Below are 64631 nucleotides of genomic sequence, written 5' to 3'. Positions count from 1 at the left end.
GACAATTAATTCGAACGCAGCTCCCTCCGTCTTAGCAATTTCCACGACGATACTTTCCGATATTTTCCAGCCCGATTCCCTGAACCGTACTATTATACACAGACGACCGTATTGTTTCCATCCAACCCCCGGGCGGTTATCGATAACAAAACCGTGCCGCCGTGAGATTAAGATAAATAACTTGTGTGTAAATAGTCCGCGCCTTGATATACACGCTAATCCCGCTGGAATGTATACGTCTTCGAAGGGTTGGTTTATTTATTCCTACGAGGGATTCATCCCCGAGTCGGTCCCCTTTGTCGAGAAAATATTTTCCCCGGGGTAATTATTCCGACGATCGTCGAACCATGCATCTCGGTCAGTTCCGTAACAGATATTGTTCTTACGATTACGGTAGAACTCTCTCCTCGAAGAGGATACTCTGATTCTACGAAACAACGAGAATCCAGCCCCTCTCCTTCGGGGACACACCGTGGATCAACGGAAGAGCTATGGAAAAAAAGAAAGAAAGTGCGAGGTATAGTTCGCGAGGGGATTTTTCATGGATTAGCCCTTACTTCCATCCCTCGGCGTTGGGAGTAGCTACGTTTTTCCTGTGCAGCTATCGTTTCAACAAGCTGGATATACATGCGCGTTCTTGGAGGTGCACCGAGGGTCGGTTGTTCTTCACTTACGGATAATCCCGAGGGCGTTTTACAGGTGTTGCATTATTTTCTGTCACCTGGCTGGAACGGGCGCTTTCTGCCATCCCTCCCCTTCCAACGCTTTCTTAATCCCTTGTATTTTACTTTCAGTGTTCTCTTGCGAATAAATTTTCGGTACCGTATGTTCATCCTTCCATTCCTACTCTTCTTTCTGTTTTATTTAACGTATTACGTTTAAGTTTTTATTTACAAAGATTCGATCGATATTTTTAAATATCTATATTAATAGTTACGTAACCAAGGTTCCATTTTTGTTGCCCGTAACATAACCCCTGGAATCATTTCACCGATTGTTCATTTCTCTGTTGTCCCGTTGACAGATCTCCCTTCGAAAGGGAGAAAGGATCGATCGAATCCAGCATTCCGACAATTAATTTCCCTTACTGCTGCGAAAGCTCGCGTCTACGATAATTAAATGGCGGGGCGTAATCGAGGAGAACGTCGTTTGAGCGTCCGTCGATTAAACGAACACCCATCCGACGCACGTGCAGGCTCGAAGTCTTATCGATGCCTGAATAGCGCCCCGATTGGTCGCCGGTGAACTTGAATCAGCCTCAAAATTCAACTATTCCGATCCTATCGTTCCATTGGTTCACCGTCGATTGGCTAAATCAAACACGATTACCCGGGGCGCGCGTCTCTGTTGTGCCTTCGATCGCGTGAACCTTGAAATCCTATCAAACGCGGTGTTTTCGAGCCGATTTGCTGTTTAAATCGGCATCGTTTGGTTGGATCATTCGCTTGTTGATCGTGACGAGAATTTTTATTGTTACCTTTACGATTCTTTATTCTAGAGAATTGCCTTTTACGGTCGAGAGCTTTTAAAGGGGAAATGAACAGTATTTGCCATTGCCTCGGAGATTTCTGTGGCTATTGTGTGTACGCCAATCTTGCTCGTGGTTCATCTGCGATTCTAGACTCTGCGCGAGAATACAATTATCAACAGGAGTATTTCGTTAAACAGACAGGAAATAATTGTTCCCTCGGTCGTTCAACGGGACGTCGGAGACTTTTACTGTACGATCCTCGAAATTTCACGAGAAACCCGGCGAGACATAGGGGCGCACCATAGAATGCCCCATAATCCACTTTCTCTGTGGATATTAACGTCGGTGGAACGAGTGTAACTTTCGGTATTACGGGCAGATTACATTCTTTATCGCGAACACAGAGCCGGCGGATTTAAATGAAATTTAAATGAAATTTTCGCCCACGGTTAGGAATACACGCGTGGATACCCCTGATAAAATTCCGTATCATCCCCGCGTCACTTTAAAATCGCTCAAGGAACGCCGTCGAGTGGCCCACGGTGCACCAACCTCAAGGATTTATTAAATCGTCAACGAGGAAATTTTTTTTTTCCACGGCAAAAATTACATACAATTTCTATCCGTTAAACGTTAGCTATAGGGAGATATTTAAAGTTGTACCGTGTTTTCACTTTTAATTTCAAAGAAAAATGAAATGAGAATGAATAACGACGGAATATTTTTTACTTACGTGGTGTCAAACGCACGACGAACTAAAATAGTCGGTGACGGAACTACGGAAAGAAAATTCAACGAATCGCGGGTAGAAGACTGTCAACCGCGGTGGAGAAAAGTGGAGCACGTTCGATCTCGATTTTCACGAACAACCGATGCCTCGACGAGCAGAGGAACGACAAGGCGGTGGTTATCGGGGCGCGGAATCTTGTAAAGTAGGTAAAGTATAATACGGGGAGGGATGGGGGCACAGGAAGCTCGAAAGAAAGCACCACCGGCGATGCCCTTCTTTCGAACCTTCCCCCGCCCCTCCCACGAACAGCCTAAGAATTCTGGGTTCCTTGTCAAGATCCTCCATCGATTCCTTGGATTTGAATGTTCGTCAGTCGAAGCACGAACTCCTCGCGTCACACTCCGTCGGCTTTCTTTCCCCCGCATCGTATCTCTTCCCATCCCTCCTTCCGTCGTGAATTGTCTCTCCTGTGTTTTTCCCGACGCGGAGAAATCTCGGTAGTATCTACGATGTATCGAAAGACTGGCAGTGTCCTCTCGGACGACCCCATTGGGCTTTCCGTGATTAATTCGTCCCTTGATATCGATCAGCAAGAGAAAAAGGGAGGCAAAGTGACGCAACTGGGGTGAGTTCCTGCGGTCGAGAACGAATTTCGTTCGTTGTGGTCTCGTTCGATGAATTTTAAAGCGATCCCAATTAGTTACTCTGCGAATACTCGTCTAACGACTCTTTCTGCGCCTTCTCCTCAATTTTGGACTATTAAGTGTATAACGATCACTGTTCTGATTTTGCAGCTTTCCCAGTCTAATCGTCTAACGGCTTGGAGAGGTACCTCGAATCGACAATAGTTCAACGCCACCTCGACGGGAATCCTGTATGCGAACGTTAACTTAGATCAGTGTCGCGTTTCCGCGGAGACAACGCTCTCCTCTGATAAAATTAAACGCGAGAGGAAACCAGAAACCCTTTTGGTCTCCTATAAAATCGTAAGAAACCAGCAATCATTGGAGATTGCAGCATCTTCTTGTGCTCAAAGATAATACCTCGAGGACAAAACGTACAACATTCTACGTCGATAAATAGATAAGTTTTCTCGAATATCTGGTCGCGGGGGTGTGGGTTCCGTAGTTCCAACCCCCGTGTCGAACCAACAGCACGGAACTCTCGAGACTAAGATTCGTGAACTTGGCTCGGGTACACGGCCAATAAAACCAGCCAGAATAAATGGAACAGGGGGTGCAACCCTGATCGACCCCTGTGCATCCCAGCGAGCTCCTCCCAGCTCGTGCTCACCCTAATTTACGCTCCCGAACTTCTCCCCTCTATCCCTATCCTTCGTCTTCCCTCTGAACCAGCTCCCCGACACGAAGCTTTCGCGAGCCTCGTTACTTTCTTCTTTCTCACCTTTCGCTCGTTCAGCTGTTCAATGTCACGAGTTTCGACGACATAAACGAGTCTCCCCCAATATCATCCCGTGGTCCATGCTGCGTCTTCTCCGACTGTTTGTGTAAACACAAGCAAATTGCGTTTAGTGCTTGTCAAACGGATGAATCGTCCTCAACGGAGATTCAACGACGGTGAGCTCGTTTCGACGACGATTCGTAATATTTATTCACACGTACATTAGACTCCTTTTAATATTTCGTACAGAATAAACAGTGAATTCTTCGTGAAAATGTGAAGTTTAATTTTCGACAGGTCAAGATATGGACCACAAGGGGCGATATATAAAGGCTGCGCCTGAATGTAAGATGGCCGGAGTTATGAGGGGGCAAAAACGGGAGATATGAAAGAAGTTGGAAAATTTCTAATAACACGACGCGACGGTTTGAAAGTTCGAGAACCACGGCGGCGTGTCATCCGAGAGGTTAATTATCCAACAACCATCGTCCACTGGTTCTCGTTGCCTTACCGTAGCCATATTTTATGGACGAAGAAACTTCCTGCGATCGGACACCGGCTTTCGCAGGCGAGCTCTCAGAGTGTATTATTCAGCGGTAGACGGCGTTCCGCAATTAAACGCACTTAGTACTTCACTGAGTCGTGGTCGGTGACTCGATTTCTTCCATGGCTTCGAAGCTCACCCGATTCGAGCCAATTTCCCGGAAGGAACTGTTCCAGTGAAAATTATACTTTCAATTACATTTCAAGTAAATAAAGTCTCTACGGCTTGCGACTTATGAAATTCTGCGGTGGACCTCGGGTAGTTTGCCGGCTCAAAGAATTCAAAGTAAAGTCTCAGTAGAAACAGTCGTCCATACACGGACGACACAGGATGGGAGTTAAAGGCTTTACCCGGAGCAGTATCCGTTCGGTTGGTTAAAATAAATTCAACTAAAGGGCAGTAAAGCAACATTAGAAAGCATTGCCAACTCAAACTTATACTTTCGATTAAATTTAGAAGAAATAACATTTATAGCTCTGTGTATCTGTCATCCAGTAAAATAGATAAAAGCAAACGACTGTGGTTTACGTTCAGCCAGTCTTCCGTCGAATATCGTGTTTGAACATTCGACAGGATAACCCGGAAGAAACAGCTAGAGCCGTATACGTAACAGGTAGTATTAAACGGCGAATGAAAGTAGTAGGAAAGGCGTTTCGTTCACGATGGATTTTCCCGGGATTAGTTTGATCTCTTCGTATTATACCACTGTACAGCTATCCGCCGGCTCTGTACCAGCGATAATTGGCTTCGATATTAACCGTTTCATGCCACGTAATTCGTGTCTGCTCGGTCCATTAATGTTTTATCGTCGCGAACCGTCGTTGATACGAAAACAAACAAGACGGGGTACCAAATGAATCGCTGGCTGGATATATTTCTGATCGTCGATGAAGAAGCTTCTCTACGAGTGTAATTTCAACAGAGAACTTGATAATGGCTACGCCAAGGGGAATAATACCACGGACGCAAACATCGCGGAGGAGACGAGGTGGAGGAGAAACGAAGCCTCGCGAGAGGCTGAAGAGGGGTGAGGGAAGAAAAATCTCGTTTACGATTGTTCGTCCACCGACCGTGCCGCGGGCGTAGAGTGCGCGGAAGGTTCCGAAAGTGTTTTCATAACTTAAGGGAGAGACCGGAGTGGAAATCGTTTGAAGCGAACGCCGTCGTAAAGAACGAAAATATCGTCTCTTCCCGATGGAGAACAGTTATCGAGGACCATCGCGAGAAACTATCAGAGTCGCGCGACTGTTTCGGAATATTCTACGAAATAGATTTTTCTTTTAAACGGTCCCCGGAACGTTTCGTAGCATTGGAATTATAATACCTCCACGGGTGTAGAAAAAAGTTACGATACGTTCTCGTGATTAGAATGAAATTAATTTTCCCAAGGTTCGAAATGCGCTAGGTCTATTGTATCGTTACTTCAGTTCAGTATCTCGTCTCTCTAAAGTAGGATGCTGCGTTTCCAAGGGACTTTACTAGCTTCTAAACCTTCGAATCACTCTTCCAACCGATTCACCGCGTCCCGGCCAGATTTCTCCCGAAGATGTATCCACTCGTAAATGCTTACCAAAGCAGCGTAGTTGCGAATGGGCGGCCGCTAAAACACGATCCGCGTTCTCAGCGATTTCGCAGGGGCTAAAATGAAATTTTCTTTCACCGGTCAAAGTCGTATCCGTAGCGTATCTCTCGTTTAATCCGCAAACGGCGAGCTTATAGCGTTTATTCGTGTGCTCGCCTCTCGTACACACAGGACGACACTCGGCCGGCTTGAATTCACGTTTTAGCGTAGCGAACCGTGAGACGGGTCCACGGGGTCAATTTATACGCCGATCACGTGTTTATTTCGCGGCGAGCAAGCGGAAAAGTTTCGAGGATGGGTCAAGATTTTCGATTTAGAAGTATGAAGCGTGGTGGATCGGGGTTGGGGTGGAAAACGGGCACCGTTGAAGAGACTCTCGTTGGCTGGAACTCGTCGGGAAAGCGGCGACGATTCTCTTTTGTCCGGTGTTTCCACTTCGTTTCCAGCCAGGAGCACGACGAACCAAACCGCCGTCGCCGTCGACACAACGACGATAAACTACCTTCGGAAGGAGAAACCAGTTTCGTGGACGCGTTTCCTCCGCGGCGTTGACCGTTGTTGAATCTCGACAAATTTACGAGACAGCGGAAGAACGCTGTCCGATTGAGCGCACGCGACGAAATTAATTTATGCGAACGGCATAAAGCCCGGCCTTCGCGAACCGGAGAAAAATCAGTGATGGACGGTCCTGGGGTAAGACCGGCACGCGGGAACAATGGTGAAGCGAACCTGAAGACAATGGCCGCCGTTGGCAGCACGCCTCGGGTTTCTAGGAATAAAGAATCGTTCGTCAAATCTTTCATCCGGTATCGATAAACTGTTCCTTCGCTGATCAGTTCTACAACGTTTTTACACTCCTCTGTACGGCTGTTTCCACGGATGTTCAGGCAGGATTCGACGGTGATTCAAACTGTTATCGATCGTAACGTGTACCACGAGGACGCGATACTGCCTGGATCGAGGAAAGGCCTCGTAAAGAACCGGCCGTTCCCAGAACGGCTCCTTTATCCTTATGGAGGAACCATGGTAGTTCGGAATGAACCTCGTTCAGATAAATTCCTCCGTTCCCTCTTTCGTTCCTTTCCGTCCGCGACATCCACCTGACAGGGTACTTTAACCTGAATGAATAAGTCATAACGATCATGAATCCACCGAGCGGAATTCCCTTCTCGCGACGCGTGCGTCGTGAATCATAACCTTATCCTCGACAGCTTTTCGTTCATCGACCCTCCGTCTTTTGTGATGCGAAGCTGCGTTTTTTTTTTCAAAATAATTTCTCCCAAGATCCTCGTGCATTTCATTCTGATCTGGATACGTTCGAATGAGGACCACGAAACGAATCCTTGCAATCTCATTAATCGATCAGTGTCTATTCGACATGTTGATATCCACGATAATCACATTAAAAACAGCAGCAACAAGCTCATCTCCCCCCGGTTCATAATCAGCTAATAAACCCAACGGTGAACGAGAAACCGATGATCAGAGGGTGAATTTTTTCGTTGCTCGAGGCCACGGCGAGCGCTTGGCATTGTCGATCGCAATCTCGAAAATGGCGCTCGTCCACCACCAGGGGCAGCCTTTATGCGACATTCATTCGCGCCACGTCCATAAAAACCGTGCGCCCAGGCTTTGAAGGGTCCCGATGACGGCGTTGCTCGCTAATCGGCGTGAAAGGGCCACGGCGTAGACACTGGCTTGTGGATTTATTAGCGCTCGACGAGGCACATGGATTCACCGACGTGGGAATGAAGAGAGAGGGTTGAGGGGATGGCCAGAAGAGCAGCCAGATTTATCATCGTGAGAGTGGTTCGACGCGACTGGCAAGCTTGTGGACGCTGGTTCCGTGCGTCGTTATAAATCGAGGTCTGGTCTAAGGGCGGCGTACGTGTCGCAGGAAACGGTCTACGGGATTCCAACCGGTTTCCCGCTGGTCCCTGCCACCGGGAATTGCTACCGGGGATCGATTTTATGGAGGACTATGATTTTTAGTGGCGTGAAAACAGTGTACGCGACGTTATCCCTACGGGGTCTAATATACAGTATGAAATTTATTACGTGTATATGTGTGTGTGTAAAGGAGATGAAGCTGGAGAGTATTTTACGTGGGTGTTGTTTTTAGAGCGATAATCAAACGTTTCTTATAAATACCCCGCCCGAACGTATATTGAGATTCACTCGTTACTCGAATCGAAACCGAAATCGAGGGTCGAATTCGAATTCCAGAGAACTTTCAAGTGTTCCGAGGACTATGGGAAGCCCTCGAAACACGCGACTCCTATCACGATCTCTAAAACGATATCGCGTTTCGTTCGATCCATTATCGCAGCGCCCTCATAGCCCGAAGGAAGGTCTAGTGATTCAGGGAGGGAGGCAGTTCTTGATTGAATTACGCACTGCTTTCGACAAGGAACAGAACACACACGTGCACACACGCCCACACCGGCTTCCGACTGCCTCGCGATTAGGGGATGCAAGAAGAGTCTGACGTTAGCCTTGGGATACGGAGCTAATAGCATTGGCAAAGTTGACACACGAGAACGCCCGGGACGATGTTAAATGCGTTACACCTCCGTGCCCGGAAGAATTAAGTCAGTAATTCATGAGAGGTCGTCCAACAGGCACCCTCGGCCTCGTTATCTCGACGTTAAGTAAACTTCATCGTACAGGGCCTGGGCCACGCTCGACAGCTTTCGTGATAACACCTTCGAGCTACGGGAGACGATGAAATATCTGAATCACACCCTCGACGAACCTACCGATTATCACGACTACCGAACAGTTTAGTTTGTTATTCGTCTATGTTTGTCTTCTGTGACCCAATGGCTTGTATTGGTAATAGCTGTTGGTCGTCTCTTTTCGTCTGAAAAGAATAACGAACCGATTACGCTACGTGTTGCTGCTGTTCGAGTCCACTTCGATACGCGTCCGTGACAAAAAGGAGGACCTTATGTTTTCAAACGAGAGCTTAAAGAATATCGAAGTTTGTTAACTACGCTGTAAACTGTGAGGGACGAAGCTGAGTATATCCCGGAACTTTGCGACGAAACCGACCACGGTTGGTAGTCATTCTTCCCTGAAATTCTCGTTATAAAGTTTGCCCCCTCCGAGGATATTCCAATGTTCTTCACTGGGTCACTTTTCTCGTTTCCTCTTGATCGTTCAAGTATAAACACGATTTTGTATCGATCGTTAAGAACGGTGGTACTCGTAATTAAAGTTAGGTCTTGGGAAATGCAAGGCTAAGCTTTCGAAATTTCGTCTCGAAGGTCGAAAAGTAGAAATATATTCTTTTATAAATTTAGAAGAAGTTAGAACACGTAATGACCAGAACGGTAGACAATGTATTTACCAAGCATTTAATCTTCGCCATAAGTTCGAACGTAAAGTATTGCTAGGTGGGATGGATAAACTTCGGCACTCGCAGGTCACACCGCATCAACAAACCGAAATGGCTCGCGGCTCGTAGAATGCTACGAGATCGTGTTTACAAAATAATCAGCGCGAGCACACAAGCAATATCAGCCTATGTTTGCAAACAGTTAAATGGATCTAGTTATGCTATTCCAGTTTGTCAAAAGGATCGGGCAACACAAACATGGTTATAACTTCGAAACAAGACGAGATCGTGCCCGTATTTATGCCATCTTCAAGCCCCAGGGGTTGTCTGTCGCGTGTTTTCAAACGAAATATACAAATCTTTCGGACTAATGCCTACCGCTATAAAAATGTCAGCAAACATCGTAGACACAGCACTACTGAGGTTCCAAAATCATAATTATAAAAAATGATAGAAAATATCTACAGTATCTAATAAACTCTTCCAATCTAAGGTGACAGTAGTAACAGACAGTTATGCACAGACAATCAAAAAATCGATAAACAAACGCCACAAGAGGGATTATTTTATTTCAAATAGTAACAAAATCTGTACAGTAAATCATCGATAAGTGTTCAGGAACACTCAGTGCCGATGAGCCTTCGAACACTTATCGATGATTTACCGTAATGTTTACCGAACTCGGGTCATTCTTTTCACGATCGTATCCATCGTCGTGTCATTGACCTCAAGATCAACACGATCTCACAGCCAAGTCCGAAACGTCCGTGACTCCGAAATAACTCCAGCGACTATACGGCTAATTGTCTTAATTGCATCGTGTTTTTGTCCGAATCGGTACGGTCGATGGGAGTGAGAGAACAGGCCTGTGTACGGTCACGGTTCCCAGACTCGAACCAGTTTTCCCACCGCGCTCGCCGTGTCATCGATCCCCCCTGCAATATCGACGCGCCAGACGAGACTTACGCCCATGTCCCGAGCAGTGTGGGCAGCGTTTGCGCGGGGCATGCGCATCTTCGTGTACTCGGTCTCGCTCGACGCCAGTCTGTCCGTGGTCGAAGTGACGGCAAGATCGGCTCTCCTGGTTCACCGTGTTTTCCGCGAAACCGTCCCCCGTTCTCCGTCTCTTCGTTTTTTTTTTTTCGTTCCGCCGATCCTCGGGATCTCCGTTGGGATCTAGATCCGCGTAATGCCGGCTCCACGTGACGGGGCGGGGGATCACCGGACGAGAATCGGTTGTGCAGTGCGTGACCAAGTGTGACCGGGTCCCAGTGTCCGCGTGTGTTCGGCGAGTTCGAAACGGAATCGCGTCCGGAGAGGCTGCATGCTTTCGCCGACTTTGGTCCGCCTGAACATAGCCTGGAATCGAGGGATTCGTCCAATGGAATAGGAAGATCGGTTACGGGAAAGTAGAATTTCTTATCCGAGGATCGGTAGAGCGGACTGCTCGCTAATTGGGAAACCAAGCACGTTCTCTGGACCGAGTGTACTTGGCAGAATCACGGTTCCAATGTGAACGCCACACGGGATAATCTCGTATCCAGGACAATGATCCGACGCGGTGGAATAGTGATCAGGTGTCTTTTGTCCGTGAGACTCGTGTGAAGGAGGTTGGTGTTTTTGGATCGTGATTCCGTTAACAGTTACTCTGGTTCGAGTATCACATACCGGTACAGGTGATTACAGATGGTACTATGTTCCTCGTGAGCAATTCCGCTCGTTCTTCGAGCAGCAAGTATGCGGTACATTTAACGAGCAAACGTTCCGCGTGAGGGACCGGAAAAGGGACGGATTCGCGAAACATTTGTCCGTCCAGAAAGACTCTCGTGAGGAGAAGCAGTAAAACGTCCCGTGGTGGATGCAATTCCACGGTATCCGGTAACCCTCGCTCCACCGGGCAGCTCGAGGAAGCAAGCTCGTAAGAATGAAGCAGCGGACCGTTAAACATCCGAGAGGCGGATTTCTCTTGTGCGTCATTAGGGCAGGCGCGTTTTATCTGTACCGGCACATCAAGCATGCCATTAGAAATGAGATCGTATTCCTGTGAACTCTCTTAATGTGCTCTGAGCGAAATCCAAAGGGCGGCTTCGGTCGCGTGTGTGAACGAAACTAACCATCGGGGCAACTTATAATGTTCGCCTACGATCGCGAAACGGCGAGACGCTGATCTCGAGATTACACCACGAAGACAGAAAGAGAGAACCGAGGAAATAGAAGGGATTCCCTGGTGACTAGATGAAAATCGGTGTCCCGTTTCCAGGATAGGGAGAAGACCGTTCTGGCTGGAGGCGCAGCGGAAACGAAGCTCGAGGATCCTTTGGAGGAGATCCGCTGCTCAAAGTTCGACACTATTTACCTTTCAGAACGCTGACTCGTGGATGCTTCGAGAACCGCGCGTGTTGACTTCCCCGTGGAGGACCCGTCAGCACGTTTCTCGAGGGAACGTGGATAGTCAAACAACGTTTGTGAACGGTGTACGGTTTAAAGAGGGCAACCACGACGATCTGTCAGAACCAGATAAGGAGAGCATATCTTTGATATAAGCTTTTTCAAGCGTGAAGTAACCGTAACGAACACTCCGAGCATGACTTGAACGCGCGGCTGGAATCTACGAACCGGTCGATGGAACGGTGTTTCGTTCGGGTGATCCACGGTGAGGAATCGTGCTGACACCGATCGTGGGGGGAATACTGATGCATCCTGAAAGCGAATCAAGACCTCGTGGCAACGAGGTCAGCACGATCGCGAACCGTAGAGCCTCTGGGGGTGGATAGGGCTCAAGGAATGAAAGGGTTCAGACGGCTCGACTGAAGACGAAGCGTGGGGGACGGGGTTTGAAGGGCGCGAACGAAGATGACGTCGCCGATCCTGGCGCTGTTCGGTCTTGTCCTGGCGACCGCCAGCGCCGAGCTCAGCTCAAGGATCGTCAAGACGAAGTACGGGGAACTGTCGGGCGTTATCGTGACCCTCGAACGGCATTTCGATCGGCAGTTCGATCGTCAGCCCGATCGACAGCTCGATCGTCAGCTCGAAGGCGTCGAGGTGTTCCGTGGTGTTCCGTACGCGTCGCCGCCGATCGGCTCCCTGCGATTCATGCCGCCTGTCAGCGGGGCCCTATGGCACGGCGTCAAAGTCGCGGACAAATTCGGACCTGTGTGCCCGCAAAGGCTACCGGAGTTAAGCGACAAGATGCCGAAAGGCCGGGTCCAGTATCTGAGACGGTTGCTGCCCTATCTGCGGAACCAAAGCGAGGACTGTCTCTACCTGAACATCTACGCGCCAGTTCAAGGTAGGACATCGACATTTTTCTTTGGTATCTGTGCATTTATCGATGATATATTCTTCCGATGATACGTGTCACGTGTTTGTCATTCGTGACAGCAGAGGATATATTATACACACGCTATCGAACACTTTTCGTGTCGAAAAGACTCGGATTTTTCAGAATTTCTATATCATAGCAGATTCCTGGCTGGATTGTCGGGAATTGTATTCGTGGGAACGTATTCCAATCCCGCACAAAACGTTATTTCGAAATAACGAGGGTCCGATGTGGTATGATATTAGGAAATCGAGGATTCGGTGTAGGAAAATCGTGAAAACGCGAAACTCGCACAGATCCTGACGGCGAACGTCCGGTGTACCGTGAATTATGATAAATCACGCACAGGTCGTTATCGCTGGAACGTGAGAAATATCGCGTAGACGAAATTTCGGTTCAAACTAGACCACGTTGAACATTTTCTGCTTATTTCGATTTATCGATACCCCTGGGCATGGTTTGAGTCGTCAGTCACCCATCGTTCACTTTTTTACTTCCTTTGGTACTCTGTTGAAATGACTGTCGCGCCTCTGTATAGACACGTGTATTACAAATTAACAGTCGGAACGCGAAAACTGCGCGAGAAGGGAAAAAATCCGCATAGAGCTGACCTCCGGCAAACTGCCGGATAGCGGGAAAAAAAGGAAGTGGCGGAAACAGGAAGAGGGCAAAAGAGAGCACGCGTTTTCAGCCCACGTAACGATGCCCTCGACCGAACGAATCCATTCTCGATCAATAACAAAACAAAAAAAAAAGAAAATATTTCACGACCGAGGCTCGTTTATTCGGATTACAATAAAGTTGGAAAATGTCTGCTGCCGCTGTTTCTTTGTCAGCTTTTCGGATGGATCCGAGGTCCGTTTGTCGATTCCAGGATAGAAAACTCAGGAATCCCCACCCCCGTGATCCCGTGAGTTCTACACGATGTGCCTCCTCCGGGCAAGGAATCTCTTTATACATCGCAACTGTATTCGCCTTTATTCCCCGCGAAACACGCGCGTAATTCCACAAAGAATTCGTTGCATGATCTTTCTCTGGGCGTAGCGCGTTGGTCCAGCGAACGAATGTCGATCCAAGTGCACGCTTCTGGTAAAAATTCGATGAAATACCGCCAGTGCCTTTACCTCGCTATATTCGATATTCTTTGTGGAAATTCTCTGGATCCAGGAAAAATGTACTTAATCCTTGTATGAACTACGGATTAAAATAGTATATAGTAGAACACAAGTTAAATAAACCCATTTACCAGTTTGTAGCTAACTTGTCGAGCTGTGTACATCTCCGCAGTATTCTCAAACAAGCTAATTTCAATCATACGGGGGTGGGGATTCGAAAGAATAGGCTGAAAGCTCGCAAACGACTCGTCGTTCCTCTCCTCCGCCCCCTCGGTTCATCTTCCCGCGTTTCCTTTCGCCTACTTTTCTCGTTTTCTTTCGAACCGCGCGCGGCTCTTTGTGCCAGATAGGTGCGCCGGGGGTCCTTTCAAACGACAGAAATGTAAGCCAATTCTTCAACAGCTTTTCATCGATGCTCCGCCGCTGTCAAAGAAATCCTCGCCGCGTTTCCACGCGCCTAGATGGTAACATGGATTAATTTCGATATAAAGAAGAAAGAGAACCGGGGAAAGTAACGGGTGGATTTCTTTGGTGTTACGCGCGTATTGGAGATCAGCTACCGAACGAATATGTCAGCGCGGTCGTCGCGACGGATATAAACGCGATCTCTTTGTATACGTGGTATCGTGGATCTGTAGCGTCTAGTATAGATTCCGTAGCCTGTACACACCGTCGTGACTCGAAGACTCTCAGCGATCGGTGAGAAAAAAAAATCACCCACCTGATAAATCCAACATAGAAAATTTCGGTCTATTTCAGGTCGAATACGAATTCGACGCGTTCCACGATGAAATCCGGTATTTGTAATCCGAGCACCATTGTCCCTAGAAAAAAAGCTCTTTACGGGAACTCCCCTCAACGGTGACCGTACGTTCCGTGGATTCTCCACGGACACGCAGCGTCCCGTGCTCCCTAGTATTTCGGAATAATAACCCAGCACCGACCCATTGTCCCCCGGGCGCAAACAAAGAATCCATGAAAACGACCATTAATTTGCCGATTTGAATGGAAAGTGTTATTTTATAGCCGGGCGTTAGCATCCCATAAATCGCCTTACGCCCGTGGAATTCACCTCATCACCCTTTTACCCAGTCTGGTATGATGCATATATGTATATATACATATATGTCCGTGCTTGGGGGATGGGTGTGGGATCGGGATATACGCTCCATCAGCGCATTCGCGTGAAGGGCCTTCGCGTGAACTACCAAGTCGACTTCCGGAGTACAGCGTCCAGTCGTCCCCTTTGGTACGGGCGAGACATTTCTATCAGTAGGTTGTTCATCCAACAACCTTGTAGTGACAAGAAAGTCGTTCCAGATATGTAATATGAAAATAACTTCGACCTTTCCTATCGTTCATGAATCGCCGTTCAAGCATCACCAAGCTGTCCCAAAAGAAAACAAAAAACAATGCAGGCGTGTTCGTGTGGTCGCCGAGGCCACGAGGCATTTATGTGTATGTCTGTGTGCGCAAACTCTGGCAGACGGTTGCCAGGTCCTATCGAGGCTGCGTCTTACCAAGAGAGAGAGAGAGAGTCCCGTCGGTTTCAATTCCGTTCCATCCACTTATTTGTACCGTTTCGCGATACTTACACGTAATCCACGGAGCGCGTTACGTGTTTGCAGATCGCTTCAGCAGCCGGCCGAAAATCCATCCGTACGTACGCCGTGGCGTAACACGTTCCGGGCATTTGTTTCAAAGGATACGCCGTTCGGTTCCTATCTACGGCGGACGTTCCTCCGCGGTTTCGCTTATCGCTTACCGAGTCGAGAGTGAAAAACGACGGGAACCTCAGCACCGTGGAAGAAGCTTCCTGTGCCGGCTGGATCTCGGCGGACGTATCTCTGTAACAGCCTGACGGCTCAACTTTCGTTGGCCTGCGCGGCCAACGGAAATTTCGTGAATCGGTTCATCCTCGCGGATTTTCAGATTGTTTCGTTACGTCGACGTGACAGGCATAAAGTCCTGTGAATTTTCTGACAAAAATTTAATCTTCCAACGAAGTATTTTAATCCCTTGATTTTCGGTTAAACACTCGGAGCTTTTGAATATAGATGTCTGATCATGACAATCCGTTTCTACTGCGCCCGTTAATCGTATCAAGATAATATGTACAAGTAAATTCCGCTTGAATATTCCTAATAGCGTGTGAATACTTCGTGTTCTCGTCTACCCGTGGAATGCGTAAGACGGCGTGTCTGACCTCCGCATTCCGTTTCCACTGACCCGGCACGAACCGGCTGAAAAATGGAACATATGTGCCGAGTTTTGCTCCAGTTGAAAATGCACGAGCAAGGCAAAGAAGCTGCTTGCCCCGCGGTCTATTTCCAAGCGAAGAATCCAGACTCGTCCGCGTTTCAGGCGACGCAACGGTGCCAAATGCGCAGCGCGCGGTTAATGCGCAAACAGAATTAATTAGCAGCAGAGGCTAGGGATGTAACGGAGTTAACCGCAAGGTATCGTGGAGGTTTTTCTTCGGAGCGTCGACTTTAATACGAGCCCCCTTTAATCCATCCACGGTCGAGGCAACACACGGGCGAACCGTGGGCGCTGCTGGGATTGCGTATTCACGTAATTTCTTGATCGCAGAAGAGGGAAGGGGGCGGTTGGGAGTGAAAAAGAAATTGTATTTAAATGGACCATGGAAATCTGCGGGGCTGCCGGTGGGGTTTCAGCGTTACGTGCAGCCAAGGGAATCTTGTTATGCTAATTCCCGGCAACATTTTGCGTTCAACCGCGGCTCGGTGGATACACCTGCGAAGGATTCTCCGTGCCGAGATCGATCGATCCTCCAGTACACGTGCTGCCGTTTCCGTAACGGGAAGCACAAGGGGCAGAGGGTCAGTTTCCCTCGTACGGAAAATTTTAAACGAACCATGCAGCCCTCACCCCGCGATCCACATTAATATTTCATTTAATTTCATAATGCGTATTCTTTCAGTCCACGTTCTCACCCGGTTTAATTTGAAATTCTGTCCGTTTCCCCTTTCGCAAGAAAGCATGAATAGACCCAAACCCCCTCCAATCTCCGAACTCGACGGTTTCACAATCGTTGGACGAAATCACGGAAGGCTGTCTACTATTCATTTGCGGCCCCGATTTACAGGGCACAATCATCAGGGCGCATGACGGCTGATGAGTGACGAGATTAAGGCGCGGCCAATACCCCCCCCCCCCCCTCATACCACGTACGTGTGCTGCTTTGAAGGTGCGCGAAACCGACGCTGCCATTTAGCGGCGCACTAATTCAGCGTTCATTTATCTACCGCGGCGGTGAAAGAGACAGGACTCTCCCTTCCATTTCCGTCGACCCGTCGGAGCTTTACGCCTTTCGACGGTTCTGTGCGCGGGTTACGGCGTTACACGGAATTTTACGAAAAAAAAAAACAAGAAAGGGGAAAGAAGAGAAAATAACCTGCCGCACTCTCGACCCTCGGTGAAATTGAAGGAAATTCGGATCAAGTGGGCGAGCATTTAGCCGTCCACGGTGGGAATTTAGAAAGACTGTACATAGAAATATTCCAACGGCTCGCTGGTGGAAGCTCTACTTCCGAATTCGATTCGCAAACCAGGGATTCTGGCTTCGTGAACAATGTTTCGCAAGGTTCCGATGTTTTCTCGTGAGTTCCGAACAAAAGTAAAACAAACGAAATACAATAATATTGGCAAAAATATAACAATTATTTGAAACTAGTTAATAATTTATGTCGGAGGATGCATCAAAACTATTGGCCATCGTATGTACATATGTAATCGGTTTAATGGTTTAAACTAACCGTAGTTGGTTTCCTGATACAAAGTGCCCAGATTACAAGGAAAATTCTAATTGTGGCCGGACCAGCGTAATACAATATTCCTAATGTTTTAATTTCCGTAAATTGAAACCTCGATAAAAAAGATTCCACCGTGGTTATATGATCTTTCTGTGGAACAACGATTCCACGATACCGTGACACGTCCGTTTGCTCGTGTTTTCACGATACGCCCGGGCTCGGTATTTCCGGGATCACGATCGGATGGAATTCTTGGAATAACATCCGAGGACCGCACCGGCAAAGAAAACACGTGATCGTGCGCGGCCGGTTCGAGAGCCACGCGAGGACTTTTCAATTTCGATGGAGGAACTCGTTCCGAAGGAATAACGTCGCCTTCTTTTCACTCTGCCCGACAAAGTGTTTGGTTACGCGGTGATCCTGTTGCGCTCCCCGCTATATATCGGATCATCCGGGATAATAGATTTGCCGAGGGTAAATTCGCCCCGGGAGCTGACTTTCTTTTTTTCTTTTGCGCTCGCGCGCTACGTGTTTCGCGCCGACGCGATGAGAAAATTTAAAGAAAGCACAGCCGGCCATTGTATTCCGGCGGTTATTCGATGGAAAATTCGCGGATAGAATCCGGCCGAGAACGACTTAATGATGATGGATCTACCGGCGACTAGACCGTGGAAAGGAAGAACGCGGACAGCTTTTTAAAGAGAGACCAAATATTAAGTATATTTATTTTTTTTATACCCGCGGAAAGCAATATTGTGTAATTTCGTTTGGTCGTGCCTCTACAAAAAAATTGTTCGCAAACTCATCGTTCCACTTCGTTACAATCGTCGAAAGTCAAGTTTGTCGAGCAATCACCGTGAAATAATTTGAAATATTGCACAGTTTCGATACTGGAGCTTTAAGTAGAATATGGTCGTTACAGGCCAGACGGAATTGAAAACGGAATTATGACGAGCACAGAAAGAAATCAGGGAATAGTTTCATGTTACATTGTATCGTTGAAGCGTTTCTCGTATTCTTGTCCTACTTAATTACAAGACTGTCGTAAACCATGCCGTGAATAAGGCAATAACGTTTGTCCCTTTTCTAACGAACCGATAAATGTCCACGATTGCGTGTGACGTTTGTACACAAAAGCCGAATCGTCAGACGAAAACGGACTGAATGCGTACCCTCGTCAACGAAACGACAAATACAACTAGCTTCGATTCATTGCGCAAATATCGAATCGACTGTTAACCAGAAAAGGCTAAGCTCCGGTTTATAATAAAGTTCAGCTCGCGAAAAATAGTAGACTTCTCAATCCACGGATCGATAATCAATTTCCTGTACACTTCGTTCACCCTTCGGAACGTAAACTGAAGTGAACGGTTTACTGTTTACTAAAAACACTATAAATTTTATTTCATTCGTGCCCTACATTCGCTTTTTTCCCTCGTCCCTTTTTTCTCTTTTGGTTTGCTTCGACGCAGAGTTCGGTGTTCAGCGCGAGGATCTGGAAAGCTCGAGGAGCGCAGGAAAAGCATCAAATTCGATAACGACGTTCGCAATCCGAACAATACACCGCCGGCCGTAAATCGATGGGGTCGAAGGAATAACCGGCCCCCGAGCACGTGACCCCTGAAAACAATTGAAAAACATGCATTAAACATGGCAGCAACGTGATTTACCGACGACGACGCGGTGGCCTCTTCTCACCCTCCTCACGGTACCCATCGTTCTCGTTCGATATTATATTCTATCTGGCTATCGAATGGCGACCGTTTTGCGGATACCGTATCCCTCGAAATATCGAATGACGCTCACCACTCGTTGAAACGTTCACCTTAATGCGACATTAGTTCATAGTTCTCCCAGATTTACGACAGTGGCTGGAGCAATGCATTGGAATCGAAGCAAAAATTCACATGATAAAACTGTTCGAAACATTGAATTTAAAGGTTCATCTAAAATGCGTGTATTCTTGGTGGCATTAAGTAGAAACGGAGTGCAATGATCAGACGCACTAGCAAAAAAAGAATGTTTCATATTTTCGATTTATTTTTCCACGTAGATTCACTCTGTACCTTTGTCGATACACCAGTTACACAACACCCTGTACATGCTGTCATCCGTATCGGTTCTCCCGTATAGGAAATTTGTCGAGCATCGATTAATCCGCGTGCAGCGTTGAATAAACCGTTAATTCGTAATTTCTCGGACCTCGTCGTGCATAATAGAGCCTCGAAACTTTTCGGAATCGTTCTGTCGGAATTTCAATGGAACAAAATATTCCCCAGTTGCTGGAAGGAATCGTTGGTAGGGAAGTTCATTGGAAAATATTGAGCCACTTCGTAGTCCACGGCGCTGAAGCATTTAAGCAACACGGCACTAGGGAGGAAAGCTCGCCCAGACAATAATAATAACTTCCTTAATTTTCCACCCATTGTCGGGAAACGTTGCGACTTGTCCGATAACTATTCCAGGATTTGCATTATCTACCCGGTGTTCCAGCCCTCTTGGGTGCAACGGCACTGGCCCGGAGTCGGGTTTTGTTTCTGGGCTGGGAGGTGTTTCGCTCTCCTCGCCGCCTGAACGTTTCTTCGAGCGTTCTCGAAACGAGCGAGCGTTCCGCCTGCTGAATGGCCCGGGACGTGATTTCGCGAAACGAACTGGGCATAATTGGATCGATCTGCTCCAACGAGAATAATAGGCTTTTCAAACGGGGGCACCCCGAAAGCTCGACTTTTCTATCGACAGACATTAGTGGAGTTATTAACCACCGTTTCTGTGTATGCATCGTTATACTGTCTCCGTGATCAAGCCTCGACCACAGAGATCGAACTTCTTAACTTTGGATAAATCCTTTACAATTCGTATCCTAAGCTTTACCTGAATCGAGAGACGGTCGCTTGTCAAACCTAAGCCGCGGAGCTTTTATTCCAGCGTATGAATGTTCTCTGTGCTCGTAGACATCGGAACAAAGAAAGAATCCGGTCCTTGAAACAATCGATCCTCGTGACACACAAAGCTCCGCGATGAAATCAGCGCCTTCAGATAGGAAGAGTGGGGGGTAGGAGGAAAAAAGCGTCGATCGCGGACGGAGCAGGGGGCGGGGGCGAACTAAGGAATAATTCAAAGGCATTCTGAAGCCGCGTGAATTTCAGTCGAGAAGCTTCTCTTACCAAGCAAGACTCTCCACGGGCCAATCATCCAGCACGGCCTGATGGAGCTGTCAGCCGCAGAATCGGAGGCGAATGGTCCGTAATGGATTTCACTGTAAGAGGAGGCCGCGGGCTAAAAGCCTGAAAGAAGTATCGGACAGATAAATATTTAAATTGGCCGAACACCTAACTGTCGGCAAGACGAGGGAGTGGCTCGGAATGGATATCGCATTTTCCGGGTGTATTCGAGTTTACCGATCTCCGTTTCGCGAGATATTTAAAGAACTTTCCTACGTCCGGAAACGGAGCGTCGCCGCGACGCAAATCGATCGTCTCACCTACCGAACGAAGAAACTAGTTGAAAGACAATATCGCAGTGTCGAACTTTTTACTCGTGTCGGCTGATTTAAAATGTAGGAAACAGAACCTTCGGTATTGGCAATATGCTGTAACAGTTTCGATCGTTATTGATTCACCGCGACACACAATGCGTACACCACGTGTCCAATATAACTTCCAAGAATCTATAAGTAAATATAAGCTCAATCCGATCTTCGATTGCCCGAGCGTTAAGGTTACAAATCCGTACCGGTCGGAGTAACTACTGTCCCGCCGGATAGGAAATGCAAAACACACGAAGACGGCTCCGACTGGCCGACTAATCGGGTTTAATAGTCGGGGATTGCGAAGCCGTACCCTTTGAAGGGGCAAGTTCGATGGAGCCGTGAGCCCCGACGTTGTAAGCTGACTTCCAAAGCACTTTGAGACGGTAGCGGCTGAAAGACAACAATGCCGCTGTCTCGGGGATCGGAGGGGTGCGGGGATGAGGATACCTTAATCTGTCGATAATTTCACGTCGCACTCAATATCGTCGACTAACGAAGTTTGTCTAGCAACGACACGTGCACTCCCTGCTCAGGGATTTACGAGCCGATGAAGAGTCCTCGAGGCACATTATTCCGCGAGCTTTTTCCATCGAACGACGACGGGTGATTAATGATCGACCGAATTCTCGGCGAGAGAGTTGCTTTATGTAACGATAAGGAAACGTTGACACCAAGATGGAAGATAAGAGGCGATGTAATTTTCGTTCAAGCGTCGACACTGTCCATTTCCCTGATCGAATTCACGGTCAACCGTTCGAACAGTATCGATCGGTTATACAGGAAATCCTTCATGAGTGTTCGAAGGCTCCTCGACACTGAACATTAAATATTTCATAAACTAAAGCCTATATGCGACTGACACAAATATCATTGGATTCAGAAATACAAGCTCTATCACTGTGCAAAACCTCCTTAAAAAGTCAGCGTTACACCTGGGAAACTCTCTTTGTTAGTACCAAGGAGTCTTCGAGCACTCATCGAGGATTTACTGTATTCGAAAGACATCGAGCGTTGGCCTAGTTTCTTTTGGAAAATTAATCGAAGCTCATTTCGTATTACACATACATATATACGATTACCAAGTACGGGGTGGTTCGTAATTAATTCGACGTAATCCGATTTCATAAGTAGTTTGAGCCATAGCTGAAGCTCAACGGTATTAACGTGGGAGAATATTCCCTCAACGGGCTGTGTATCCCGACACAGCACTTAGCGCGTCATGTCAAGAACGCGGAAAATACAGGTTAGACGGTGTGCACGTTAAAATGATTATACCTAACAAGAGTCTGATATTGCAGAAGGCATGTCGGCTTACACGGAAGCGCCCACGGTGATCATGATGAAGACGTTGTTATCGTTTCCCGAGCGCATGCTACACGTGCCATCTCGAAAATAATAAACGGTACTCGGGGACCTTGCCACGGCGGTTCGTCGAAAATTGATCGTAAGCAGGCGAATGTCGTCGTCGTCGGGGATTTATCGCGGGGTGAAAGATTAACGGCTTCTACGGGCAGGTTACTCTCGTTACGCGGTTCGAAGACTGATTTATCGACAGCCGGACCCCGCGGAAAACGAGCGTCCCACCACCGTTTTCTCCGTGTGCACTAAACCCGATGTTTAATTAAAATCCGTGAAACGAATTAGTTGCAGGCTGAAAGCTACGCGCGTGCGCGCCACAACACTCGGTAATAAATTATTCGCGATAACGACGAAAATTCCGTTACCCGCGAAGAGAGTGTCGCGAGCGAGTTTCTGGAAAGCGGTAAACGAGAAAAAAAGGAGTGGTTCTACCGGGACGACTGTAATTCAGTGTTCCTTGTTTCGGAACGCTGTACAAGCGTTTTCGTTCCTTCTGTCGCGGTTTAGGTAATTAGTCCTGCGCTATTACTTTTCCCGTTCCCGTATTCTAATGGAGTTTAATTCAGCAATGAATACTCCGTTAGACGAGGTGTGGATACAATATTCTCCAACGGACCACGCCTACCAGGCACTTGTGAAACACTCGTGTACGATCAGGCATCGACTTATTCCACTTGACCTGTCTTAAATACATTTCTGTCTGATTTGCTCTGATACTATATTCCACGTAATGAATTTACTACTACCGAATAAATATACTATGTTAGTTTTATAGAATCAAAAATCTCGTTTCAAATTCTCTGAATTTCCATCAGCCCCTTTCATCGATATGCATACGATTAAGTTTCCTAGAGGACTTACCGTATACATGACAGTACACCAATCGTTATACATTCGACAAAATAGACCGTGAATACACGGGCGAACGAGCGACGCTTCAAAAGTCTTTGCTAGGAAACGGAGGAATCCGGTTATTCCGGGGAATTAATACCGCATCGAAATTTATAGCCGGAGCGGTATTCTTGGCGCAGAAACTATACATTCTCAAGTTCCCGCGGAATTGCCCGGTCCCTCTGTCTCCATTACTAATACCGGTTAATTTCCGCTATTAACCACAGCCGATCGAGCGTCAACGAATCGAAACTTTTCGCCGCCCACGAGATCGTATTTCGACGCGTTACCGATTTTTCCAGCCGGGGATCATCGTCGAATTCGCGGACCAATAATGGCCGCTGCGTTCCCCCACCATCCCCCCCGAATATTACACTCGTTGTCCCCGTGGCAATTATCCCGGGTTTGCAATTGCGCGATTGCTGATCGGGTATGCACATTGGCCGGTCGCTGGAATTCGTTAATAATCGGCGAAACCACGATGGTTTCGCTGTATCGAGTCGCCACGCCGGTAACACCGCGAAACAACGCCTTTAAATAGGGCGACGGATATACGTGCGACATGCTGCGCGAATTTATCGATTTTCCTGGCGGACGCTCCGCCTGACCGGTCGGTCCCGTGGCGGAACCTTCGAGGGATCGACGAGAAAGATAATGCCTCGTGGAAAGCGATAAATTCGTATTGTGGGAACGTGTTCGCGCGCGTTCAACGTGAATCGACGTCGTAAAGACGATATTAAAAGTGTTACACGTTTCCACGCCGTCGTTCGCGGTGGATGTGCGGTGACGTATAAAAATTTTAGAACTGCACGTAAATAGTACAAGCTGTAATCGTATTCTACATAAAAGATTATTATACCCAGAACGACGCGTACAGTCGTGAAACAGGGGTCGTGTAAATTTGTTTCGAATCTATTGGAAGAAACCGCTGATAAATGTACTGGGTGTCGTGGGACTGGTGGTACAGCCTGGTAAGATGTGATTCTACGTGAAAAAGTAAGTCAAAAATAACAAATAAAATGTTTTCATTTAAGGCTTAGTTTTTGGGAAAATCAACTTTGAAGATCTGCTGGATACGCGGGCAGTTGAATAGGACTTGGTTAGCTCGTCTGATCATTGCACTCCATTTCTACTTACTGTTACGATGAAACGATGCTTTCATACTGTTAACATGATACCTTCTCGGGAACGAAGGGTCAAATGAAAACATGTTTTTCTATATTTCCAACTCATTCCCTACCCAATTGTACCTCCAGTTACATGGCACCCTATGCATATTTACATATAAACCCAAGAAATATCTCAGAAATGACAGAATTAGACATAATCCCAGGAAATATTCAAGGAATGACATTCTGTCTTACGGTTCCCTGATTCTCCCTGAGCCCTGACTAAATCGAGCGAAATAGCTCGTTGGATCCTTCGCGAATTTAATCTTTCTCCTGTCTCGTCCCAAACGAAACGTTCTTTACGACGCATTCCTGTCTGCACGCCTCGTAACAGGCTCCGTGACGTTCGAAGCGACGCCCGCGGCCGTCTTCGACGGGTTTTATGATTACACGAGGCACATCGGTGTGGTGTATATCTCCGAGCCTGGGAATCATAGTACCCCCTTCTAGCTCGAGGCGGTCCTCGCCTCCTTCCTCTTTGCCATTTATTCGGATCCAGCGCCGCTTCGATTTTCTCCTCTCGTTCTCCCGAAACTGCTACACGGATCTGTGAAATCCTCGCCACAAAATTAACATGGACGACGTTCGGCCAACTAGCTCTGCCTCTCGGGTTTTCGAACCACGGAACCAGGAAAATCTAGATTCCGATCTCCGCGTGAATAGGAAGCCGATTTCCTCGATCCGGCGATCCTAATTAAACTTCCAGTATTATTTTCCGGGTACCATGACCTCTCTGTTCCCCCGTCCGTGTCCTTCCGCCGCGCGAATAGAGCTGACTTCCGCGAAAAAATACCCCAGACCGAAGTGGCGGTAGAGCACAGCTGACGAAAGGGTTCAAGTCGCAGGTCTAGGTACGGTGTACAAAAGGCGAGCAGAAGAACGCAGAGACAAAGACGTCGAGCGAAAGCGAACGACTTCTCCCCCGTCCCGACCAGAGTCCGGTCACATTTTTAATCCGACAAAACTTTTTGAATTACGGCTTGCCTGCGGTTGGGGGGAGGGGCGAGAACGGAAGGGGATGCGAAGAAAGGGAAACAAAAAGAGGGACGGAATATAGAGAGAAGGAGGTGGGCATAAGGAGTGGACCGCGGGACGGAGGCCAGGACAGAGACAGAGTAAAAAAGATTATATTCCTCCTTAATGGTTCCTACTCGCTTTAAGCGAACAAGTCTTATACCCTGGTACCCTCCAACCCCACCGCTGCCGTGGCTGCAACCAGTCCCCCCAGCGTCTCCTCTGTCCTTGCTCTGGACCGGGAGCAGTCATTAAAAAAGACTTTCCACGGGCAGTGGACCAGCGAATGAAAATGCCGCGGGACAAGGCAGGAAACGGGTGGAAAAAGACCGAGGAGAAGTTCTTTGCCACGCCACGGGCCGCCTTTCATCCCCTACCGCGCCCCTCTTCTATGCCCTCTTCGCATTTCTGCCTCCTTCCCTCCGCCATTGCACCCCTCCCCCCGTTTCAACTTTGATCCTTCGCCGGCGCTGGAGGTGACGTTTTATACGAGGGGCTGAACTCACCGCGGCCACCGGTGAAAATAATTGCGGGACCCTTAAAGCCCCCCCAGTCGGAACACGCGGAACGCTTCCTCGGGGGAAAATCGAGATCCCAGGCGCCCTCTATTCTCGGAGCGTTTCGATTAACGCGGTTTTTTTATCGACCAAGTGGCACTCACGGTGGTTTTCTTGTTCCTTGGTTCACGATCCCGCGATCAGAGTCTTGAAAATTCATTGGGACGATCGAGGGCTTCGAATTCACCGCGAATCACGATCGACGTAGGAGATGACTGGGTTGAACCGGTTCACTGTACGGTAAATCGTTGATGAATGTTCGAGGGTTCCTCGACACTGAGAAAAAGGGGTCCCCAGGTGTAACTTTTCAATGAGGTTTACTTGGAATTTTAAAACCAATGATATTTGTTTCAGCATACGGCCATTAGTTTATGAAATATTTAGTGTTCAGTGTAGAGAAGCCTTCGGACAATGATAGAAGATTTACTGTATAAAAATTGAGCCGGCAAGAAGAGTTTTTAAAGTGACGCTGAGTTTAATCGGGTCAAGATGCCGAGCGATTCTTCCTTCGATAATCGCCGATTCATAATTTAACACTGTTCCACTTGGTGTGGTTTATTAATAATCTCTTCAGCGTCCCTGCTCGCTAACCGACTGAATTGTCTCGCGAATACGAATTCCGTTAACATGCTTCGATAGCCGTTCGCAAGGAAATGCAAAATCACGAGAGTCAACGGAATTAAAGGCTCGAACGCTGCCTCTCTGGCGTCGGTTACACGACGAACGGAGCCGGGATAAGGAAAGTTCGGAATGATAACAAAGGGCTTTAACGATGCAATAATTGCAAGCAGTACGCGTGAGGGCGTAAACGTGCCGTGGCTTAAAAGGAAGGCAATGAAACGGCCCTGTCTCCCCGCCCCACGGCTCTTTCTCGTTGCTTCCCCTCTAATGAAATAACAATGACTATTATCGTTTCTTATTACCGCCTGCTCCTCTGGATCACCCCACTCACTTGTACGGGACTTGCACGTTGAAAATCGATATTCCTTTGATCGACTATTCCGTGTGTTTCCCCTACGTTTCCTACGTAAATGTACCAGATACTTCGGTAGTCATTCTTCTACCCGACACCACCGACGGCGAGTGAAACGTTCAGACGTGATTTAAATACCGTCGTTCAGCTGAGATTCACAAACACCTGCTATCCGGATCTTAATTAGGAACCGGGTTCTAACGCCATCGGCGCAAAACCGGAGATTCCTTCGCGTCGCGATATTCACCGACCGGAAACAAAACTTTCCATTAACGATGAACAGCATCGTAGAGGGAGGTGGGTGGAAGTTTGTTCCGCGCCTCGCAGCTGGTTAACTCCACCGGCAAATTGGCATTATTTATCCGGACGCGGCAATACCGGATCGTCGTTTCGACGTAGCTCGCAAGCTTTCGTCCAGCAATTAAGGGGAATTACGAACAGGTAAATAGGAGACGGGCCACCGTGATAAAGTAGCTTCACGAAGAATCCGATGGCAGGGACAGGCGGTCACGTTCCTTCGGGGATTCGAGAGATAAAGGACAAGGTTCGAGCGTGTGTATGTGTGTGGTAGTGCGGATGCGGTGGCGGTCTCTCCGAGGACAAGCATTAAGCAGAAAGTCGGGTGTATCTGTGACCGAACGGCCTGGCTCTGCTCCTGCTTGTCGCCTTGTTTCCCCTCGTCCTCTGACGGCCCCGTTGCAACATTAATCGGGTGAGAAGGGGGCGGACTTCTGATCCGCTTCGCGGCGGGGACCAAAACCGTGAATCTTTTAGAGTACACCGCTGGCTTCCCGCTAGTTGGACGAATCTTCTTTGGGCCATATTTTCGAATCGGGAATTATACTCGGGGGAGAAATGGCTCTTCCCCCGGTCGAACGTACCGCTCGTTGTTTATTGAGACGGTAAGACGACGCAGTTCGTGTAGCACACCGCCATTATATTATTCAGCCTATATCACCCAGGCAAACCCCTTCACCTGGTTGGATTGCATAAGGTGTTTAATGTTCGACGAACCGTCGAACGATGATCGTTCCAAGGAAGGACGGAATGCATCCGTGGGTCGCCGTGAACGCCGGCATCAGAGGAGCCTCCCAAGGAGAAACTTCGCAAAAAGCTCTTTTGCTTCGAACACAATGGCAGATCCAAACGAGAGCCTGACGTTAAGTAGCTGCTGGAGCTTTGGTAACTAGCTCCCGGTGACGGTGTGCCCCGTTTCTGATTGTTTCCTTTGAGATTTCCTCTTCTCCTTCTCCTCTTCCCTTCGGCCATTCCTCCGACCGTCTTTGTTGTTTCTTTCGCGGGGACATTGTACCGGTTCTTCTCGTCAATTATTTACCCCGAGCTACGGAATTATTGTTGAGGATTCTAAAGAAGTTCGCCGAAAATTAAGAGGAGCACGGTGACGGAAAACTAGACAACGGTAAATGAAAGATCGACGCCGTGATATAAAATCAATATTTCGATGATGTTTCGGCATTTCATTCTCGTTATATAGAATGTATAGTCTACTGCTCTTCTCTCCAGAAATTTTCTCCCTCGGAGACTGTACTGCAACGCCTCGGGCGCCGATTTCCACTTAATCCACTGATCGAGATTTCATCTCTATACTTTGAAAGACGATTAGAGAGTCTGAGAGCCGCCACCACCACCATCTCCGCGAAGCCTCGGGCGGATCGAGGCGCTTGAAGTCTTCTCTTTGTTGTTGCTCCAACGTCTTAACCGTCTCACCGGTCGAGGAGCATCAATTTAAATACAGTAGAATTCCGATAATCCGGCATACAATGTTCCGACTGGCCCGATAATACGACACTCATAGCCCCGATCATGATCGTGCCCACAGTCGAGATATAGTATAGACGTAACATCTTATGGGAATTCAGGTCGCTTTTTCTGAAATACCGACCGTACAAAAAATCAGTGTAACTATTTCATAAATTTACGTAATATTTAAGCCTACTTTTACTGAATTTATACAAATGTAATTATAAATATATTACAAAATTGTATACGTAAGCAGTATCTAAGCCTACTTTCGCCGAAATTTCTGGAGTCCCAAGCGTGCCAGATAATCGGAATTCTACCATAATCGATTTCTACTAACGTCGGAATCGCAATTCAATGGGCGGAATTCAAACGGAAGCATCGACCGGTCTCGAAATTATCATAACATTCGTATTTCTTCGTGTCATCGCGCCAGTCGACTTTGACAATCCCTAGGTACGCGATCTCGACGATCACCGATCGATAATCGCGTCGTAACTTATCAGCTACTAATAATTCCCGACACCCCCGTCGCATTACTTTCCTAAACTCCGCCCATTCTTCCTAAACTGCTGCTAACAACTCACCGGAGTGCCATTCGCATATCTCACGATTATTAATGTCCCGTCCATTAATTACAGCTCCGCCCAGCGTTTCATAAACGCCATCGATCCAATCAGTTATCTCTTTTCCATCACGCGGCCTGGATGTGTAACGAGCCCGCGCTCGCCCCCGCACACATGCTCGTTTCGCCGCCTCGCTCTCTCGCTCGACACCGCTCCTCTCGGTGGAGGCTGTAACTTGCCGTATTCTCGACGAGTTCGTCGACCAGACGCCGCCGCCTCGATATGGGAAACGGAATGATGTATGTACAACCCCCGAAACGCGACTTGTTCGCGGAATACCGGGGAATCGAGGCTCGCTAGCTGTCAGCTATCTCTGTTCCAGTTCCCGGGGCTCGCCGCCCGCGCTATCCCCGGCCCCTTTTTCTCCTCTCTTTCGAATACCCCCGACGCGGCGGCTTTATCCGAGGAGCAATTATTCAGCGACAAACGCGGAATTGAATAAATTTCTGCGCGCCCCGATGGGGCCGCATTCATCCAGGATACAAGGGACAATGAACGGTCGTTAATTCCCCGGTAAATCGAATCCTTTATTGAAGGGAGGAATCGACCCAGCCTCGCATAATGGAAAAACAAACGCAGGAATTACAAAGTACCGGTCGCGAATCGATCGAGCGATACATTATCGCACCAGGGTCTCAAAGTCGGTTGCATGTTGGCGATAACGCGGATCCGGCGCATTGTTATATCAACTTCCGTGGCGTTTATGAAATTCCCGAAATACTGTTTTAAATACCCCGGTCGTTTAAATACCATGTTCCCCCTCGGTGTCCCAATCCGTTTCGTCGAGAGTCGTGGTAACGTAATCAGCGAAAAATTGTTCGAGGTAAACGCTGAAGGGGTTGAAGTGCCCCACTGATTGGGCTCGCAAGGCTGAAAGCGTAAATCCGACTCGAGGACCCTCGTCGCAGACCATGGCCACCCAGAGAGGGCAAACAGGAAATTATTCAACCGGGCCTCGGTTGATTTTTCGATCAACCCCCCACGGGACCGGAAAATCCCCGGGGGAATAAAAGACAAGCGTACACTGCCAGGTCCTACGGACGATCCAGGCTGCTCTCGCTCCGGGCTGTCGCTTTCGATATTGCTAATTTTAACGTCGATCGTTTTCGATACTTTGCACTCTTTGTTCCGGTTTCGATGATAGGTGACGGCACGCGGGGGTAGCTTCGAGCTCACCGCCACTGACAGACAGATCCGAGTGTCGAGTACGATTTCTGCCGGAATTTATGACGTCGAGCCCTTGTGACTTCATTAATTTAACGAACGGTCGATCGATTTCTACGATCACCGTTATTCAAATTTTACACACGACTCGGAGGGATTGGAAAGATTTTGCAACTGTAATTCATAGAATTACTTTTTCCAGTTTTTCAACGAAAGCAATGTCTGTATTCCGAACGAGGTATTTCATTTTTTTTTTAAAAGAACTACACTCACCAGACAGTTGTGCATTGATACACAATATAGACGCAATAAAACGTACGATTTTATAGGGTGGGCATGTACAGAAGGATGCTAGGCAAACGGATATGAACGGTGGAAGTAGTATTAGTCAGCCAATAGTCAGACACGCGATATCCGAATATATTAGTTTCGTAATTTCTCGACGCGGACGATATAAAACGTCAAACTTTGGAGCTTACGCCCGCTGTTCGCGGATTCTGGGAACGGCTGCAAATCCGGCAAAATGTCAGAATCAATTTCCCAACGGGCACGACTTGCAACGGGGGTCGGTGGTGGGGGGAAAGCCAGGATTATCGATAACAAACAACGAAACGATACGGATCGAGCAATTGGTCGCGGATGTGTGCATCGCAGCCGGAATCCACAGGGCCGAGATTTCCATTTCCAGATGAAAGATACTCCGTATAATTTCCTCCGTTCCGAGAAATTATTTTTCCCCCGGTCTGCGTTCTCGGTCCGGCGCGACCACGACGCCGTCGTCGTCGTCGTCGTGTCTGTTTTACAGGCGGACTCGGGAACGTTTTAAATCCTGCCTCTGGATTTACCGTCCCCCTTCTTGCCCTTTCATTCTTCTCGTCTATCCGCGCCAGCAGGAAGAAGGATGTGCCCAGCCGCTGGCAAAAAGTTCCCGACGTTAAGTGTGTCTGACGTTACTCTCTTGTTTCTCCTATATTGTGTGCATGGTGAATCGCCCGCTGCCAGGGTCGAGAGGCAAACTGCCTGCTTTGTTGTTTAACTGCCGTGACCATAAACGCGTCAAAGGTAGCTTACCCCTGCTAAGCAGCCTATGTGTGTGATAGAAAAGATCGAAAACCGACATTCTCTCTCTCTCTCTCTCCGTCAAACGGATATGCAATCATATCCGCGAGTAGTGTCATCAATCTGTTGTGTTTCTTAACTAGGCTAGGGTCTTCTTGTACGCCGCGTCTATTATTAGTAATATAATTCAGAAATAATTTGCATTGAAAGTATGTCTTACACTTTCTCTTCGACCCGATTCAAAGGGATAATTATCGAAACGCGATTTCCTGTAGTCGACTATTCGAAAAGTAAAAAATTCCGCTCGTCTTCTAGGTTTCGTACGAGAAAAAAATAGACGGTAAAGCGGTTCAAAGCCAGCGGAGCTGCGGCTCGAGCATTAAAATTCACGCATATCTGCATTCACGATGAGCACCGAACACGCTGCGACGATATCGACGGATAGCTTCTCGCCTGTTTTCTTTCGTCCTTCCGTCGTCATTCTTACTCGCATTACCGCGTCATTGTGCACCGATCGCGCAATATATGGCCCCTCGACCGGATGAATCGCGAGTCGGGGAACGAACAAACGATTCCCACCCCCGGAACGGCGAGCAACGGTTACGTGGCTCGTTGAGAATCGAGGTAACGAGTCGCGTATTCTTCTCCCTGTTCCTCATCCGACCTCGTTTCTTCCTTGGAGCATGGCAGCCTTTTGGCTTGGTCGCCGCCTCGAGAGCCGAGGGCCAGCGTAGAGCTACATACCTAAGTATTGCACCGTGGATGTTCACCAGCGAGGAGTTGGAACGATCCGCCGTCGCTGGAAGCATTACGAGCGTCCGGAAGAACGGACCGATTGCAACCGGCTGACCGGTTTTCACGGTACGGGTGGTCTTTGTGAAACAAAAGAGTCTCGAAAAGACGGAGGGATTTTCTTGGACGTTAGCAGCGGAACGTGGTACTTCCATCGGAACGATAATCGGCCGAGCTTGAATCACCGTCGTTCGAAGTAACAAACGGTTTTCCGTGAACTAAAAAACAATCCGAAATGCATCGATTGAACTTCCGGTTGAATTGGAATATCAACGAGAACGAGCCGTCGTCGGTCATTCAAATTTCCCCATGGCCGATGATAATTTTCTGGTGCAATTTGTCGAAATCGCGAATACTCGTTTGTTAACTCCCGCTTTGACAGGTTCTCGTGGATCCCTCGTAAATTGACCGTTCGTGATCACCCTCCGCCGACTTTCCGGTTCGATCGAAATTCAATTTCGGGTCCTTATTATTCGCCGCTTCCGTCTTGACGAGAGACGACTGGCTCGGTCAGCGAGGATTCGCAACGGACTAAGTGTTTTAACGACGAAAGTTTCTGGTCGTTCGCCGCGAAGTGGCTTCTCTGTTCGCTATCGTAGTCGAATCGATAATCTATAAACGGTCAGCCAACCGGCGCGAACCCTCGACGCTGGCCGCTTTTCGCGGCAGCGGCTCCGCTGCCGTTTCTTGTCACGCAAAACGGACGCCGATGATCGATTGTCTTCGTTCAGAACTGCTTCGAAACAATAAAACCTCGAAATGTGCGCTATGATCATATTGTGCTTACGAATCGAATGCTTTTATTTTTTCCCTTTAGAGTAATCCTTCCCGAGTAACAGAATCAAAACCTTTTTGCTTTTTTGCCAGTAGTACAGATCGGTCTGTGGTCAGGCACCCTTCATACCAAATTTTATACAGTCCCACGAAGATTCTCCGCCCTTTCAGACTTGCATCATCTCAATTTGTGTGTCAAGTGTTTGGAACTAACTTCTGGGACGTGTAAAAGCTTCGAAGTTGCGAAATCGGTTACGTGTTTTCGTAAGAGCTCAAGTCCGACGTTGCAGGAAGCTTTGTTACGAGCACGGTTAAAGCTCTTCAGCGATATATACGTTATCCTGACCGTCCCGAGCTACAGAAGCCTTAACAGATCCTGGTAAATGCAGCCTTTAAACTGGCTTAAGCGCTCGTACAGGACAGTTCGTTAATGTTTAATAATGGCGAGAGGTGTGAATATAATTCACAGCTGTAAAGTCGATACCAAGAGAGAAAGAACGATATAACGTGCGGCAATTAACATCGTAAAACTTGATAATGTTATACTTCATCCCCGGGTAGGGATGATTTAAAGTCGCCTTTGTTGGTTGAAAGTCTATCCCTGGCCGCGCCGTCTATAATAGTTATCGATTTATTCACTCCTTTGTATACCAGTATAATAGATACGTTAAATTTTTGTTCATTTTCTGACGATGAAGAAGCATTTGCTTTGACAATTTGTTGAGCTGTATGAATTTCCTCGGAAGAATTTGGACTCACAAGAGAAAGAAACCCTGCCAGTATATATGATGTTTGCAAGCGAACTCACGGTGAGACTATGGTGTAGTCAACGGAGGTCGTAAATCTCCGTTACGATTGTTATCGACACCGAAATTCTGTTATTCCTAATACGGATTAATATAATAAGGATAGTAGAATGGAATAAAGTAAAAACGGTAAGGGCAGCAAATGTATATAGTGGGTGAAATAAAGTTTTGTTAGAGAGCAATAGCCGCTGTGACTGGGCTGGAAAATATAAAATTAGGGAAGTTATTTCTAAAGGTCTTTCATGCGTATAAGATTCTAAAGGTAGATATTTATGGTATCAGGACGTCCGAGCAGCTCGTAGCATATTGTTTAAACAAATATCATCTCGTTAACGACATAGACAGCAGGCTACGACAAGTTTACATTAATTGGACGTCAGATGGCAGAAATGCGAGCCACTGGATAGAATTTACGGGAGGAATAAAGCCGGTATGTACGGTCGACGAGGCCGGCTGATTAATAACGTTACAAACAATCTGTACTCATTACACGGGCCGAGTCTCCGACGATCGATTCGCCGGGCGAATTGTCGAATTTGCCTACTCGTATCTGTATTAATACGGGGAACGCGTAATCCGAGAGATATTAAACGCGAAGCTTTCCAGTCGAATTTACGGGATTTTCGTTCGCGATCCTCGGCCCACCGGATAACCGTGCGCGGGATGATCGAACTCTATTCATGAAATGCTCGAAAAATTTTCATTCGTAGCTTCTAATCCGGAGATGTTCGATATCGTATAATACCGGTGGTGTTGCCGCGAACAAAAGCAACGTGAATTCTGCAATTAGCCACGCAAGAAAATTCCCCGTGCATCCCTCCCACCTCCTGTTTGTGCAACGGTAAATATTTATTCAAAAGGTAAACTTCAAACAACGTTTGTTTACCACGTAGCAAAGTTCTCGCTGTTTACTACTAACAAGCGCAGATCACACAATAATATTTAAATTAAATCCCCGGGATTCGTCGACGGAGCACGGTTGTCGCGGAAACAATGTGCGTTCGATATTGCGAAAAACAAGGAATTGCGGTCCCCGATGAAACTGCAAGCTCGACGATCTTGATTGTTTATCGTTCTTCATTCTCCGCTGCATCACACAACGAAACAACTGTGCTTTTCCTCCTGCCCCGAAACGTGTCGATAAGCTTCGATCTCTCTCGAATCGATCATTGTTTCCCGGGCATCGATAATCGCGCTTTTTAAGTTGTTCGTGATTGATCAGCGCAACGAAATTTAAACTTTGTACAATATTCGATACAATATTCCGGGAGCATCGCCCTGGGGGAAAGGCGGTCCGATATAAAGGCAGCGCTCGTTTCCACCGACGTGTTTCGAGCCTCTGGTGATTACGATTTTATTGTCGATGCATAGTACAGAGCTTCGACCGGACATGCCTTATGAATTATCAATGCCACTGTCGCTGCTATTGATCGTGGATCTTTTTCTGTATTTTCTGTATTCAATAATTCACCCCGGTAGTACATAGATCCGATTGTCTGGGAGTAACTAGACCACTTCTACTTATAACTCTTCGTACTACAGATAATTTACTTATACCATTGTTTCTGTAACAGAAACGGAAGTCAGACCACAAACTAACCTGTACTACTTATCGTATTATCACGCTTATTTATGCACCCAAGGATTTATTTTAGAGAGTAACTTTTCAGTGTCGGAAAAAAATCGCAGCCCCTCCCAGCGTTTCGGATCACCCTTAAAGTTTCACGGTACCGGCGTAATTTCACCGTAGATCATCGAGATTCCCGCCACGGAATAAATTGTTTTGATATTTTTAATTCGCGGAAAATAATGGCCGGCCAGATTAAAGCTGAAATACGACGCCCCGGGCGTTGTTTCCGTAATGAGGAAACGTTGTATCGGGGACACACAGTCTCGCAAAACGCCCCAAGCCACTTTCTGATCCTCTTAAATGCCGCGACCGCAGCGATCGCGGCTACGGCTCTATAAATTCCTTGCGTCTCTCTAGAATTGCTTCTTCGTTATTTCAATATCAGAAGAGACTTCGCGAACCGCGACGATTCCGTGTTCATTATCAGAATGACACGGACTGGTTAGGAAAATCTTTCCCGACGTATAATTTTCGCCGCAATTTCGATACAGTTACAATAGCCGTGCTATGCAATAAAGCTCGCGTTTCCAAATTATTCGCCGGCGGCACGAACTGAATTTAGTAGAATTCCTTGCAGGAGTGTCGGGTGTACGTGTCGGGTACACAGACTTCATCCGGTTACGAGGTCCGTTTCATTTGAAAAAGAAAGAAATAATTTCACTTCATAAAATGGCGAGCGTAGTTCTCTTTGTTTGCAGTATAAGAGAACTTTCAATAAAATTAGAATCGGACGGTGGCTTCGAACGAAAGAAATTTCAGCACGAAGAAGGCAATTCCGACGAAGAATATATTCTGAATTCATCGCCGGGTCGTGGAGATCAGAAGGGGTAGGTGACGGTAATTAGAATTTATTTCGTGTAGAATCCATAATTTCACGGCGGCAGAATTAACTCCGTCTCCATTGTTCGTTCCGAAGATACGTATCTCCCGACACTTTTCACGAGTAGCAGAGATCGCGGCGGTCGTGAAGCGTCTTTAGTCCATTCAGGGTAGCACAATGAACCAGAAGCGTCGCGGGATTCGCTGGAATCTTAGAACAAAGTTCTCGTTCCCTACCCTTCTCTATCTATCTATCTATCTATCTCTTTCTCTCTATCTCTCTCTATCTCTCTCTATCTCGCTCTATCTCGCTATATCTCGCTCTATCTCTTTTTGGTCGTGTCTGTCTACCTTGCCGCAGTCCATTGTCGATTCTCAGTTGAATACCGGGGCTTAGAGTTTCGAGGCTCGCGTGGACGACGCGGTACACCGCGGCCAGCTCGCTGGATTTCGTCGTGTCGATTCGCGGCGAGCGTCGAGTTTAAGCCGCGACACAATGCGGAACCACTTTGAATCCCGACGTCGAGGAAGTTGGAGGGGGAGGATCGGGGTTGGGAAGGGTGGCGAGTACCCTTCAGCTCTCTTTGACGCGCGAGCAAAACGGTCCGTCGATGTTTGACGGGGCCGACGGCCGCGACTGTATTTCTGAAACTCGACGGTAAATTGCGCATGATACTCAATTAACAAACCACTTTCACCGGCCAACTCTGTCGGCGAGAGTGGAGGGCACCGAAGGAGGAAACGTTATTAAGAGCAACGGCGATACCGCGAGCACTAGTTCCGAAGACGTTGCTCCGGTGAAACTGGAATGTTCGATCATCGATCGACCTATACTACTTGGTATGCTACTACTTACAACTATACCCGTTGTGTATAATTCGTATGGAAAGTTTATTGTAACTGGGAATAAGGACGTCTGATGTAAGACAGGTCGTTACTACTTAAAACCGTACATCTTTTATCGTGTAATGTGAATAAATTTTAATAAATTCTTGTACCCTCCACGATCTCTAGGGCGCAGGGAGAACATTGGTGGTAGAATCTGAATAGAAATTTCGGTTCCTCCTTTCTTCCTATATAATCCGTGAAAACGCTTAAAGAGGGAGAGAAACTCGACAAGAATTCTCTTGGTCCGCTTTCAAAACGAAATTCCCCCGACCCGGCTCGATATTCCCACTCGATCTCTCGATTAAATCCTGGTTCCGCGGCACACTGACGACAGTTTTCCGAGCCGTAACTGCCCCGTTGAAGTTCCGTGTCGCCAGGCAGAACGAAATTTAAAGGGCAAACATTGGACACCGTCGCGGTTCCGTGGAAGCTGCCAGTAGTATAGGTACGATAAAGGTCAGCCGGTCGGAATCTGATCACCGGCAATTGTGGTTAAAGTTTTGAATTTATAGAGTTTGTCAACGGATGTCGGTAGATTTTCCGTAGCACGCTGTGTTGACTTTGAAGACCGCTATATTACGACAGAGAACGCTCTCCGGTTTCCGGAGAACCCGCGTCTTAGCGGTCTCATGGCTCTTGGGTGGACCCTGTTCATTTGTTCGTGTATTTGACTTATCGTCAGCCACGGCTTCAGCTGCAAGTATTAAGCTCACGTTCAAATAAGCCTGGTTCCGAGTAATTTCGAGAATTAGTACGGGAAATATTACCACTCAAAGCAAAACTGTACGCTGCAGATTAAAACGTAAACATCCGTCAAATTAGTATGAATATGGAGCCATTAACGTTAAACTTCCGTAAACGACAGCTTTCGCAATTTTGTAATCGTGGTCGTGTTTACGCAACATCGAATTCATCTCTCTGAACGCAACACGCCTATGATATATACATAACAGAAAAACTATTTGTACAACACGGTAAACAGTACCGTTTCGAAAGAGGAATTGACCGTAACATGAATCATAAAGGATCGCTGCTGGATGACGTTAAAAATAACGATTTTTATATAAAATCGCGTGGATGTTTCCGGATCTCGGGACAGAATCGTGTCGATATAACGTACCGATAATAAATTACAGTTGAAAGTGCGGTGCGCAGTCACGTATTAGCGATCAGAAGTGTCGCCTTTGGTCGTGCAACGAATATCGGTGCTGTCCAATTCATTCCGTTCGATGCTACCACAAACGGTTTGTAAATGAATTAAAAAATTCATAACTCAACACTTTCGTCTCTGGAGAGCCTTGTAGCTAAAAATGTTCGTTTCGAAGTGGCAGTAAAATTTGCTCGTTCGACAACTTCGATTCGAATTCATTCGGGAGCATCGAAAGCGCACTCGTTCCGTGAAATTCCGAGTGGCTCCTCGAGAACGGTAACGGTTAACCGAGAGATAAGAAAAATGCGTATAAAACGGATTTATGGATTACGGGGCCGATTAACCGCAATTAGATACGTAATCGTGACCGAAAAGTTGGCTCAACGACGATCCCGTTGCAACGGGAAATCGATGCGCTTTATCTCGTTACCGTGGCCCTGCCGGGGAGATAAGAAACTTCTCCTGAAAAACTGCGAAACTTCCTTTTTCCAGCTAGAGGGCCTGCAGGCGAGTCGAAGAAGGCGGGACGACGACGTTCGCCAGAACTTTCTCCTTACAAATGGCCAACGTTCGCCGGGCTCGAATCGCTCTGGTCACAGGGCGGAAGGGGGACGGGGTGGAAAAAGTTTTTATATTAAAATACGGATGGTGAAAATGCAAACGAGACGATACCCTCGGATTAACCCTTCGGTCGAACGACTTTTCTCCAAGGCAGAGGTGAAAACTCGTCGCGTGTTTATTCCTGGGAAGATCTTTGGTGGAGAATAACCCTAGTGGCGTTGAAACTAACGCCAGATATATTTCACTATTTATAAGAAAAAGGATTCCATTTGTTGGCGTTAGAAGAACCTACGAATTTTTATGTAGGAGAAATAATTCGCAACCTCTAGTCGATTGACCACCTAAGTAGTATATAACCGTATATGGTCGGCCAATTATGGAACGAATTCCTTAAAGTGGTAAAGGTAGTAGATGGCAGTCTAATGATCAGATTAAGTACGAAACAACGAATCACAACCGACACTCGACACATTAATCTGCATAAAGGGCAGGAAAATCTTCTGAAAAGCCGGTATCGTCATACTTAATTCCCAGTGACACCCAGGACAGGAATTTATTTCCCCTCGAGAACTTCCTCTCACCGATCGACGATGCAACTAACGGCGAAATGGAGAAAGCCAAGTTTCCTGTTCACGGTTGGAGCAAGAAGGGGAATAGGCCACGGATGAAGGGAACAGAAATTACTCGCATCTATTCCCACTTTAAATCACTTTCGGTGGATTGCTTATAATTCCGGCGGCGATAAATTCCACAACGCTGACGGTTTACTTAACGAGAAAACGACCACGCGCGCACACGCTACGCGCTCCGAAATTAATAACAGATTGCAGGTTTTCACTTTGTTTCCCTATCGTCTTTCGTTCCTGCTTCGTTTCGTAGTTTTCCTGCTGGAATGAATACCGGTTGTCGGTGAATATTTATCCTGTATCAGCAGCATTTACACGCTTCCTGCAACTCTTTGCTCGATTCTTTTCCCCTCTACGAGTTAATTACCATTCTTACAATCTTGTTTTATCTTTATACATGGTCGACGTGAAAGAAGCGGCTCGAATCGATCCGTAGCTCCGATTCGTTCGAAACGATCGCTCTCGAACATTTTTGGAAAACTGGTTTCCCAACCATCGACTTCCCAGCGGACAGAGACAAATCTTTGCGAGAGGCAGATCGTGGCACGGCGATACTCGAGTCTGCCAGCAGTTTTCCCCGGTGCTCACGGGTTAATATATTTCCCAGCACGCCACGGACCAACTTTTTCTTTCGGCTCGCAGCAGCCGACTTTCCAGCCGCCCCGAGACAAGCAACGTTTCATGGCAGCCACGGGGCTGTCAGTGTCCTGATGGGTTGCAAACCCAGAGGCATTTTATGATCGCTTTAAATTACGGCGAACATCGAACCCCGTGCTCGCGGGAGCTTTACGATCTACGTCTACGAGCATTTCTCATCAATCGACATAAATATCGTTCAGAAGATAGATACCAGACACGTCGATGTTCTGGTAACGGTTAAAACTCCGGGTATTAGGCTTTTTCATAAGTTACCATTTTCCCTCTGTGTTCTTGGAACGATCACATTTCAGATGCACCCTCTGTCCCGGCTGACATTCTCCCTTATTTATGCCCACAATTTCTTCGTTCCAAGCCTCGAGTGTATAATGACCCAGGGAACGGCTGACAGGAATTCATTTCTTCCTCCTCGCCTTTAAATCGCGGATGTTCCTAGCGATTTTAGAGGGCGTCGTTCCCGTAGTAACCCCCCGTCTTGCTTATTCTTTTGTTCCCGCGTTTTCGATAAATAATTCTTAGCCACGGTCGTCCTCTGCACGTCACTCGGCCAAGCTGTAGCTCGGTTTCAGGGACCCGCGTCTGTAAAAAATAAACTCCGCTTGGATTCCACGCGATTCGTTCCCTAGACGGAAATATACGAAGCACGCGGTTATCAAGAATCGTGAAACACACGCGGCTGGCAGAGACTCGTTCGTAAAACACCGCGGAATTTTTCGGGTCCTGGTTCTTCGTACGGAAAACCGCTTTGATAAAACGGCATACGGGAATTCGAGTCGCGCGGAAAATTAACTGCTTCCCGGTCTGTGCCGGGGAAAAAAAATATTTTTCGAGTTTCCCGTTGCTAATGCATTCGGTTCCCGGCCAACGAAACAACAACGACCTGTTTTCCTCCTCTGTTCGCCGGCGCATAATCGGCCATGGAAATTATACGAGTAGGAGGGATAGGAGGGGAGCTTTTAAACGCGACCGCCTTTAATTCACTGAATTCTTAACGGAACTAGCGACGCGCGCGGCTCCCGACGACGGAAACGTAATTATACGAATATCCCGGAAGTAATATGCGGCGTCGATCAACAGCTCGCAGGCGGTGCTCGTGACAGTGCCGTCCAGTATACATAATTAATATCGCCACGGGCATCGATAAGCACGTAATCAAACTACAGCCAATGATATTTCTTTCAGGCACAATATGGCCATTAGTATATGAAATATTTTGTGTTCAGTTCCGAGGAGCCTTGAAACATTCAACGATGATTTACTGTATTTATGCTGCATAGAGTTTGCGTGTTGCTTTGTATACTGAAAATGTTATACCGACTGGGCGGTGTTGGAACAAGGCAGATCATAGAATAAGTAATGGATACTGTAGATGCACCGATATGACGAAACCGAAAGTCCTTGATCCATCTGGGAACGCAGTAGTAGTGATCAGTGTGTAGTCAGACACGCTCCATAGTTAGTATAATGGTATTGGATAACTTCTACCGGAAACTATTTCAATACGCGACAGGCAGCAGAAGTTGTACAGCGGTAGAGAAGCCTGAACGGTGGACCCAGGAGTACGTCTGACTAGTTACTGGCCAATTCCACTTATGCTACTTGCCTCCCTCTCGCTTCCACCCTCTTCACGTCCGTTCTTTCGCATTCAAGCGGTACCTACTGTATAATCTCCACTGATTTCAGACAGGATAGACATTATACAAAGTACCTCGTTATAATTTCCGATAGTACTGAATTACAATAGACCTCAACCTTGAACCTGTTCAAAGGATCTATCCGAAAGAGAACATCACACAGTCGGTCACGGAAATCCACGTATTTTCGATCGAAATTGTTCCGGTGGTGTTACCGAACATGCGCAAGTGCTCGTGGAAATACCAACACGTTTAATTATTATCCGCTGAAAACCACCGGATGAACACGACGCCACGGCCAGTGATCCGGTTACGTGCCATCGCTCGGAAACTTCGAACTAAAACGCTCCACCGCATGCACGCCCATCAAAAACCCCCCACCTCTGGCGTACCCTGTTGGTTTCTCACAAATTCCTCACGAGCCCCGAGGAACCCGTCACGGAACCTAACACTTCCTTTACAGTCACTCGGTATCCCGGCACGTTTGCGCACACAGTTGGGGGAAGGCGCGGAAACGTCGTGTTCAGAGACGAGCGTCGGGAATTGTCAGCTTTACGCTTTCCAGCGGCTGTATCCCGTCGTGGTCGGGTTCCACGGGCTCCTGGGATCGCCTGGGCGACAGGACGGAAGTCGGTCCTCTCGGATGAAGTCGTAAAACCTTCGAGCAACGCGCCGTGACGGTGCAGAATTCCGTTGCGGCATGCGCGTCCGTTCGCATCTCGACGCACCACGAATCCATAGCAGCGATCCGCCCGTATTTCCCGTCCGTGATGTTCCTCGCCTATTCGAGGACTTCATTTTGAAATTCCTCGTGGAAACGGGCCTCGACTGGAAAATATCCCCGATACCCACGATCGGTATCCGGTTCGTGCGAGCCGGTTCCCTCCGTCCCGCGCGCGTGTGCAACGCGCGTGAAATCGTTGCGCATAATTACGGCGGGAATTCGTGAACGAGCACGGAGACACGGGGAGGATTGTAATTGTCCCCCCCCCCCCCCCGCGCAGTAGGAAGTAATGCAGAACGTAAACGAACCTTGAATTATGCACACTGAGGCGGAAAATTATTTCTACATTTCGTATACTGCTGCAGATGGTGTGTGCGCGTGGCTTACTATTGATTTTACGAGAGCGCTGTAAAGGAAAATTCATATTTTGTAAATAATAGAATCTGTGCGGAGATAGATTGAAGGCTCTGAGTTGTGAGTGTGTATGATATTGACGTGAACGAAGAAATAATAGAATTTTCAATATTGTGGATGTATTGTTGCAGTAGAGAATATTGTTAGCGATGAAAACGGGCGTAATGGTGTAAATGTTGTACAAACAGAGAAGAGTAACGAACAGAATAAATCTGCAACAAGTAAGTTTATATGCACGTGAATTGCAGGGCCCACGGTTGTCGGTGTGTTAGGGCTACATCGCTGAGCCGGAGGATCCAGGCAATTTAGTTCGTATTGTCCAAGATGCTTTGCATATTCAGGGAAAGGCAACTCCATATGACTTACATAATTTCAGACACGGTGGGACTCGCAGCAGCGGAGATGGAGAGAGAGAGACAGGGATATTCTTACGCGTGTTCTGACTTTGCAATTTACTGCCGGCGGCACTCGAGGAATTTGGCCGGTGCTGGATAGCGCGGTGGGTCAGGCTTTGAGTCGGCCATTCTAACTTCCTTGGTAGTGGATAACAGTGTACACCGAGAATCCTTCGTGAATTCTTCCACCTGGATCATATTTGAATCCTCGATTTTAAAAAAGACGAACCACGTTCATCTTCTTATTTTGTAAAACAAAAACGATACAACAGGAATTTGTCAGTGCATTTTCAGCCCCCGATCAAAAGATTTCCAAAGGGGGTCTATATATTTCCGGATGGATATTTCACACGCGTCCCTCCATTCTCTCAGCCAATAAAAGGACGTTCGATATAGTTAAGCCGGAGAAGAATCACCGGCTATATTTCACGCCACTTAAAAGCTGTATAAATCATTAAAAGATATCGATACGGGCCGTATTTGTCACGGGTGCCGGTTCGCCGAAAGCCACCTCCCATTCAAGTCGCCGAGCCGTGTTATTAATAACCTTATTATTTCGCGGTGGGGCACAGCGGGATCGACCCCTCCCGTCGATGAATAATTAAAATCCGCTTGTATTCGTATACAATATCATTATCGGTAATCGATTATCAGCGGATTGAATCGGCGGAATCGTCGGGGCTTCGGTTCCCGATCCACCAGCCGCCACACACACACCACGCGCCAGGGAGCTTATCGGGTTAGCTGCCTGAACGCTTTTTTGATATTCGTCTCGCGGACAAGATCCGACGAAAATGAAATCGGAACGACCACGTGGCTCGATCATGATCAACGTTAAGCCTGTGTCCGTGAACCGGAACGAGATGGTAATCGAATTTTAAGGAGCTTTCGACGCTTCACGTGTCGCCGGTCGTGCGCTTCGTACCTCGTCGAATCGCGAAAAGTGGTGGACCCAAGTTGACAAGGGAAATTGGAACAGGAAGGAAAGTAATCGCCGGTCGTAATTAGATCCACGAATAATTTAATGCCCCCAGTGGCCCGTTTCCGGCGAAACTTACGCAATTAGGGTACGGATCACGAGGGGGTAGGGTGGTTTGACCTTTCGCAAGAATGTAACGCGATCACCCAGGCGCACAGAATGTACAGTCGACACGGAAAGGGATTGGCCGCATAAATTTGCCCGCCGGAAAGACGGAAAGCGGCTGGTTTTACGCATTTACGAGCGGGGAGGGCGTAAAAGAATACGGATATTATAAATGAAACATCCCGGGCTGCGCGGAGTGGCAGGACGCGAGGGAAATAAGGCGGCTGCGGGTCTGTTACGTTGAAATTTTCAACGGACCGGATGCCGCTGCGCCGTTTGTTAACTGTTCACCGTGTTCGTTCGTACATCCGCCGGTCAACGTGAAATTCGTTTCCTGTCTGTGAATTCTCGTTCGATAATAACGCGCTGTATCGTTTCATACGAACCGTTGTTTCTTTTAACAATGACACCGAGATGCGCCCTTAAAGTATTACGTTAGAATCGTTACTTTTCTTATTTGGTTGTCGGATATATTCGAGCGTCACAGCAGAAGCATCACGGGTGTAGTATAGGTCGGAGAGTGAACGGAAATAGAAAGAGAAGAGGAAACATGAATAACGAAGCATCCTGCGCGAAAATAGTTCAGACGATCGAACTGTATTGATAGATTTACTTTTAAATATTACTAACAGACACCGCTACTATTCTTACGGTATCAGATAATAGATCGTGATAGATCAAATTTAATTGGTAGAATTTGAAATGGGAAAAGGCTTCGTCGAGGTCTGAAATAGATCGGGTCCAGTACAAGTCTTGAATTAAATTTCGAAGCTTCCACCTCGAAGCACAGTTCCTCTCTTCCACGGTTTTCACATTCGACCCATCATTTTTCTCCTTCTCTCTCTCTCTCTCCCTCTCTCCAACATTACTTCCCGAGGTATCGTTGAAGTAAACCATTGGGAAACGTTCGTTCGAACCAATAATAGCAACAATTTAGTGGCAGTAACGAGCCCATATTCGTCGCGATTCCGGTCTCCGCTCGGTCTTTATGGTCACGATTATTGTTTTCGCGTATCCCCCGGTTGGAACGCAATCGGCCTCGAATTATTGCAACAAAGCCGTTCCGCCGATAAAGAATTCCCACGATTCTCCTTTTCTCGAAAGAAGCAGTCGTATTTACCGTGGGGAGGGAGGAGGTGGGGGGTTAAGAACGGAGAAGAGAGAGAGTGAGAGAAAAATCTCCCCATGGAATATAGGCGGTACGCGAATTCCTTTCGCGTTAATCGACACTTTATTATCATCGGCCCGAACGATTCCTTTCGTAGCTCCATTATCGATGCCTTCTGCTCCTCTCGCATTCTGCTAGCGAATGAAAGAGCCGCCCCCGCAGTGAAAGAAGCGCGATAAAAGCCCAGACTGAGAGACCGTCTTCTCCCCCTTTTAACGCCGCGAAAATTACATCGGCGCCTGCTTGGCTGGCTAATCTAAAACTCCTTTAGGGGATAGGAGGTGGAGTGACTTCCGTTTGGCCGGCCCTGAGCTCCCTGCGATTTTAGACGTGATTTACCGCCGGGAATTTCTGACTTGGCTCGAACAAGATCCTCCGAACATTTTCTGCCCGCGATCGGGGAGAAGGTTGCGTGAATTCTCATTTCTTTTTTTGTCTCCTCTCGCGACTGCAGACACGCAGCTTGTTCCGTGTTTCGTTAAATCGCGCTCGCGTCGTCGATGGAAACACGAAACGAAAACAATCCTACCGCGTAACACGCACGACACGCGAAACTTCTTCCCCTCCCGCGGACGAATCCCACGGAGATTACTCTGGCAAACAGTTTCCAAAGAAATCCATGGGTCCCGACGGTATTCGCGGGTGCAAATCGCGCGCGGTGTGTCAACCCGCGTGGGGTTTTCGTTATCGCGGCACGTGACGCCACTGCGAAATCCAGGGGAACCTCGCGAGATTCCTGGAGGAAACGTTGTGCCTGGAAAACCTTAAAAGAACCTCGCGCAACCGACGAAACGGAAGATCCTTTCGAATACCTCGTCGGGGAGGGTATCCTTCGACACGCTGGCTTCTATTAAATTCCAGAACTTCTGGATAATAAACTTATTTACACCATTGTCAGACTGTATATTCCCAGTAACCCGGATTTTCGTATCGTATCCAGAATTCGACTTTCCACGTTCAGTATCAGAAGGGCAAAGACCTTCAGGATCAAGGCCGGTCCTTGATATCTGTCTAGTCAGGTGATTTTCGATGAACAGAGGTCTCCGAATAGCTAAACACGAACCCACGTTTCACATCGGGTTTTTACGAGATCATGGAAGAGCTACGAGGGTCGGCGACGGAATCTCGGTCGTAGAGGCATCTCTGTGGCCAAGGGAATCGCCGCGAACTCGTAAAGAGATCGGTGGAGAGGCACCGCTCTTACGGTTCGCGGTCGTCCGCGTGCCGTCGAAGTTCGTCTTTTCAGGCCGTCTGCCGAAGCGACCGTAATTCGAGTTAATGGCCTTCGACGAAGAAAACCCGCTCCGGCGAACGGCACGACTGATCTCCGTCTGAAATATCGCCAACCCCGCTCGTCCCACCCCACCATTTCACGGCGATCGTTCCCCTGGAACCGTGGATCGGCGTACAGAGTGGGGTAGAAGGAGAGGGGGCTGATTAATCGTCTTCTTGGCGAAACTTAGACGAAATCAATGGGCCACGCGCGAATCCGTGGAACCTGACGATCGTTTAGGGAAAGACGAAGGGGTAGGCATGCACGAGAAGGGAGTATTAAGGCCGGCGATAGGGGTCGCAACGTGACTGGTTCGCCGGCTAAAAGATTGAGATCTCCTACGGCGAGATCATCTTGCGGTTTTTCTCCCTTAATTCACTCGTTCGTGTCGCGGTCACGGTTCAACATTCTCCGCCACTATTAAATTCTTTGTTCGACATTGGAAATTTTAATTGGAGAATTTAATATCCTCACCGCTTCATGAATTGTGGCTCAATCGTCGACGTCAGGAGTGGTCGAAGTTATTTCCGTCCCCATCTCGCCCCACGTGAGTGGAATTCCCCGGGCTGAACTATAATTCCGTCTTATCTGTTTTTAATCCAGATAAGATAAGCCGTCCAACGAACAACGTAAATTCCGTAAGAACCGGAAATAGAAGAATCCAAGCGAACACGCCCGACGCTTCGTGCCGGTGGTTTTCTTAATTGCGGCACCTTTTGAATTTAAATTACTCTGGAACACCGATGGAGAATCTCTCTCTCTCTCTCTCTCTCTCTCTCTCTCTCTCTCACTTTCTGTCCCTCTTTTTCTGTACGTCTCGTCTGGTCGGCTCTATCGACATCGTCGTTACAGGTATTTCTCGATAATTCGCAGCGGACTAGCACGAAAACTGTCGATCCTCCATCCTGACTACCTCGACGACGTATACGACGTCGTTCGTCCTCGCGTTTCCTTTGGAAGACCGTTCAGACTGTTCGTCGGTCCGTTAAAGGTGCTCCTGTGAAATGTATTTTCTTTCACGAGAAGAAGAAAAGGTCGGGGAATTTCACACGTAATGAGATATTAGGAGGAAAGTTTGTTAGAGTTGGAAAGAATAGTGGACAATGTAAATGGAATGAGTTGAATGGAATTTAAGTAGTATAGGTCGGAATTGTTCGCGCCGGTTCGCAGTGGAACGGTTCATTGTTTCCGTCGGAAGGTCTCGAAGACTTAGTGGTTTCTTCTCGAGAATTGTCAAGGCGAACTCGGTTTCGGACATGTAAAAATAGTACGTGAACAGCAATATGCAATTACTACTACTGTATGATAAATAATTAAACGAACTAGTCCTTACTGCACTCGAGATGTCGATATATTCGTACAAAATACAATCGAAACAAAATATCTACAAGGGTTTCATATCATTTGTATGATTTTTCCAACTCGGTCAAACCCTCGATAAACATACATAAATGTCTACTCAAGCACCGTTTCCAGAAATTCAAACGTAAAAGCACGAACCCTCGCGAAAACGACCACAAACGCATTATTTTCCATTCGGTAAGGGCGCTCTGGTAGTCGGATGAAGTTTCTAAAGACTATAAAATGGTTGTGAAATGGCTCACGGAGCTTCCCGAGTATCCGTTTCTCTCCTCCCTTTCATCCAAGTCACCCCAGAGGTGGCTGACGCGCGAATTCCGGAGCACCAGCACGCGTCAACGCCGATTCGCACGGCGGCGGAGGGCTCGGTCCAGAGGTTTTCGACTGAAGAGTCTCCACCGCTCCCGCCCAAAGTGAAATTGCGTGCTCGAGAAACAAAGGGGCTAAAAATCTCGGGATGCCTGGCGGTAATCGTCGCAGCCGGCGGGAATAGCGGGCTAAACACCCGCCTAAAACCGTCCGTGGAAGTGGCGTCTCGCGGCGCTAATTAGTTCCGGCAACGACGGAAAAATGTCGCAATTACACGGGTCGGAAGGGACAGGTCGCGAATGGACGCTCGACGACGGTGGAGGCGCTCCGCGATAAATTTCGACGGGGCCGGGGTAATCGCGAGGTCGTCTCGGGAACGACTTGTTTCTTCGCTCGAAAAGCTTCTCTCGCGACACCGTTCCGCCTCGCGAGCTGGCTGCAAACCGGAGCAAATGGAACGCACGGACAAAAGTAGCGGCAATTCGCGGGACCTACCGTTTCGATGTACCTAATAGGTGAATTTACGTGGAAATATACTTATACCGTTGAATACTTGTTGCTTGGGGAAATAGCCGCGGGCACGCAATCAAAAGCGGGGGAAACATGTCCACCAGGCTTTTCCCACGACAGCTGCTCGTCGACGAATACTTCGCCCGACGAAAATTGTTATTTCATGGATGCTCTGTTGCCGTGCACGGGACGAAGCATCGTATCCGGAGGAGCGAAGTATCTCGAACAATGTCCTCTTAAAGTGGAGATAATTCGAGGGTAAATGAATCGGTTAGGAATAATTACAGTTCGATTCTCGAGTATCATCTTGTATTTCTCTATGTTTACCTGTCGAACTATTCGAATTTCCTAAGAAAATATGTCTTTAATACCGAAGATTATTAAAGGAAAGAGATTGTATTCTGCGATCGATCGGTTTCGCATTGGTCTTCGACGTAAAATCTCCGATTGGACGAGGAAAAAATCTTTAGCGAGTCGGAATCTACCTCGAACTGCAGAAAGTTACCGATAAGGGCACCTTCGAGGGAACAAACTTTCCGAACTAATTCTCGAGTCCTTCCATCGCCGCTGAAATAACCACAGGTGCTTCGAGCCACCCCATTTGTCGCGCGAGAGAACCAGTAAGGTGGTACGATTCCTCCGACTGCATCGTCCCGAAGCAGAACTCATTTTTCTCGTGCTGGACAGAATAGCTGGGCTGCGATATCGACTGTTTCGCCGACCGTGTACACACGATCGCCGCGAAACGGCGGCTCGGCGGTGCACGGTAAGCGAGGCGCGAAAACATCACGTATCGGTTTCCGGCGACGCGTCATTGTACAACGGGACAGCGCACCCGTCCCCGCGGATAATTATGCAGCTTGATAACGTTTTATCACTAATTACCAACCGGCTCGCCCGAGAAATTCGCGATAATTACGCGCTCAAACAATTCGAAGTATGCCGCGTGCGCTCGCGCGCTAATTAGATGACACAGGACGTCAATTTATTCCCTAATACATGGGGCCCCGTTATGCAATTACACGAAATTGATGATAATACCCGACCCGGCCTGGCGAGGCTCGCGAGCCTGGACGGCGTGTATGTAACTTTGATCGTTAATTATGGATGCTTGTTTCGCAACTGGAAAAGTTTCGATTGCCGTTCTTGAATCGCGATCCCGCGCGCACGGACCGAGGAGAACAGCCTGGGCGGGAAACGTTCGGGGGAACGAAGAAAGTTGGTTAACTCGTCCGACGGGAAGTTATTGAATTCGCCTGTTCATTGCGTCCCTTCGCGTCGCGATTGATGCACCCTGGCTGAACTATTCCGGAGGACGAACAGCGCTTCGCAGGAATGTTTGGCGATTAACGTGCTCGTTGATTCGTGTGAAAATTCGCTAATGCAAAGCACACTGAGAAATTCATGTGACTATCGGTTGTTCTGCGCATAGTTCAGACAATGACCTGCCACGATACCGATAGTCGTCATGGCACAGCTTTTACTCGACATTATTATAATACAAACAGTGGGGACTTCGTGTCACGAAACCTGTCAAAATGGTTCCAATAGCCGGGGTCATTGGTGTAACGGTTTATAATTTCAGTAGTTCGTGTTGTTCATGGCCAGACGCAGCCGCGGCCCCAATAGAGAATTACTCTGTGTGTACGGGAGAGCAATGTTATTTGACCACAGTGCAGATTCCAATGTTCCGGGTTCCAAGTTCGGTTAAGCGTATCCCTTTGGTTACGAATTTCATTCAGATGCAGTAATTTCAACAAAATTATTCCGAGAGGAATACTCGTCTGTGACATACCTTCATCCAACGAGCAACGAAGCGATGAGAAATAATCGATCGAATGAAATTCAGACGACGATCAGGACCGCCGAAAGTACAATATCTAAGTCCAGCGAACACACGGACGGACACGTACGCGCGCCACAGCGTACACGGGCTTATACGTCCAACAATAAAGTCCTATTATTCGGCTGGCTATTCGCCGTGCGTGTGGTCCGCGCGGTTTGTGTTCAACCTCCATTGGCTCACGGCCAGAATTTCCCTCCCGCGAGGGCCACCAGCTCGATCTCTTTCTCTCAATCTCTCTCGTGCGCTCAGTTCTCATCCGTTTTATTCTGGTTCGCGCTGTCCTTTCTGTCTCTCCGTTCCCCCATCCTCCTCTTTTTTTCTCCCACCAAAATCCCGTTTGGCTAGCTCTGCTCCCGTCGAGTTTGTTCCCGTCTACGGAGGTTGTTTCTTTCCACGAGGGCAACAGCGTGTCCCTTGTTCGCGGTTTACGGGCACGTATAAATCTCGCGGAGCGTACGTGCTCGCCGGAGCAATTAATTGCGCCGCATTACGATTTAACTAATGCGCGGCCTGTCGTGTCGTTTGATTCGTTCGGTCGTTTTTTTTCCTTCCTCGTTTTCTTTTTGGCTGGCGATACTCCCGAACGAACTAACGTGAAAACGATTAGGAATTCAGCCCAGTACGGGACGAGTGGAATTCTTACGAGATTAAGAACTGTGAACACGTTCGAAAGTGAATCAGCCGAGAAGCTTATTGGATCAACGATGGTACAATAAAAATGTTATCGAAACTCTATCAAAGCCTTTCTGTTCCGTGGAAATCTGAAATTTTCTGGCTTCTCGAGAAATTGTTCGTCGTTTCCCGATTCGAAAGACTTCCCGTTACGGATCATTCCGGGACAATTCGATGTCCGTTTAATTCGACAGCGTGTTCCGTGAAGAAATCCCCCCGGAAATTCGGCAGGGAATAAAGCTGGGGAGAAGCTTTTCGTCCGCGCGGCGCCTTTCCAATAGCGCGCGCTAGGGAGAAGGGGGCAGGAAAAAACGAGGAAAACGAAAAAGAACAAAGGTTTGTCTATTTCTCGGTGGCGCGCCCGTTCCCGCGTATTCTTGACACGTGTCACACGACCTCTCTCCGGCTTTCAGATTCGCAATACCCTCGACACCGAAGGATTTCCAATCTCTCCTTTTCATAGCGCGCAAGAGAGGGCACCGGGAATATAGAAAACGCCGCGAAACAGAGGAATTTCGATGTAATCCGGCCACGGAGACGCGGCCGCCTACGTGCTCGAGAAACATTTCACCGTGATACGTATATACACATATATGTGCATAGCTCGGTTCAGACACCCTCGAAAATCGGTAATGTTCGCCCAGACGACGACAGAGTGAAATGATCTCGGTGTTCGGTCTGGGTGCTTGCCCCTAATGCACCATCTCATCGAAAAGTATCGATTTTCCTAGTGAACCATAGAATTAATCTTTTGCCTCTGGAATTACAGTCGTGTGTGAACCATACACGTACAATGTATCGATTACTTTGAGGTTAGTTTTCACATCGTTAAAAGCCGATTGGGCACGAATGAAACATACCGTTGTTCTTGTCTCGAATCCCTCTATAAACCCACAAAGTTTCATGCTAATCCGCGAGTCAGCGTCCCCGGTGTTCCCTTGTGAGTGTAATATTGATTTCTGTGTCGATTATATATCTTTTTAAGTTCTAGAATTAGTTCCAATTTTCGCCAACAAAGTGGTGGGGATGCCACTAAATGTCCCATGAATTCCCAAATTTTTCCGGCACTTTCCCGAATCCAATATGATGGAAAAACTGTTAATGTAAGTTTCTGTATTCACGGTGGCTGTACGCGAGAAGCTTCCTGTCCCCACGTCCGATCCGGAAAAATCGATTCCACCGGGTCAGAACGAAGAGAACGAGCGAGAAACATCCCGTCGATTCCCCTTTTTCGCCGTGGGAATCGGTCCGTCGGCTCGTGACGAGGGAGACAAGCCTCTGGGTGGGATTCACGGGGGATACGGAATTGTATTCATGAGACGGATCGTATTATGCGATACGAGGGCGGAGAGGAGTTATTCGAAACGTCCTGACGGTTACTTCGTATGATCCACGCGCCTCACGGTGGATATATCGGACGTGGAATCCGCGAGATACCTACCCCCCCCCCAACTCGCCCCCGTTGGATCCCGGGCGACGATAAATACACAGGCATAAATGTCAATTTTTCAGTACCCGCCGCCGCCGTCGCGCTCGAATACGCCTTTCGGTAAATGTTATCGAATAAAGGGGAATGTATGCCACGATCGTGACCCTTTAGAGGGCGAGCAACGCTCGGAATATATTCATTTTACGGAATAATTTCGGTGTTTCCGGGGTCAGAAGAACGGAGGGGAGCCGAATCTCGCGTCGAACGACGTTAACCGGTGGGTGGCTCGATGAAATTCAGAGAGATCCTCGTGAATTATTTTTACGCGAAACGTGTCGCCGACACGATTGCGCGGGTCCCCGCCCCCGGTCCGGTTTCTTCCGCCTTCGTTCGCCGAAATAGAATCCGTACTCGTTCGGCGCAGAGTCGGAACACGATTCGGGTTAACTGCTTAAAACTGATTCCGTTTCGTTCCCGCAAACAAGACCGTCGTTGTTCGTCTCGATGATGCTGCATAGGTCGAAGGGTCAACGTTACCCCAGTGAATTAACCGTATTTCGTCGCGAATCGGATGCTTCGTTCGGCGGATAAATCAAATATGTACACCGAGAATAAACTACGCCTCGCCGCGGGATAAACGACTGCGACTGCTCACAATTAGAACCGAGCCCCGGTGAAATATGTATCGATCGGGCTGGAAACAACAACAGCAACCGGGAACGAGCCGATGAATATTTTTAACGGTGACCCGTCTGTAGTAAATCGTTCCCCAAAACATTTTCCAGGGAATATCGTTGTCAATGGTTTGTAACACAGTGTTCCTCGGTGATCGGCCCTTTTTCACGATCCGAGACGATTACCAGGCGGATTTTGCGCCTTTTGCTGGAACACAATATCGAGAATATACGAAGTAAAGGGAGGAATAGGAGGATCGAGTTTTTCCAACGATTGGAGCTGTAAGTAAGGAGATCGTTGGTCCCGCCGCGGCAGAGATATTAACCGCTCAGTATTCCGTACCCAAACCACGCGGCAGTTCTGGGGGTATACTTAACGAAGTATTTCCGAGAGTTGGGTAGGGTTCCGAGGAGTAGTACTCTGAGCAAAGTAACTGAGCCGCAGAAGCTTACGGGCAGCTGCGGACCTACTTCTTGGACATGCGCCTTACTTCCTCGATCTCCGTTCGAGTTCCCCTTTCTCAACGTCGATACTCTCCCACTAAACGATTCCCAGGACAGCATGTTTCCAAAATATCGTCCACGTGAGTCAGATTTTCGGGGTGGGGGAATTTATTAACCAAAATTTCAGGCTCGTTTGGCACGCCAGCCACCGAAGATCACACGCGAGATCCTCCCTCGATTTTTACCTAACGACATCGATCCCATGCCCGGTAATGCAAAAATCGATCATCATTCGAGCATGAGATTCCCTCTCGGATGAAAAACCGTGGCTCGATATGCAGTATTCTCGTTCCATTTTCTCGCGAATTCGCCCGTAGACGGGTGTGGAGTACTTAGCAGCGCGCGGGAGACTGACGACGTATTTAACGCTCGGGATTAGGTCGACCAAGGAGGGAACGCGTTAACCACTCCCGCGGGCTAATGTTTTATTCTTAATCGGCCGGGCTTTCCGCAACGTCATCGACCGATTTAGAGAAGAGCAGCGTCGTTTTTTCTTCTTCCCGAGGGATGTAAACGGGCCGATGATTATCCCGTTGACGCGGCGTTGCTTACTTGTTGCTCGACGGTGGATCCTTTATCGTACGACTAAACTTGTATATTTGCAAACACAAAAATCCTCCCACTAGCGAAGTATTTATCTCGGAAACGAGCCTTCAACACAATTCCGTCATTCTTGATTTTTGTTTTTGTTTCGCATTAGAATACACCCTGTGAAAGTCTCCCACACTGTCACGAACACCCTGTATATACTACTAAAAAAGTTGCCACTGGCTAAAGTTTGTTTCGAGGATGCGTACATGAGGCAAAAGAAAACGCTGAGGGAGAGAAGTCTTCGCGGCTAGATCACGTTGAGACCACTATTGTATAACTCTTCGCAGATCTGAATATACAGGGTGAACCACGAATCGCGATCAGTAGAGATTACTCTGTTATCAGCAAACCATGCTATACCCGATAAAAACATTTTCGATCGGACGACTAATAACAGACTAATCTCTACTGATCACGATTCGTGGTTCACCGTGTATGTAAAATGATTGTTATTGTTAATTATGTGTCGTTACTTGAATCCCTCCCGTAAGACCCAACCATAGACGACACGTGGTATATACGACGACCATGTCACGCATCCACGAGTCGACATGTTTGATTCTTTTATTCTCGTGGTGGATCAGTCGAAACGTCGTGTTTGGAGAGCTTACAAAGTCCCGCGAAACTTGAACGGAACTGTACTCGAAACAGTCTCGGAAACCGAAACCCGGTAATACCGAACGACTCAGCGATTGCATTTCGAGAAGAGGGCAAGACAGATACAACACCGAGGACCGAAAGTGCAGCAGAAACTTAAGACACGTGTGAGTGTATGCGTGTGCGCGCACCTGCAACTAGAAGACGAGCGAAATGCACTGTGTGACGCATGTATTCCCTGAAGAACTCCGCGGAGCACGAAGGGATTTCGGTGACGAGAGAGAAAACGGATGCAGTTCTCATAGCGCGTCGAGTTGAAGGATTCTCGCGGCGGCAGGTGCATTCAGGTTCTCGAGGGCCTTTTATATTGGAATTCTCAGGATTTTTCTCGCCGAATTCCCGCGCTGAGATTCCAACCGGCCGTGTCACCATTCCTGCCGCCGCTTTCTCCGCCCGACGAAATTGCAGCTGTCCTTTCATTGGATCGAATTCATGGGACCAGACGTTCTTATCGCGAACCGATCGCTATTAGGCAGATCCAAAGAATTGTTAGGATTTACTCGGTCGGATTGGCCAGAAATGCATTAAACACGAAGCTCCAATGATAACGTTATACCGCACTGTGATAAAGATTAAAAGGTTTTTGCGAAATAACGGAGAAACGAAATAATTCCAACGAAGCGAAATGGTCCCGATCCGTTAATGTATTTATATACTGCGAAATTCGAAACGATCTCCGATACCCAATAAAGAATTGTCATTTTTATATTTTTATGGGAAATAATGGAGAAAATCGCAGCTGTAACACGGCATATCGTTTACCGCGATGGAATAATCATTTTAATAAATTTACGCCTCATGCAATATTCAACGCACCTAATTACACCCGCGGGGCCACTCGAGTAGCGGATGGATGGAAATAAGGAGCGTTCGCAAAAAACGGATCAACCTTAATATGAAAAAATATTCCGCGAAAGGTTGCAGTGGCCTGATGAAAAATTAATTCGACACACGGTACGTGGGGAGGGGCAGTATTGCATATTTTTGTAACGCGGGCACGTCCAGCGCATTTGCATTCCCGATGGGCAGTTTTGAACGTTTCTGTAACGATAATTCATCTCCGTTAATGATCGTTAAATTGCGTTAACTGGATCGTTGTTTCATTAATGAGCTAAAAATGTACCGCTTGTCCGAGCTGGCCGTTGGTGAATCAATATTTCAATCGATCCCGGAGTAGTTTCCTGAAAGTTCGAAGCTGTAAAAATTGAAATTCTAAAGATCTAACAGACACCGGAGGAGAAAATCTGAAAATATCCAAGAACGCTACGCTTGTGATTCTATCCTGTCGCGTTGTTTCGATCGACTGTTCCGTCGTTCTCGGGGCCAAGATAACATCACTCTTTTATTTCCCCCGCGAGAAGCATATCCAACGTTAATTACATCGCGCGCTACCGGCCCGATTATTTATCGCTAGTTTCGTAGCCGCAAATTATTCGATGTCGCGGCGCAGTTAGTGGCCGAGGCCGCGACACGGCGCGCGAGTATTTTTAAATTTCTGCCCTCCGGAGAGGGACGGGAGCTCGTTATTAGAAAAAATAAGGGTGGCTCGGCGCGAAATTGTCGGTGGTCCGGGGCGAATAAAAATTGCACCACTCCGCCGATAGACTTTTCACCTTTTTATTTTGTCGGTCAAATTGGCGGCAGACACACGCCTGCTGCGTGGTATTTCGCGTAGGGGATCATCCTCGATTGTTCCCTCTATCTGTGTGAAATTCACGGTGAAACAGAAAGGCAGGTTCAATTTGAAACACGTCGAACAGCAACCAATTCCACCGACAAACGAATTTAATCGAAAGAAATATATCTTTACATGGTCTAATCGACGTAGAGAATACGTTTATTCGAATATTCGCGTATATCGATAACTGGGGCGATGGTATATCGATATCGTCACGATTACGTCCAACGGACCATGGCTCTCGGAATTAGGTTGAACGTTTGCACAGGCCAGCAGGAGGAGTTCAAGGTAGACCGAAGCTCGTCGCCATCGAAGGGACGGCGAAATTGTCCTGGCGGTCGGTTCTGTCTGCGTGTGGACGTGGGTTGGAATACTTATGAGCGATCTAGACGGTGGTAAGCCTGCCTGAATAGACCCCAAGCCCTGTCACCCAACTCCACCCACCTCCCATTCCACTGCCAGCTCTTATCAATGGCGACAGGAGATGCACACAGCCACTGACGGCCACACTTTTCACAAACGGGGCCGGATTGTATGTTCCGTGCAACAAATACCGGCACGGGATCCCCCCCAAAGGTGAGCCCGAATTGAAATGTCCGCCAGTCTACAAACTGCCCAGCAGCGGTAATGAGGCCGCCCCATTGCTTCTTTACCGTCGCAATAAGTGCTCGTTAGAACGGATTACGTCTGTTCCTCGGCTCCACAATACCGCGAGGAGGCTTTCTTCGTTGAGCTTCATTTTGAAATTGTTACAATTATCTGGCAAGGCCCTCTGAACCTTTTGAGAATGAAGAAAAGGCACTGTTGACCCTACAGATTAACTGGCACGTAACCGGTCGGGTAATTTCGAATTCACCGTTCACGATGATGAGTTCCCTTGAAAATTATCCGGACGGTTCCGAATATTGCTACGTTACACCGGCGGGAAATTATTAAATTTCGACGGTACGGTTTTAACGCGGCGAGAATTCGCTTATGCAATCCAACTGGGGAAGATTATTGCTTTGAGAACGATAATTTCATTTCCAGCGTTACTTCCAAAGACCTTCCGTACGTTTTCTCTGCAGGAGGGGGGGGGGCGTTGTACAGAGTGTGAGGCCCTCTTTTCGTCGGGCGTTTTCTCATCAAGCTGATGGAAGAAAAAGAATCGACTTACCGTTGATCACGTGACGAGGAGAAAGAAAATGAACGAACCCTGGCAGGAAAACCGATAGCCCGGCGATTCGATGACGATGAACGAGGGAAAATGACGATGAATTCGTTGGAACAGCAGGAACGTGACGAGAGGCTGACGCGGCTTACGAGGTGCCTCCCTGTCGCATCTAAATTCTCCCTGCCGTGGATTCGACAGAGAGTGCATGGAACTTCTTCGGAGCCGCCGGGTGTTCGGTATCCAGCCGGATTAAGGCGAGGCACACCTTCTCCCGGATCCTGGAATTTTCTCCAGAACGAAATTTCCTTCCCTTCCGTGGAGTGGACGCGCCCGATCACATTGCTCCGTCGGTGTTTTCGAGGAAAAAACCTCGATTTGGTTTTTTTTTTTTCGCGCGAAAAAATATAATCGCATTCGATCGACCTCGAACACCGTTCTCCCATTGCGCGATCGATCGATCGGTGGTCGACGGAATAATAATTAACGGCCTCGCTACGGACGAGTTTTTTTTTTAAATGACTGGAAGTGTACCAAATAGACCGGCGATAATTGTCGGCGAGAACAACGGGTTGAATTTCGTTTCTGCTCGGGCGACTATATCATTTCGGTAGAATTCATTCCACCGACCGGTGGATACCCAGCCCCCGAATGTGCCGCGGAGAATTTTTTTGTTTATTTTTTTTTTCCTTTTTTCGGTTTGGGTGCGGCGCGGTTGAATTTCGTTGCACGACTTTTTTTGGGCGCTGCTTTCGGCGTAACGGGATATTTCTGGCCGACACTCGCGAAATAATGAACAGTCGACGTTTTATGAGTTTCGATAACAAAATCTCGAGTGTACAAAGCTTTTAATATACCCCGTCTGATGGATATTCACGAGCTAACCTCGACGGGATAAAATGCTCGGAGCCCTGGGAAATTTATTAATTTCCCAATCAGTCAATTAAACGGGCGGAATTTAATGAAGGAAAGGTAGTTTCGCGTGTCGCTCAATTTAGATGTATCGTTGCGTTATGGGCACATGCACGAACGGTGTAATTAAATATTGAAACAAAATATGTTCGTTATGAGCCGTTGCATCTGGTCAGAGATATTATTCAATTATCAGAATAGAACGACGTGAATGTACATCTTTTTACGCGAGGTCACGTATTCTGCTGTAGTCGATTAGATATTCGACGGAAGGTCGTCTCTGGCGTGAAAAGTCGGCCCAGTCGCCGCTAACCATTCACATTATCAGCAGTGACCTGCATGGAATTTCTGATCTTCATCGTACAGATTTCAGCCGTAATTCTTAGACTACTCAGGTTAAACACGTATCGTAAAGTTCCGCGCTAAGATACATATTACCCAGAGGGATGACTCATTATCCATTGACTTGCACTACTCGATTTTTTCCCGAGTGACACGCGGTACCTTCTGCTCGCTTCCGTACAGGCTTCTATTGTCACGTACGGATAGTCCGATGTTATGGGAACTTGATTCTACGTTATACGCTGCTGAAGTCGACACGAGCCTGGCGTTACGATCGGATTTGCGGTATCCTTCGGAAAGAGATTGGTTCCTTCAATTCAGACTTACTCGAATTTTCGAAGCACACCGACCAGAATGGTATGCACAGACTAACTTCCAACAATCCTTTCCCACGGTGTGGCACCAAAGAAACTTACATTCGTATCCGCTCTCTCGCGTTGAAGTCTACGGAATGCCAGATCGTCTCAGCCAACAATTCAATATCCAATACGAATCTCTCGTTTTGAGCAAAGCTGGTCCAAGCAGCTCTGCTCGCAAGTCATAAGTCACGATTCAAGAGTCAAGTCCTAATTTTCCAAGGAAATATTCCACGAAGAATAATCGTTGGAATATCCCCCGTAGAAATTACACTAAATTCTGGAACGACCGCGGCGACCGTCCGCCGTTAACGGTGTCTAATGAGCCGTGTCTCATTCCGATTTGCCCTGTTCATTTTCCCCCCGTAGTGCTTCCGTTTCCGACGGACGGGCCGGATTAATTCTTTTCAGTTATTCTTCCGGCGAAGGGCTCTCACTGTCTATCGATTTTCCGCGTGATTTCGATTCGAAACGTTTTCTCTCCACCCCAAACGTCCGCTTTTAATTATCGCGCGGAGATCGTTTCATAAGAGTTTCAATTAATCCCCCCTCCTCGGCGGACCGCTGTTAATTATTTAATTCCCCTTCACCGATTCGACTGGTTTTTTCCCAGGAGCCGCCGGCACCGCCGCGAAGGAAGCCGTAATACCGACCGGAAGAAGGTCGGATCCAGCGGTGGCAATTAGTCGTCGGCCAGGGCAATTAAAACAATTGGCGCTCGCCTTTTTCGTATCGCTCTCGATTCCGTGGCTTTACCCCGATTAACACCGGCTACACCCGTGCGACTCTATTCCCCTTTCTCTCTCTTTCTCGTTAAGAACGAATCTCGCTTCGCGTGCCGCGACACGACTTCCGGTTCCCGGTAGCAGTCGTTTACAACGATAAGCTGGATCCTGCGGGAGCTTTTTCAACGTTTCCGACCCAACCGTCCGAGTACCATTCCGTGTTTTACTCTCCACAGCAGCTTTCGATGAACAGTGGATCGCTTCTCTTAACAACGAGAAAGGTTTTCGGGAATTTTCTGCCCTTCAAGCTACACTCGCAACAATCTTCGAACGACAAAGAAAAAAATATTTCAACAACGAAAGATGACTTGCAATGAGAGTTACGGAGGAATGACATGTTCTGGCCAATATCGCGGAATAAAATTGGCCTCGAACGGAGTGCTCGACAACAAGGCCGCTTCCCAGAAACGAGAAAATAACCGGAGGAGAAATGAGAGTACAAGGGGAGAACGTACCTCCCTATCAGCCAACTACGATGGAAGCTTAATATATTAAGTCGCTCAGGGATCTCTCTCTCTTACCCTAGCCATGAGAATCCAACGTTCCTTTCGAGATGGTTCTCGGTCCTTTCGTCGTAAATGAAATTAAGACCGCTATACCCCGTACAGAAATGTACCGTTAAATTTCCCTCGAATTGCGAAAAGTTAAGTGTAGAGCAACGTCTGCATCGTTCAGCCGGCGTTCCTCGTCCAATTGGTATCAAGCAACGTATGCTGTTTCCCACTGAGTGTATTCTTAACGGCGACTATCCGTGACAGGTCGTCCCGTGGTTGTTGATCGGAACGGGTGGAATGACTCGTTTGAGTATCGACTGATTATTCCTGACGGACAGTCGTCCTCCGCCTGATTACTGATTGCCATTTCAGTGGCGACTAATTAGAGACCGACTGCCGACTGATAGCCAGTTGATTGCTAACTAATATTCGATTCACCGTTGGCCGTCCGCCAGCTGCCTGTTAACTGTTTAACGATTCGCCGGGTGAACGAGAGGGAACCACTCCGTTAAACAGTGCGTCAGCAGACAATCGATGTCCGACGTTACGCTCGGGTCTCGGGGATAGTTCGACAACGCATGCGTCTTCTGAAATCACTTGAACGAAGAAGCACGGTGGTGTCGCGATGGAAAGCACGTTCACGATCGCATACTTGACTTAATCTTAATACACTCGACCGGATCTCGTACGGAAATTGTCCAAAAGGTGGTCCCTACTTCACCGTACGTTTACCAGCGTTTATCGTCGCCGAGGGCAAGAGAAAATCGATTCGATATCTAATGGGGGAGGGGAAACGACGATTCTCTTTCGCGCCAACGTCCCTCAGACGATTCGTTCCGCGCTGGAGCAAGCTACGAACATGGCCTGCCTCGGGATAATGAGGCGGAAATTATTTAAACAAATGCCGATTATCATCGAGAAACTTTCGAACCGGTGCGCGCGAGCTGCCATAGTTTTCTCTTCTCCCCTATGTTGCGACGCGAATCGAAGTACGAACTTTCAGACTTCCTGGGTATGCAGAGGATGAGGGTTCAATGAGGGGATGAACGGGCAGAGGGTTAAACCGCAACTTTGTTCGGGTTTTCCTGCAGCCGCGACGCGGCATCCATTATAATGCGTCGTAAGTTTCGTGCCCGGAAACGAGTTTCAGGGTGTTTCTTCATTAGATTCTTCCGCGTTGTTGATCTTATAGCCTCTCGAAGGAATCTCTTCGATCCCTCGAGGCTCTCACAGGAATGAGTATCGAACGCGTAAAACGTTCACCACCCCGTTGTTCCCTGCGAGTACAGTGTTCGATGGATGAATGTCTGACAAATGGTACGACTATACTACTTGCACGCGGCTGTGCCTCACTGTGGGTGGTTGCTGCCTTCACACGCCTTCGTGGGAAGTAGAAATTCCCATGTAACGAAAAAAGAAAGACGAACTAAGAAATTACATGAAATTCCTTATACAGTAAATCCTGGATGAGTGTTCGAAGGCTCCTCTTGCTTGGAATTCTGAAGCCAATGATATTTATTTCAGCCACATTTGGCCATTAGTTTATGAAATAGTAAATGATCAGTGCTGAGGACCCTTCGAAGACTCATCGAGGATTTACTGTACAGGTTTTACAAACCGTTGAGTGTCACTACGGTACTTTTCACGTGTTCGCTAACAAGAAACAGTACCTATCACGCGGCCATCTCCACGAAACTTTCTTGCAATTCCAATTACGTTTCCGCGGTGACTGCGACACAATGGCTAAGATTAATCCCCGCCGGCTACCGTAATCGCGACGTCGCGACAATGCTATCGCCAACCACCATCAAATATTATTGCCGCAAAGGTGTCGCGAGTTTATGCTTGTGCGTTACGCGCCGTCGACAAAACAGCCGCCGACGTAAGTGGCTTTTATGAGAGCGGCCGTGGAAATTTTACGGTTCCCCACTGGTCAGGGAGGCTGTTACGGTCCTCTATGTTCGAGTCAACGTGCCTATAAATCAGTTAGATTGCTCGCGATTTCGCAATGGCTCGGCCGTTCTCGGCTGCCAAAAGAATTTCAATGATCCGTCGACAGAACGCGGGACTGTGAAAAGCGCAGTGACGAAATTGTCGTTTTAACGACGATATTAAGTCTTTTGTGCTGGTGTCGATAAATGTGTATCGCGCTTCACCGTGCTGGTAGTACCATAATAAAAATGAATGATTTCTCGATATACATGTTTGTCTTCGACGCAATTAGATGTAAAAATTCGTCTAACTAGTTTAACGACACTCTGTACGAGCTGGCGAATTTCTGTTACCAACAAGAGATTTCCATTTAGTCGTGTCGTTGTTCGTGGACACAAATTTTCGTCGTTGCAGCAATGTTTACTGGCCACTCCGTTACGAATTAATACAATAACTGTGTTAGAGACCATATCCGTAGAAAATGGCCGACTAATTTCCCAAAGTGGACTCGAGAGTGTAAGTTATAACGAGGGGATGAAATGGATTTGTAAAACGGCATCGTTAACAGGCAGCCTGGCCGCGCGGAGACGGAGAAACGCGTTAATAAACGGGCACCGTTGACGCACCTGGTGTTTGCGTACCGCGCGTATTCGTTAACGTGCAATATAATTACTTGGGAAACACGTCGGAACAAACATGCGGCCAGCCGTCTATCCCATACCCGCATGTGTTCTGTCTGGCCGTCGAATGAATATTTAATATTCTGTTCATATTATTAATCGCCGTACCGGTTGTTAATTAAGAGAGAATTATTCCCATAGTTAATTTAATGTAAGTCACACTTTCAGAGTGAATACGGCCCCCCTGAGACAGCTGCGATAACAATTGACACTTAAAGCGAATACCTCTGTGTCTGACCTATGACGGATAATTCCACTTGTTAGCGAATCACGAGTTGTAACTGAAGGGTTATTAGATACTTGCCGAAAAAATACGTAACATTTCTCAATCCTTTTACAGACGAATTCTGGATCTCGATTAAGAACAAAGATCATTTTCCAAAGTAGAAAATGAAAATCGCGGGCGCAGTTATTAAAACGACGATCCTACCGTTCATAGAATATTTCGGTGTCCAAACACTTCGCTGACTTCTGTTTATAATAGGTCAATCATTACCGGGAACTCCAGCCGGAAGACTCCCAATACTCCGAAGTTGTGCCTCAAGTTTTCTGGTTAAGGCACAGATTCCCGTCCGCTATGAGAGAATAAAGTTCGGAACGAGCAAAGTAGTGCCATCTTCGGGATTGTCCTTAAGAGATCGGGGATCGCGAGGATTCTGGTTCGGTTGAATGTCAGGCGGAATATCGTTCGATGGGACGTTGCACTTGAACGGAAGTTGGTTGTTACGCAATTTGTCCTACAGTGGGAAGAAACGTTGGATTTCGGAACGGAGAGACGCGTCCGTAGCGGAACGATAAAGTTTCTGAGCGTTTAATCGCGAGAAACCTGATAACTTCCCGATATCGGTGTTTGCCCCGGTTTCAATTTCAACCCCGTCATGGGTTAAATTCCGCGACAATTTCCGTCTCCTGAGATGATTGAGTTAATTGCCAATTCGACAGACGGATCGTTGGGACGTCAAACGGAGGACGA

The 64631-nt window shown here is 47.6% G+C and overlaps 1 protein-coding gene across 1 annotated transcript; it reads left to right on the top strand.

Annotated features, from left to right (window-relative positions):
- The first annotated feature begins 11921 nt into the window (after positions 1-11921).
- Positions 11922-12419, top strand: LOC107191484 (neuroligin 4-like). The gene has a single exon (XM_015580546.1). The coding sequence runs from the start codon at positions 11922-11924 to the stop codon at positions 12417-12419; it is 498 nt and encodes a 165-aa protein (XP_015436032.1).
- The last annotated feature ends 52212 nt before the right edge of the window (positions 12420-64631 follow it).

The sequence above is a fragment of the Dufourea novaeangliae genome, unplaced genomic scaffold (genome assembly GCF_001272555.1).
Source record: "Dufourea novaeangliae isolate 0120121106 unplaced genomic scaffold, ASM127255v1 scaffold228, whole genome shotgun sequence".
NCBI lineage: Eukaryota > Metazoa > Arthropoda > Insecta > Hymenoptera > Halictidae > Dufourea > Dufourea novaeangliae.
The sequence above is the reverse complement of the archived record's forward strand: the minus strand, read 5'-3'. Positions and strand labels throughout refer to the sequence as shown.

What these genes read in the sequence shown, in the direction of transcription:
- LOC107191484 (XM_015580546.1), top strand. Translation starts at nt 11,922, where the DNA reads ATGACGTCGCCGATCCTGGCGCTGTTCGGTCTTGTCCTGGCGACCGCC.